Raw genomic sequence first — 62,097 nt, 5'->3', positions numbered from 1 at the left:
AATATATTATATTTGTGTTCGGATCGCCTCATATTTCTTTTAGAAGTTCAGTTTGGGACAAAATATCCAACATATTATTTTCTGTTCCAAATGCAGTTATTTTAGGTGATTTTAACCAAGTAGAGTCTTTTTATGATAAAGTAGGGGGTTCTTCTGAGATTCATGGTCGACATAATTTTATTGAGTGGAAATTGAATTCTCAGATAATGGACATTCTGTTTTTTGGTCCTCATTTCACTTGGACTAATGGACAGCTACAAAATCCTACTTATGAAAGACTTGACAAAGGATATGCTACCTCTTCTTGGTTAGACCTATTTCCGAAGGCGTCTATTTACCATCAACCAATTTTATTTTCATACCATGCTGCTATAATTTTACGGGAATCAGGCTTCTCCAATTCCAAGAAATGCCCATATAAGATAGAAAATTGGTGTTTGGGTTTGAAAGAAATTTATACTTTGATTACTTCTGAATGGCAGAATTTTCATCCTGGTTCTCATATGTTCTCTGTCTCCTGGAAATTAGATGCTGTCTAGAAAGGTTTAATGTCTTGGTGTGTTTCACATAAGAGAAGTTGGGGCATCGACTGGCAAGATTTGAGAGTTCAGTGGCTTCTGGTTCTTCTAACTTGCAATCTAAGAAGGATCGGAGTGATCTTTTGCTTCCTTCTTCGTTAGGATAAACTCTCTCGGGCCTAGATCGCTTTCTTATTCTGGAAACAACGACGTAAGACTCGTTGGGATGCTTTAGGGGACACTCATTCCAGTCTTCCCTTTCACTCGGTGCAAGCTAGTCATCGTCGGAATAAAATTATGGGGCTTCGGGATGAAAATGATAACTAGGTTTCTAACTATCCTCAGATTTATGATCTCCTCCAGTAGCACTTCTTTTGTTTAGTAGTTATGGCTCTTCTCCTTCTCCTGCTCCTTGTCAATGGGAAGATTTGGAGATCCCGTCTCTCTCCCCCGAAGATTGCCAGTTTCTGTTACGTCCTTTTACCCTTTCAGAAATTAAGGATGCAATGTTCCATATTGTTCAGATAAATCTCCAAGTCCAGATGGGTTTACAGCAGGTTTCTTTAAGTCTCACTAGGCGGTGGTGGGTTCCCAGATTATTGAGGCCTGTAAACACCTAAAAATGTCTCCCCAAAACCAAACACAATGATGAACAACCTTTCACCGCCATTATTGGTCGGGTTGAGTATTTAATCTTTGGAGTGCTTAAATCCATATTTTCATTTTATAAACCAACCCAATTCCTATCCCATTTCCCCAAACCATAACTTATTTTCCTCTTTTCGTGCCTTTAAACCCAAAATCATTCATTTTGTGTCCTTTTTATAAAAACGTTTAATCCAGTTTATTTTGGTCCATAATCTAGGTCCAATGATTGAATAGTTGGATGGGGTTTGAAAAGAGCTTTCCAACGATATATTATAAGCCCAAATCCGAGCTATAACGAATAAGTTATGACCAAAATATTACACTGAGCCCAAACCGAACCTAAGCCCACCTTACCTACGACCCAATGATCATGTGGAGGGTCCAAAGGATTTAATCCCATTTCTAAAAAAATTAGGATTAATTAGAAGTTTCTATAAGTTTTTAAAAGATCTTAATTATCCTTTATGAAAAGATAAGATTAAAAAGTTTGAAATTGAATAAAGCTTTTCTTTTTGAAAGTCCTAATTTTATTCGAATTGAAAGACATTCAAAGATAGTTAGATATTATTTTCGTGCCTCATAGTTTTTATCCAAATAATCTAAAATGGTCGGATAGACTTTGAAATTATCTTTCCAATGATATATTATAATATCAATTCCGAGCTATAACGAAAAAGATATGAATGAAATATCAAACTCTATCCAAAACTGACACCGTCTCACTATTTCGGCCATATCTTATATTATAAATGATATTATAATATGATTTTAATTGGTTTGGAAAGTAGACTTGATAAGCTTTCCAATTTCATATTATATGCCTTATTCCGAGTTACGGATCAAAAGTTATGATAATTTTAAAAATGCGTAAAAAACTGGAATTTTCGCGCACGGTGTAAAAGCACCGTGTCACGGCAAAATCTGACGTGGCACGGTGCCTGGTGCTGTAACAATTGCCGTGACACGACATTTCTCACCGTGTCACGGTGCTTTTTCCGTGTATTTTCCGCGTTTTCTCACGCACTTTTTTACAGTGACACGGTGTACTGTACCGTGCCATGGTGGACACTACCGTGTCACGGTACGTGTGCCGTGTCACGGAATTTTCTCGTGTTTTCTCCTTGTAAACCCTTCACGTGTTTTATCTTTTGTAGCCTATTTTCTGTCTCACGTCTCCAAAATATCCCACGTCACACAAGGCTTTCCCGTGTCACGGCATATTTTGTCGTGTCACGACATTAGGTTAGTAGAGGGGGGTGTTGTTCTATCTGCTGGTGCTGCTTGGAAGGTTGGTTCGGGAGCTAAAATTAGTATTGTTAATGATTACTGGTTACCCAATGTAAAGGTTACTTTTAAGCATTATATTCCTGAGGGAGATTGGCCTTCTTTAGTGTTAGAGTTGATTGCTCCAGACTCGTGTTCTTGGAATGCTTCCTTGGTTCGGTATCTTTTCCTTGATTCGGTTGCGTCAGCGATCCTTGGGTTGGATCGTCCGTTTTAGTAGATTGATGACTATGTTTACTGGAAATTTACTCGGGATTGCTCCTTTTCTACCAAATCAGCTTACACATTGATCCTTTCTCAGAATAACCTTTTGTTTGGTGGAAACGCTTGTGGGGTTTACCTATTCTTCCGAAATGGAAGATTTTGGCTTGGAAGGTTTTGCACAATGCCCTTCCTACGGCAGCTTTACTTTTTCTCAAAGGTCTTCTGATTGACTCGACTAGCTGTTTTTGTCGTGGCTTTGTTGAGTCTGTGGATCACTTAATCCAGGATTGTTCATTTTCTCGGTTCCTTTGGGATTCCTTTCCTTGGGATACGGGTCCCACACCAGATACACCGCTTCCCTTCCTCAATTGATTTTCAGATGTCATCTTAAGCTTTGTTGGTTCTTAAAATTGGGGTGCCCTAGATCTTTTCTTTGGTACGTGTTAGGCTATCTGGTTAACTCGGAATAATATTAGGTTTAGATCGGCGGTTTACTCCCCTCTTTCTGTGCTGGACTTTGCTTTCGATTGGTGTTCCCGTAGCCAGAAAGCTCATGAAATTTCGGGCTCTTCTCCTAATTCTCCTCCTGGGTTCTCTACTCCTCCTCTAAGTTGGGTTCTTCGGGGTGATCATTATGCTACCTGTGGTGTCTTGATGCTTTTAGATGGTGCTTGGGATCAGGGGACTTTTAATGCTGGTACTGGTTAGTGTTTTCGTCAGTTGTCTTCTTCCAAGCTCCGGGGGGTGGTGCCCGGGCTTGTATGGCTAGCTCTGCTCTTCATTATGAATTATTAGCTTGTCTTTATGGGCTTAAGCATGCTCGGCAACGGGGTTTTACTCATATTTGCATTCACAATGACTGCATGAGGATTCCTCACTTACTCTGGGATCTTGGGGCTCTAGATATTTCAGTTGTTTCGAATCTGCAGGAGATCCAGGATCTTTTATCCTCTTTTGTTACGTGTCATATTCGGAAGGTCACTTGGGTTTTGGTTCCGGAGGCACATTCTCTTGCCACAGATGCTAGGCGTAGGGAGTTACTTTTTTATACCTTTTAGTTTCTTTCTTTTTTTGTTGCTCCCTTTGTAAAAAAAAAAAAGGGGGGGGGGAATGATAAACCCCTACTAGGTACTGGGCAGCGAGCACCCTTTTATACTACCAAACTAGTTAATCCTCGAGCTATGCTCGGTTTTTTTAATTAACAAGTTGCCTTATCGCGCGCGAGGCGCGCGATAGTTCAAAATGGAAAATTTCGGAGGTTGATTTTTGTCGATCGTATTGTTGCATTGGAATATAATGAATTATTTGTTGTAATTATATTTCGTGAATTTAGAGTGAATAATATGTATTCTATATTGAGATAAAGTTTTTTTTATTTTTATTTTTATTTTTTTAAAAAAAGAAGTAGTATGACAAACTAACAATAATTATATTTTGATGTGTCGTTTTAATATTGTGTAAGTACGTTGTGCGTAATAGTTATGAGTACTTAAAAAAAAGGACAATATAAGTTTTAAATATTTGAGTGATCTTTTTGATGTGTCAGTTTAATTAAGTGTAAGTAAGTGTAAATGTTTCGCTAGTTGTAATTTGTTTAAAAGTGGAAAGTTATGAGTTTTTTTTAAGACAATATAAGTTTTAAATACCCGATTGATTTTTCAGTGCGATATTTTTTTGGTACGCTGATTTTATACTAATTTGATTGTACATTGTATATTTTTAGCTTTTTAACTATTTTTAGAATGTTCTTATTCTTATTCTTGTGTAGTACGTTTGCAGTGTTATTACAAAGACAATATAAAGATACATGCATTGTGGTTTCCAATAGCACTAATTCACTGTAGCAAATTGCAGATGAAGAGACACAAAATTGACATAATGGTTTCAAATTGCAATTTATTTCTTCTCATAAGCGGTGTTCTCTGTGAAACTTTTTATTTTCTTAAAGCGATTTTAAAGGAAAAAAACTTTTAGTTCCTCTGAATTTTCATCTGCTACTTAAAATGGCTGATTTTAATGGTGGTTCCTCGGCAAAGTTTCCTGTTGTTTCAAGCGAACATGAGAATTTCAAGTCGTTTACTAGGAGGAAAGCTGAACTTGAATATTCCTTAGCCGTGAATTTGCATGTCCGTACAGAGGCTGATCGGAGATGTGATGTTTTACGGTGGGAATTGGCTGAGTTGGAGGCTGAGATGTCTCAGTTTAAGAATTTTGGAAAAAAAAAAGATCAGGGCATAAGAGGGTTAGGGTTGATAGTGATTGTGTTGGTGTTATTGAAGTTGATAGTGATAATGATGATGATGTGGAAGTTGGTGGTTCTAAGTTAAAGGCGTCTATGTCTGTGGGTGTTGTAGGAGAGACATCTGGTGTGGTGGCTAATGTTGAGGGTGGGGTTGTTGACGTGGAGATTTCCTCGGATGATGAGGATGTTCAGTTTATTGCAAAGGTCCCTTGTCGAGTTGTTGAAGAGGTGCAAGGGGAAGGTGTTGATAAGGCTGCTGTGGTGATTCATCAAGAACCACAGGAACCTCCGGTGGTTCATGAGGAAGTGCAGCCTGAAGTAGAAGAACAACAGGAAGAAGAGGAGAAGGAAGATGAGAAAGGAGATGAGGATGAGGCACGAGATGAGGAAGAAGAAGATGAGGAGAATGAGGAGGGTGAACCTCAAGAGGAGTAGGGGCTGGGGGAAGTGTTTAAAGAAGACGCAGGGGATGATGATGACGAAGGACAAGTGGATCCCGGGGAGTGGGATGTAGAGTCTGAGGATGATTTTGGAGGTAACATATACCATTACTCTCCCGGGGATTCTGATGTAGATTCGGAAGCATACAAGTTCCCTTCGCCCTAGTAGTTCGGGTAGTAGTTTGTTTAGGGTTTTTTTTTAATGCTTTTGAAGTTTAGATTATAGTCTTTTGTATTAGTTTGTAGTTGTTAGCAACTTTTAAATTTATTAGTTGTAAATCTATATAGCTGTATTAGGTAGTAGGCTGTAATTAAAAATATTAAGTAAATGAAATATGGTTAATATTTAGATTATTGTTTTTGGAGTTCTGTTTTTTTCTGGTCCTTTTTTTAACAAAAAAAATGTGTGTCTTTTGCAACATTGTGTGCTGTGATAGTATATTGGGATATGTTATGGTTTTATCATGGGATGCTATAATTTTTTACCAAAAGATGTGTTGTTTTGAACTTGTATGGCTCATTGGAATCATTTTGTACTTCAAACAAATTTGTGTTGTGATTAGCTATCTTAGAAACACTAATGAGAGTGTCGAGGGAATCCAAAGTGAGATCTAACTTAACTATTGAGGCAGAGTGGCAGAAGTTTTAATAAACTTAGACAATTTGAGCACTCTTAAGTCATGGATCAGAAATGTTAGTGGTGGCACAATTTAAAGGTTGTCTAATGTTATACATGCTTTTAGAGAAACTAAATTATAAAGGCTTTGAAAGGTTAATTTTTGTAGCATGTTTATGTCTGACCTTTTATGCTGGAGCTATGGAACTTGATGCTGGTATAGAATGTCAGCCTTTGAAAAAAATTGGTCTATTCTTACAATTTAGGTCTTTTGATTAAGTTTCATGTTAATCTATAAAGTCTGAAACAAAACTCCTACATTTATGCCTTTAGATGTGTGTGATCAAGTTGCATGAACTTTTAAGTCAAATAATATTTATGTTGGAGGTGTTATTTTAATTAATTTCATGTTTGACTTATGTTTAAAGTCTTTTATTATTAGTTGAAATTCTGGATATAAATTGAATACTTGTGTATCTTTTTTTTTTTTTGGTGTTGTGGTTTTTTTTGTAAGGATGGTTAAAAAGGGTGGGCGTAAGCCTTTGATTCAAGGTTTGTCATCTTCTATGATTGAGGTGAATGCTTGGGCGAATAATATGTCAACTAGTTGTAAAGGGGCAGATTTTCATTTTGTATTTTCTGAGTGCTACCATTCAAATGGAATATTGCATGATTTGTTTGAACAATTGTATTTAAAATGTAGTTTTCTTATTTTATAGTCAATCATATTTTGATTTTGCATTAACACGTTGTTTTCGCGATGCAGAATGTTCCCTTAGATTTTGCTAGAGAGCATTTTCGTAGACTTGGGAAAACGAATGATGTTATGCTGCGACTTTATGATACAGAGTTCAAAGACAAATTGAAGATAAAGACTTACTATAGAAAAATTGTGCAATGTTTTATTAAGGATGGAGTTGATGCAGTGATCGATGAGTACGAAGTTCAGGTTGATGAAGGTGCTGTAATAATTGAGCTTTTGCGAAGAGGCAATTCTCGAAGGCCGATGGAAACCAGTGTATGCAAGTCGTGGGGGACGTTTGTTGTCGAATTTTTTCTTCGCCGAAGATCTCATATTATTTGCTGAAGCTTCTATACAACAAGCAACAGCAATGAAAGACTGCCTCGACCGCTTTTGCTCGGCCTCGGGACAAAGGGTCAGTCTCCCTAAGTCGAGAGTATACTTCTCACAAAACATCACTGCCACTGACCAGCAGGACATAAGTGCAGCTCTGGGAATGGAAATTACAGAGGATTTAGGATTATACCTTGGGATGCCGACCTTGACAAGTCGGGTAACAAGGGATACCTATGCACCTATGTGAGAAAATTGATTGCCGATTAACGGGATGGAAAACAAAATATCTATCTCTCGCTGGCCGTATCACTCTCACCAAGTCTACCCTCACAACCATGGCAAACTATTCGATGCAAACAGCGAAGCTCCCAAGAACAATCTGTGATGATATTGATAGGAAGGCCCGTAGATTTGTTTGGGGAGGATCAGAGGAAGGGCGTCGTATACGCCTCCTCTCTTGGGAAACTATTCAATTACCAAGGGATAAAGGAGGACTTGGTATCCGCTCGGCAAGACAGGCTAATTCGGCTTTTCTCACTAAGCTAAGATGGAGAGTTCTTTCAAAGCCTGACTCTCTTTGGTCTAGAGTAATCCGCCATAATATTGCAAAGGGAGGTGTGACATTGATATGTTTCAACCCACATCCAACATGTCGAATGTGTGGAGAAGTATTGTTGACAACGCTGCGCTTTTGAGATAAGGGTCAAGAGTTGCCATTGGTAATGGTAAGAAAACTCTGTTCTGGGATCATTGTTGGGCATCGGATAAACCTCTTCGGGATGTTAGTGTGGCTGCCATTCTTGACTCCATCGAAGGAGCTACTGTCAATGAGATGTGGTGTGTTGGAGATGGGTGGCGTTGGGACTTATTTGCTCATCTTTTACCTCAATTGTACCTTAAACAAATCGCTTCTCACTCTCTTATTGAAGACCCTGATATAGGTGATCTGAGATATTGGAAAGGACCGAATAAAGGTAAATTTTCAATCAAATATGCTCTGAAAATTATGAGGGAGGATGATCAAATCCCATCTGATCATAGGTGGGAATTATCTTGGAAAATTCCAGTGCAGCAGAGAATTAGAACCTTTATATGGCTTGCCCTTCATGACCCACTTCTCTGTAATACGAACCGTATGAAAAGACACCTAGCTGATGATCCTCGCTGCCACCGTTGCTCACTCAATGCTAATGAAACATTGTTGCATCTGTTTTGGGATTGTCCTATGGCTAGAAAAATATGGAACAGTGTTGGAGGTACGGCTTTTTATCCTTCTTTCTACACTGGTGATCTTAAGCTATGGATTAGAAAAATCTGGAAACTGAGGGTTTAATTTTCTCAGAAAAATGGCCGAATTGTTTTGCTATCACATTGTGGTGGATTTAGAAATGGAGAAATAATTTTGTGTTTGGTGGCAGAAGCAATGAAATTCCTATGGAAACAGGCACCTTTCTTCGCTCACAAATTGAAGAAACATGGAAAACTTTTTCCTTAGGCACAACTGAGGGCACTGCTAAGCCTAGAGATGAAGTCTTCATTAGGTGGATTGCTCCACCGAGAATGTGGTTAGCTCTGAATACTGATGGGGCAGCTAAAGGATCCCCGGGTTTAGTTGGCGGTGGAGGTGTGCTTCGTGATGTTGATGGCAGATTTATAAAGGGATACACAGCCAAATTTGGCATCTGTAATGCCTATAAGGCTGAAATTCTAGCGCTCGAAATAGGCATCAAAATGGCACTACAATTGGGACCTGTCAAGTTAATGATCCAAATGGACAACAAGGCTTGTGTTGAAGCTACACAAAACGCCAATCAAAGGGGAGGAGAATGCTTTCATATGCTCAATGCTTGTGGCAACCTTATTAAATCCTTAGGTAGTAATGTTAACATTGTTCATTGTTTTAGAGAGGGCAATAAAGTTGCCGACAAGTCAGCTAATATGGGTGTCCTTCTTGAAGAAAAGATAGTTTATTTCGATGATCTTCCGATCGAAATAAAACGTCTTCTTTGGGAGGATACTATAGGTGTGGCCTCGCCACGTTTTGTGTTGTAGTTTTTATTTGATCTTTTGAATAAATGGGCATGACCCTCCTTTGCATCAAAAAAAAAAACAATTAATCTTGTCAAAAAAAGTCTAGAAAGTCAACAAAAGTCAAGGAAAATCAACAAATCTTGATGGCAATTTTGCAATTACCAACAAAAAATTACTAAATTTTGGTCAATCCACTATTCCTTTCACTAATTTTTGCCAAAAGTCCTAATCTTTCTCAACTTTCCAATTTTAAAGGTTGTAGATACATAGTCGGATTATTTTGATGCATAATAGAGAAAATAAATTTTGTATGTTGATTTACTTAGTCGCTCGATACCTGGAATTATCATTATGTAACGAACCTTTTTTTTTTTATACGGTCAAATTGAACATAGGATGTATATGTTGAAGTTGAACTTTTCTATCTTACCTGTTGTCCTGATAAATTTCAAATTTGAAAACTAACTTGAAATTATTTATTTTGTAAAGGAAAAAATAGAGAAAAAAAAATCTATGACTTTGGGCGGGAAATTTGTTTATGTAGTGTTGAAATGTGTAATCTATGTTTTTTTTTTTTTTTTAGAATTACTTTAGTGTATATAAATGCTGAAAAGTATGACGTTTCACAAATTCCATCTTTACCAAGGTGACTAATCTCTACCATGTTTTCCTAAAGTTGGGCATAGCACAAATCTAATTCTTTTCCGTATATAGACCATAACAATTTATATTGTGTTTATGATGAATTTTTCAATAGAAAATAATTTATTTGAGACAGTGTTTGAGAGGATAATATTTCCTTTTAAAAGAAATCTTTATTTAATTTAACTTGAAAAGATTACAACAATTTAATTGATAATCTAAACAAACATGACAATAGTTATGATTTTTCTCTACTTTAAGAGAGATGGAAAACCAATCTTTCTTTTAAGGTGAGGTTTTCCTCTAAAAGATAATCTAAGATTTTCAAAGACTAGCAAACTCACTTTTAAGCCTGCCTTTGACTCTATGACAGACTAAGCTAATTCATTTCATTCATTCCTTTTACAAAATGAATAGTGAAATTATTTAAATTTGGCTATAGTAAAAGGTTTGCGCATTGATTGCTGTTTTGGTAGGGGTGTTAAAAAATATCCGTTCCGAAAAATCCGATCCGAAAATCCGATGATCCGATCCGATCTGAAATTTCGGATATCCGATCCGGTTATTAAGGTTTCGGATATTTCGGATCGGATATCCAAAAAAAACGGATTTTCGGATTGGATACGAATCGGATTTTGTCCGAAAATTTTAACTACCCGATCCGAAAACCAAACTATCCCGAAAATTTCGGATATCCGAATTTTCGGATCGGATCGAATATCCGAAATTGAACAGCCCTAGTTGTGGGGCTTAGTCTTCCATCATTTCATCCATCATCATTTCTTGTAGGGCATTTTAACTATCTTTGTCGTCCAAATAGCTATCATATATTGGGTCTTTGGTGCTTCCTTCCTTTACACATAATTCTTGGACACATTTGTCCCCATACAACTCTTCCCATGTTACAAAGATTCAAACAGGTGCTCTTTTCATTCTAAGGATAAGAATTTTCCAAGCTTAACTTCTTCAATATAATCGACTGATTCACCATCAGCTACTCCATCTAATTGAGCTTTTAATTATTTTGGAGAAACTATAATTGTATTTCCTGCATGGATCATGAGTGAGAGGCTCATCCTTATTGCTAAGAACTAATTGCATTATTGAACAATACAGAAGAATCAATATGCTCTCGCTTTAATAGGATCCCTTAATCTTTTCTGCTAGACACAAATAGGATTTGAGAACTAACATTTTTCCTTTAGTTACTTTGATATTCGCACATTGCACTCAAACTTGATCACACTTCCTAAACATCTATTTAATTCATAAATTCTTTTCAAAGAATAACTTTGAAGCTTTATGAGTTTCCAAAAGAATGCAGCTATAAGACGAAAATGACATAATACTATGAACCATTCCATAATCCCAGGCTCTATAATGTTGCTACCCATTCTAAAGAATGTGAATGAATTAACACAATTCCTATTTTCACATACAAGATCCCTATACATAATTTTACTTGGACGAGGTTTGTACATTCGTTGATGAATCTCATATAAAAGATTTCTAAGCATTAATGCCTTTTCTAACCAAGCTAAGCTTGGTTTAGTGAGAAAAATTGCACCTTTCAACCTAAGGTTGGGGGTTCAATCTCCATTCCCCACTACAAACACGTTGAGGGTAGAGATCCTTTACCCTTACCTCACTTTCAAAGTGTCTGACCCGTACATACATACCATAAAACCACTTGGGTTAAGGTTCGATCAGGGTCTTTTTTTGATAAAAGGGTTTCTCCTTAGCCTATTTCTTCACTTGTGGTGATTGGTCAATAAAACTGAGTTCTTTTGACAAGGCACAATAAAGAGTTTAGATTACAAATATTGAAATTTATCAACATTATTGTAAAAAAATATATATCAAATGTCCTAAAATAACCTTTACCTGCATAATCAATTGTTACTAATGATTACTGCAAGCTACTTAATTTTTTTTTTTTAAATGGAAAGGCCCTTTGAATACTATTCCTTATTTGTGCACCAAGGTGCACCATGCACATGGTGCACCTAATTATAAAAAAAAGGTGGAAAGAACATATAAGTGTTTAAAAAAGAACATGTAAGTATTTGACAATGAACATGTAAGTATTTGACAATGAACATATATTACCAATGAACATAAAGACGTTACCAAAAGAACGTAATAAAAACTTTATTAAAATTTCATGAAAAATTACACATTAACAGAAATTTTTCTTTTACCAAAAATATCATTTTCCCAAAAATAGTTTTTTTCTCTCTCTAAAAATTCAACTTTCTATATTAATTTTAGTTTTCACCCTCAAAAATTATTTTCAACTAAAAATATTTCAAGATTTCATTTTCAAATTAAATTTCAAATTTTAAAATTCAAAATCATATATGTTAAAAGAACATAAATTATAATGTAAAGAACATATAGTTCATATTTTAAGAACACACTGATCAAAATCAAAGAACATACGATAATAAAAATAATTTAAATATATATGATAATTAAAAAAAAAATACAATGTGTGCGTCACTCATTATCTTACGGAACATATGGGCCAAATTTAAAGAACATATGAGCCAAATTCAAAGAACATAATTTATATTATTGAAACTCAAAAAACATATTTAATCAATATATGTTAAATAACATAAGTATAAAAGAACATATTATCAAACATATATAGGTATGTTCTTTGTCTAACATAAATATGTTCTTTATTCAACCAAATTATGTTATTTCCGCCTTTTTTTTATTTATCAGGTGCACCATGCACATGGTTCACCCTGGTGTACTATCCTATTTTCATTTGAATACTCTACAACACAAGGATTCTACACACCCATCATATTATCCTTCTACATCAAATGTGGTAAACAAATCTTACATCATAGATTTGTTAAAAAATTACAGTGTACATAAAAGATAGTAGAGCTAGATTGGCGCAAGGGGTTCTAAAGTTAATCTATTTTGTATATGATGAGCGAGGAGCAATAGAAACAGAAGAATTATAGCGACTTTACATCATAATTGCATATTTACTTATGCCATATCACCACCATATACACCAGAAATACATGGTGCACATTCTCTTCTGTACACCTGCAACCACCTAAGACATTAACAGTTAGAAACCAAACATACAGATGCAAAAAGGACATTTTAAATGAAACTCGTTATGCAAGGTCAACTATCACCCTTAAGAAGTCTCCCAACTAAGACAAGTAAAGTGAAAACAGATGTACACAAAGACTGATGATATTACTACTGAATGACCAAATAAGAAATTGTAGACCTTGTTAGACATCCATATTGCAAGAGGTTTATATTTTTTATTTTTCTATAGAATTAAGTACAAGGTATTCAAACAAGACTTGATTATTCACCGCAATTTGAAATCAACATTAACATGATTCAAATAAACAAATATATAAAACATTTTTAAAAATGATTCGTGTAAAAATCTCACACTCGGACATGAGAGCCTAAACCACATCCTAAAGGTGGTTGAGGTGTAGAAAAATATCAACAATAGCTCTTAGAACATTCTAGTCATAGTTGCAAGTCAGGAAATGAAACCAGTGAACAATTAGGAGGGTGACTCTCAGTGCAAGGTGGCAGTCAAACCATCCACTCCACAGTGACACAATGTATGAGCTGCTGCTATGGTAATCGGTATCATCATTACGCTACACCAAATGAAACCTGAAATCACCAACTGCTCAACCTTTTTTTCCAAACCCCCAGCCCCAACCCTTAATCCCTCAAAACTCTTTTTGTCCTCCCCCTTTCCACCAGTACACAGAGACACTAAATGCATGTCCAAACTTCCCCCACCCACCAATTTCAATCACAAATCTACCCTGTAGCCCTAACAATAACCCCACTTCCCCCACCTGCCCCCTCCCCTTTCTCTTCTCCCTTACCCCACACCAATGAAGAGTGAGAAAGAGATACATGGTTCACTCTAGATTTTAATGAAACTATTATATGATGTTAGACATGTTGGGGAATTTGGTTTACCGGGTCACAAAAATGACACTTCGAGACCTGAACAAAAACAATATCCCAAAGTAATATTTTGACCCTAAATTTTTACTCACCGGATATCACGAAATTACTAGGAGATACAACGAAGACAATCACAACAGTGTGTAGTATGTTGGTAATCTAATGTAACCAAACTTATGATTATTTATGATGATGATAAATAAAAGTTGCAAAAAGAATTCAAAGAAAATAATCTGATTTATTTACTTCCCATATCCCCTTCATCATATGTGTGAACACATATACATAGAAGCAATAAAACTAAGCCAAACAACACAAAGAAGATTGTGATCTAATGTAACCAAACTTATGATTATTTATGATGATGATAAATAAAAGTTGCAAAAAGAATTCAAAGAAAATAATCTGATTTATTTTCTTCCCCTGTCCCCTTCATCATATGTGTGAACACATATACATAGAAGCAATAAAACCAAGCCAAACAACACAAAGAAGAAACCGACATAAACCGCCACAAACTATCACAAACCATCAGCCAAGCTCGCACCCGACCGGATTCCGATTGGCCAGACCGCGCGAATTAACGTCCTGAAGTCTAGGTGGATGCACGCCCGACCAGGTGGTGGTTGCCCTACCGGGCGAACACACCAATCCAAGAAAATCGTTCTCGCGCCCAATAGGGTGGAGATTACACGATCTGTGCAGCAGTCCTTTGGTTTCCTTCTTCGTTCTTGAGCCTTAAAGGGCGGCAGCGGCAGCCTGAATGGCAGAAGACAGGTAGCTATGCTTCCCCTGCTTCTCCTTGTTTATTCCTCTAAACTTAGGTTCTTCACTCTAAACCAAGTATACCCCTTTAAACTGAGGTTATTAGCTTCTAATTACTTTGTTATACTTAATTAAACACCTTCACCTTTATTAATTAAGCAAAGCAAACATGAAAATTGTCTCATACTCTAAATTACTCAACAATCCTCCCCCAATTAGAATATAATTAGACTCATTCCAAAAACATTAGGAAAAATTGCCCTAAATAATCCGACCTTTGCCTCATTTGCTAAAAATAATCTCACCTATTGATTATTTTTTAATAATCCGACCTTTATACCTCTTCCGCTTTAAATGGACCCAACCGGTCACCTAACTTGTTATTACAAGTTACTAGACACGTGTCAGTATAAGATTGGTCAAAAAAATTAAAAAAAATTAAAAAAAAAATCAAAAAAAAAAAAAAACAGAAAAAAAAAAAATAAGCCCCAGCCACCAGCTTTTCTGCCACCATCTCCTTCCCCACCCCGAATCCAACCACCAAATCCCTCCCTTCCCGATTCCGGCCAATCCCTCCAAGTTTTCGGCCGGCCTGACTCCAGCAGCAGCCCGCAAACCACCAAGTAGCAGCGCTACTGCTACTCCTTCGCAAACCGCCAGCGAACATCATTAGAGGAGCCGCTTTGACGCCCACAAATTAGCCCCAAATTCGGTCACGCCGAACTCCTTCGCCGAACTCCTTGACCCACGAATCTGGTCTCAACTCATTGACCTCCCCCACCCCGATTCCGGCGTCACTAACCTCCCTCATCCCCCGTCCCCTAATTTCGGCTTCGCCGACCTCCCCCATCCCCTGAATCTGCCCAACCAACCTCCCCCGTCCCTTGATTCTCGATTTAGTTTGGTGGGTTTTCAAATGGTTAAGTTTATTGGTTAATGGGGGTGGGTGGGTGGGTGGGATCCGATCAGTGCGATCTCCGTGGCGGTGGTTTCAGGTCTAGGGATATGGAGGTTGTAAGGTTTGGGTTTGGGTGGTGGTGCAAATGGTGGTGGCTTAGATGGTGGTGTTTTTTTTGTTTAGATTTTTTTTACTACTTTTTTGATTTTTTTTTTTTTTACCAATCAGGTAGCTACACGTGTCAATTAAACATAAAAAAATAAAAATTACCTACTCAACCGGTTCCGGGTAAAATGGGACCATTAAAAAAGATAAAGGGGTAACGGTGGGATTATTTAAAAATAATCCAAAGGTGGGATTATTTTTAGCGGATTGGCTAAAGGTAGGATTATTCTGGGCAATTTTTCCAAAACATTATCATCATAAAGGGCAATCTTATGCATAAATGAAAGTGTACAAAGACTTAAACTTCCACTTAATGTAATACACATTCCAAGAACCCGCATCCATTTGGTGTCGTAAAACGATTGAACCAAAAGCAATATATATGGATTCATGAAGATATTACATACACAAGATAAATTACATTAATACTTGACACTTAAAGCTTTGTGTCCCTACCTTTTCATAAGTATTTCAAAGCTATGCCCCAATAGCTCCTTGAAGCGGCTAAACTTCGCACTTATATAGGTAGACTTCCAAACATGCTCCTGTGACCGAGCAGTATATCGGGAATTCTATTAAGTTAAAACAACCTCTTTTCATCACAAAAAAATGGAACTTAACCTTAGATGATTAAACAAGTTCCCAATCATCAACTAAGATAATTAATCTCATTGAACTTAAGGCCCAACGTCTTATTGGGCATTAAGTTGAGATTCCCTTATTTGTGAAAACCATAGGACTCCAATCTAAAATGATTGCGATCCTTTTTTAACATCTCTTACCTATGCTTTTGAAGCAATTGGTGACATTAAACTTCGTACGAATATAAACAATAGTGGCTACACTATCCTTGTTAAGTCCTTGGATGTAACAATACCTTACACCAATATTTCTTAACTCACTATTTTACAATTTTACACTTGGCTCTTAGCCAAAATTACATTGTTATCCCATTTCATCACTGTTAGTGATATTGGCTTTTGCAACAAAGGAATTTCATCATGCATTAAAACCCTTAACCATTCTGTTTCTTTATCGGCGGAATGCAATGCACATAATTCCAATGTCTTATAGAATCCGCAATGCAAGTTAATTTGCTTCTTAGATACTTATGAAATGGCACCTCCGACATATGGGTATACCCATCAACTTGTGGATGAATAATCCCTATTTGAGATCCAACTTGCATCCAAATGTCCTTCAACCGAAGGATACCCATTAAATCATAAACCATAATTTAATTCAAGTACTTCAACAAACTATGAACAATTTGCCAATGTAGCATTCTAGGATTACTAGTGTACCTAATCATTTGACCAATATCCAGTCTAGTACTTGTCATGGCATACAACTACTAGGTAATAACTTTATGCTATGATCTAAAGGTGTTAGAATAAAGAAAAGTCGAATTTTTATAAGCATTAAACTTCATGATCACTTTCTCAATGTAATGAGATTGTGACAAGATCAAATTCCCTTTTTCTTTCTTTATTATTATGCCCAAGATGACATCCGCTTCTCCCATGTCTTTTATGGAAAACTGCGAACTAAGAAAGGATTTTGTCATTTCAACTTGTGACAAATCCATTCCATCCAAAAATCTACATGTCATCTACATATAAACAAATTATGACACCTTAACCGTTGTCATAAAATTTTCTATACACACATGTCTAAATTGTTTACCTTAAAACCATTAGACAACACAACCCATCAAACCTTTTAATGTCATTGCTTAGGTGCCTATACAATGGTTTAATAACTTGCAAACTTTTGCCTATTGACCTTCCACAACAAACTCTACCGGTTGTTGCACACAAACCTTTTCTTCTAGATCTCCATTCAAGAGCACTGTCTTGACATCCATTTGATGGATCATTAGATTTTTAATTGCCGCAAGTGCTATTAACAACCTAATAGTTGAGAATCTAGCTACCGGTGCAAATGTATCAAAAAAACCGATACCAGTCTTTTGTATAAAACCATGAGGCACTAACCGGGCGTCGAACTTTTCAACAGTTTCCTCAATCCTCAATTTCTTTTCTTTTGAAGATCCATTTGCACCCTATTGGTTTAAAATTAGGCGGTAAATTAGCTAATACCCAAGTGTCGTTTCCCATTATGAAATCATCTCATCATTAATTGCTACCTTCAAAATTGGAGCATCCCAAGACTTCATAGCCTCGTCATAAGTTAAAGGATCATGTTCCACATTAACAATGTTTGGATGTTGTGTTGAAACTTCATCCCTTGATCTTTCAACCAAGTACACATGATAAAACCGGGCCAAAAGATTTTTCTTTCCTTGGCCTCTTACTTCTCCTTAGTTGTGATTATGATGTAGATACCTCCTTTAAATGAGTTTTGTCATAAAATTAAAGCATAATAAAAGCTTTCAGCATTGGTATTCGAAATTATATCCTTTGATCTAGGAATTGAAGAAAATCTAATTTCATCAAACCATGCATCCCTTGACTCAATGGTGGTGTAAACCAACCAAAAGTCATTTTGCTCTATTACATAGAACCTATATGATTTGCTATGTCCCGCATATCCTATAAAATGCATTCAACTTCTCTTTCATCTAACATTTACGTTTAGGTTCCGGCAATTTTACAATTGCCCTAAGACCCCAAACTTTGAGATGACTCAAGTTTGGTTTCCTTTTGTACCATAGCTCATATGGGGTATCATCCTTTCCTTTCATGAGAACATGATTTTACACGTAACATGCCGTTAAAACGACTTTACCCCCAAAATCCATCACTTAAAATTGAATATGACAACATAGAATTAATCATTTCTTCAAGTGTCTTATTCTTCCTTTCTACTACACTATTTTGTTGTGGTGTAAATTCCGCGATAGTTTCATGTACTAAACCTCTAGATTGGAAATAACTTGGCTTATAGAATTCACCTCCTATATATCGTTTCTTAAACTTTTAAACTTTCTGTTAGTTTGCAACTCTACTATTCACTTAGTAGATTTTAAATATGTTTAGGCTTCATCTATAGAATACACTAAAATAAACATAGAAACATCTTGAAAAAACATCAATAACAGTTGCTAAACACTCTATATTTCCCAATGAAAGTGTGCTATAAAAAACACATATCAAGCAATAAATTATTCTTCTCACATTGAATTTAAATGAGAGAATTAAAACATAAATAAACATCAATTATATGACAACACCAATGAAATAAAATAAATAAACAAAAAAAATCATAACTATGTTACCTTAACCGCAACATACATCAATTAATAACATTTTCAAACCAACAAAATAAACAAATATTTTGTCAAAACATCTATCCTTTCATCGTGATATTTTAAGAATTATATTCTCCTCCAAATCATAGACATCACGAAAGATAAATTCATTTAATTCATTCATCATAAACCAAATCAGTTTCATGTATAAGAATTTATACAACATAGTCAACATATACACAAATTTGACAAACTCCTCATTGCCATCAAATTTGTTTCATATACATACTTAAACAACTGACTTTACAAAGAAATTATTACACAAGACAATACCAGAAAAACACAAAATAAATCATAATCTTGTAAAATAAAAAAATTTCAAAATGAATAAATTAAATAAACAATAATATATACCATACTATCCACATTAATCTTTCATGACATATTGAAAAAAGCATCACTTGAATTGAATCAAGACATTCGAAATACCTCAAATTTATTCTAATTACCATGGCAATTAGTCATTACTGCATGACCCATTGAAAACTACAACGGATCTTTAATTTTACCATGTATAGACCAATAAATAATTTATTAAAGCATAATTCTTGCCACATTAATTACCATCGACAATAATCCCATTAAACTACAATTAACATATATATATATATATATATATATATATATACATATATACATATATACATATATATATATATACATATATATATATATACATATATATATATATATACATATATATATATACATATTATTTAACAATTAACATAATGACATACATGTTAATACTTTTTATAAAATATCATCATCAAATAAAATCATAATTGATAATAAATCATCCATGCTAAATAATCATAAAATAAATAATCAAACAATGAAACATCACATTCATCATTTCAAGCATGGCATAAAATAAAACGATATAGAAAATTAGATATACTAACCAATTCGCCATGGATAAACACAATAATAAATTCCCGCGAATTGCATCGTTTTGATAGTACAGGACAAACCGTCCTCCCACTCATTCTTCTTCCCTCGAACGTCTTGCTCTTTTCCTCCTCCTCCTCCTCCTCCTCCTCCATTAACTTCGGGGATGTGAGCAAACACCACTCCAAGAGATGTCACCAAATTGCAATTACAAACTTTTACCATCTTCGTAAAACCACTCCTCTTAATCTATAACCCTTATAAACACGCAAAAGAATTTACTGTAGCCAGTGAATAGTACTTTGTGGTGCAACTACAGCCTTGCCCCTAAAATTAATGAATTGCCAATTTTGCCCCTTATTCCTATTTGTTGATGCCTGCTGCTCTCCCACCGACTTTACTTTCCCCTTACTCTCTCACCGACTTCCTCACCTTCTTCCTCCTTTGTCTATTCATCTTTTAGGGGAACTAGGAGAGAGAAACCTAGAGAAAGAAACTTCCCATGAAGACTAACGATCATCCCTTTTGAAGATGGTGCTTCAATTCTTCTCTGCGTTTCGATTTTTCGAGTCTGAGGTTGTAGAAGACGATTTTCCGATCGTCACATTCATCCGGTTCGGTCTCGTTTCTCTTTCTCGATTTAGTTTCAAATTTTTGGGCTTTACTTTCGATTGTAGTAGATTTTTCGCATATATGTTCCTGTTGTTTTCGAATTTTTTGGGTTGAATCTTTGTGGGTGTATTTGTGCGAAATCGTTTCGTTTTTAATAAGGTTTATTTGATCGATTAGTTTTCGATTTTTTGGGTTTATTTGTACGATTGTTTTTTCGAATTTTTAAGGGTTTATTTGTTCTATTTATTTTCGTTTATTGGGTTGAATTTTAGTGTCTTCTTCGATTGTGTGGTGGTTTTATTTGGGTTGAATTTGATTTATTTATGATTGACAGTATTCTTCCAACTCAGCAATTTGCAAATTTTCCAAAATAAAAATACAAAAAAAAAAATCTTGACTGTTGACAATTGACAGTATTCCTCCAATTGAAGCGGTTTCTCAGTTCTCCATTGAAGCGGCTTCTAAGCTTTTTCTCGAAGCGGCTTTGAGGTAATATATCTTTATTTTTTGTTAATCATCGAATATCATTTTCACAATTTAGGGTTTATAGTTAATTTAATTGTAAGTATAATCAATCTAGGACTCTTCTAAGGTGGATTATTTAACTATTGGTTATAGTTACTCAATTTATGAAAGAATGTATATAACGAGTGATTTTGTTGATTGAACTTTTATATAGAGTGAAATTTGGGCAGATGAATAAATAGAGAGATTATCAAATAGAGTGAAATTTGATTGAATGATTGTTCATTATTCAATAATTTGATTAACCTACATCAGGTATATTTTGTCTTGGTTTAGAAAGGTAAAGGAAGTGGCTTACAACCATATGTCTTATCTATCGAGAAGGTTTGATCTATGTGGTCTTTTTTTTTCTTCCTGTTTAATGTCTTGGGTATGTGATTAGGTTTTTGGTGTGTAAATCTTTTGCAACTTGTTTCCTTAGAAAAAGGAAGGATTTGAATTGGTGGTCATGGAGCACTTTAGGATGAATGGTGCTTACTGGGGACTGACAACATTGGATCTTTTGGGAAAGCTTCAAGTCGTGGATCAAGAAGAAGTTATTTCATGGGGGATGCAATATCAACATGAGTCTGGTTTGTGTTTATTATTGATAGTAATTCAAATTTCCATTAAATCTTGATTTTATTTTTTTTTTTTTTTGGGGGGGGGGTAAAATTCTTGATTCTTCTTGTTCTTATATGAAATACATTCTTCTGTTAGAGTCTTATCTATGGAAAAATATTGGTTGAAATTCTCCAATACATACTTAGTTTCTTACTCTTGTCTAAGGAAAATTGTTGGTTGAAATTCTTCAATTAAACTGTCTAATTTAGAACTGATTTGGAAAGATTGTGGAATGCCAGCCTCTTAGCAAGAAACACAAGGCTTCCTACATCTACTAAAACAACATCTTCACTGTATGTAGCTATCATGTTCCTAGATTTTTGTCCTGATTCCTGTAAATACTTGAGTAATATGTCAAATGCTTACAATGACTGGCCTATGCAGGTGGATTCGGTGGTAATATCGGACATGATCCACATATTCTTTATACTCTCAGTTGTTCAAGTTCTAGCTCTGTTTGATAAGATACATATTCTTGACGTTGCTAAGGTGACAAATTGTATCCTTTATGACGTGGTAAAGTTTCATGTTATTCTAAAACTATTTTCGATTTTGTGTTTTTCTGTTAATTTATATTATGTATGGTTAAGATATCATACTATATATAAAAGATATTTTACTGAAATTTATTGTTTGAATCTTGAGGAGACAAGAAATTGCCCACTGTAAGTTGTGACCTTTACCCAGATCTGTAGTTAAATACTGTGTGCACTCATCGAGTGTTGCTAATTTACCATGATCTTGATAATATTATTGGGAAAAACAACTTCTTTTCTTTTGTCAAGTAACTCAATCACACAGCAAGGACACTCTGGTTTGCTCATGAGACCTTAACCTTGCAACTCAGATATTGTGCAGTTGCAGAATGAGGATGGATCGTTTTCAGGAGACATCCAGGGAGAAGTGGATAACAAGATACTAGGTATGTTTGCAATTCTCTGCCTTGTCCTTTTACATGCCTTTTTTCTTCAAACAGAGAGAAGCTTACTCAGGTTTATCCATATTTCTAGATTTTCATATATTGCAATCTGTTGTCTTTCATTGCTACATCAATTGGACAAAATTGATGTGGAGAAGTCTGTGAACTACATTGTAAGGTGCAAAAACCTAGATGGGGGATTTGGATGCACGCCTGGTGGGGAATCACATGCAGGACAAAGTATGTTGGTGCACTTTAATAGTGATTTATAGGTTATATGACACTCTTGATGTTGCTTGTATAAATAAATTGGTGAGAGTTTGGAGTGGTAATATTACACATTCATGAAGTGTTTTGTTGTTCAAGAATCAATAATAATCAATTTGTGGAATTTGTTTTTGTATTGTTCAATTTCAGATTTCTACTATTTGGTTGCTCTTGTAAGTTTTGGCTTGGTTCATCCTTTGTGATGGGAGGCTATTTGTTTAAATCAATTGCTGAAGAATAATATCGGCTTATTTGACTGATTTTTTTGTTTGTTTTCCTGAATAATCTTGCCTGGTATGTTGTTTCAGGGCTGCTGTAGCAAATGCGGAGGTTTGTTTTTGTGGATTATACATGACAAAAAATCTTTAAAAGAATTCTTAATGGCTAAGGCCTCAGCGAACTAGTAGTTAAGAATAGGGTGGTAAGTGATCCCATCCATCTCTAATTTTGATCTAATATTCAACTACTTGTAATTATTTGGTGTAGTAGCTTATTTTGTCAAATCATGGCTAATCTCGAAATAACGAGCTATATTGCTAGTTATTTCCTTTTCTAAATATCTCGAAATAATCTCTTCCCTCTCTCTCACAAAGTTAGTACTGTATTTTTGGGTTAATGTGTCGTCCCCTATATTAAATTTGATTCATTCTTTGTTATATAACATTGCTCAAGTATCACTATTTACTAGGCTATTCAGCTGACATGCTTACTTATATTATTAAATGCTTTGGTTTTTTGCTAGAGTCGACATTAGTAACCAAGCATAATTAATTCATATTTTTGGGATTGTTCCGATTCAATTCCATTAGTTCATAATAGAAAAATCTTTTTTATCCAATTTGTTCACTTTTTTGTTGTTCACTGGAGTTTTATCATTATATGCATGTTTGTTGACCTTGTTTGTTATAATATGATTTTGCTTCACTTGATTTTTTTGCAGAAATCTTTTGCTTTTGCAATTAGGGATTCATTGATAATATATTGGTCCCCTGAAGCCTTTCTCATATGGTATAAGGATCAATGCAAACCCGGAATGGCTAAGCAGAGTAACTATGAAATGGTCAATTATGGTGCCCTTGGCTGATTTGAAATAAGGGCTCTAGGATAAACGTCACTGTTTTGGGGAGGGGTGGAGGTAATAAGATCAAAAGCTCTCATGAATAGTCCTTCCAGTTATGGAAAAGTTGGATTTATGTCTAATGTTACTCTTTGGGCATATTTCCCTTGCCAATTTTTATTTGCTACTTATTATAGTAATGCTTTTCCAAATTTCCGTGCAAGTTTGTTGTTCTGGATATGGAAAGAATGGTGCACTTTGTGTTATTCAACGCTGGTGTGTTCTGGTAGATTTATATGGAATTTACTATTTGTGCTTTCCTATCTATGCTGGCACTTTTATTCAAGGTGGGATGGGATATTTCTAGATGTTTGTGCTTGATTTCTGAAACTTTGTATTGCAATCTCACTTAATATGGTAATTAAGTCACTTAATATCATGTTAAAATGCTTTTGATCATAGTGGTAATTAATTGAATTAATTGTCACATGATATAACTCTTAAATTGGGGTCGCTGGATTTATTGAATCCCATGCAGCACTAAGACTTTTAAGCCTTATATCGTCCGACAATTGTGGTATCCTCTCCCTTTAATTTTCCTTGCTGTCCACTAATCATTTAGTTCTTGAGGTTTCAAAGTGATCATTTCTTAAAAATGTGTAGGACAGTCTCTCATGTGGGAACATAGCTGCGGCTGTTAAGATTTTGCAACAAGTATTTCCTGATTCATGAAGACTTTAGTATATGCTGACTAGATAAACGGTGCTGTCATCAAACTACTTTAACTGAAATAGAGCATGTTGCTTTTTGACAAATTCACATGTATGATTAGGAAGTGTGGTTCTTTGGGCTTGAATTTTTAATGATTTGTGCATTTTAGTTTATTGATAATTTTTCTGATCTTTTATTTGTAGTTGATCTAAATTCATTTTGGTGCTTAAATTGAGTGCATTTGTTTGTGATTTCAAATGTCAAATCGCTTTTAAAAGTGCATTTTGGTGATTTTTGAGTCAGATTGGGTATGGTAAAACTTCAGTATAATTTAGATTTTTTACTAACATATTTGTTTTCCACTTAACGTATACAAGCATAGCCTGATTTGAGGTAGAGAGTGGTGTGTAATGCTATTAAATTTCGAACTTCCAAAAATTTTACATTTTTGTCTTCCAGCCCCAAAAATGGAGGAACTACTGTATGTTCTTATGCATCTTTGTATCTTTTTTTGCTAAAGTTAATACAGAGTATACTCTATAGAAATTATAATCGCATTTACTCTCCTTGTTGTTTGACTAATTATGCTAATATTATGAAAGATTTTGACTATTCGACCTTTTCAAGTAATACTACTATTTATGAACATTGAATCTTTGATTGCCAAACTAAAATTATTAAAGATCATGTTTGCAAAGTACTTTTATGATTTAGCTAATACTGCTTATGTGATATTTTGTTGCTGAAGTTTGGCCAATGATTGATTTCTTGCCACATTAAGGAGTGAGGCAAGTACTTTAACGATTTAGCTAATACTTTTACGATTTAGTTGTTTGTACAACAACATAATCCCATAGCTGAGGTGAGAGGCAAGTATTAATTGAAATTTTAAATAAAAAATATTTGATTCGAAATTCTTTGCTCGTAAGTATTAATTGAAATTTTAAATATAAAATATTTGATTCAAAATTCTTTGCTCGTATCGTGTTGCTATTTTAATTTCTTCGTATCATGTGCAATTTTATTTCTTTGCGTTTATTGGCAGTTTGTTGGGAGCCATTAGACAAAGAAGAGTGCAAGAGGCAATGGCACTGCGCGGCGGAGATGGTTCGACATAAATACTTGATTGTGTCGGTTTATCAGATCTTTCAAGGCTTAAAGTAATATTTGTTTTATTAATGTAGTATATTATATAGGCTTATGTTAAATGACTCATTGTTTTACAACTTTTGTTTGTTAGCCTGGATTTTTCATATTCTGGCTTAATGTTACAGAGTGACGTTCGTTTATTCGCCATTAGTAGTATTCCAAGTTTGTTTATGCACCTTTGGCTTATATAAACATTCAATGCAAATAAAATCTTATGATAGTCTAGGAAATGAGTAAATTTGTTAAAGGCTCATTCTACTGTGAATTACTTGCTACAAAATACATTAGAGAGAGAGAGAGATGAATGACCAAAGAAAGAAGGGGTTGAGTGGGTAAATATTTAATTTATCATATTTAATTTGTTTTTAGAAAGTAGAATTTAAAAAAGAGATTTAGGAAAGGACACAGTGGTGCAAACCAAAGCACAAAATTAATGAAATTATAGCTTTATAAGAGAGAGAGAGATCGAGAAAGAGATAGAGAGAGTTTAAGAAAAATAAATAAATTAGAGTGTAATCAAGGAGATGAAAATACTTTATAGAAAATTTCTAAAATGCTCAAAATTATAAAACATAAATGAAAGTTAAAGGAATAGAGAATCAGATTGACGAATAAAGAGGGAATAGAAATCGATAATAAGATTTGAACAAACTTTAATTCTTGCAGTAAATATTATTCGTTAACAAATGTGGTTTTGTGACAATTATGAAAATGTTAACTAATTTGTAGAACTTTTAGAATAAAATGTTCAACTTTATAGTATAATCGTGCTAGATTCACAAGTAAATGTTTTGTTACTACATAAATGTTAATATAACCATAATAATAGATAGCTTTTAAAAGAGAGTATGAAAGAAGGATGGAGGGTGGAGAAGAGAGGAAGAGAAAGAGGCAATGGGAGGAGGAGGAGGAGAGGGAGGAAAAAGGAAGGAGTGGGAATAGGAGAGAAAGAGAGAGGAAAAGAGGGAAGGAGCAAGGAGTGGGAGGAGAGCAAGAGGACAGAGAGAGAGAGAAAAAGAGGGAGGGAGTGGGACAAGAGATACATAGATGGATATAAAGAGAGGGGTGAGAAAGGGAGAAAGAAGGGTCGGGATACAGAAAGAGAAAGAGATAGAGATGAGCCAAGAGGAGAGGGAGAGATTGGGGGGCTGGGAGTAAAACATATAAATAAGGGTCGAAAGAGAAAGAAATAGAGCATTTAAGAGAAAGAGAGGCAGGGAGAGAGAGAGAGAGTGATAAAGAGAGAGATGGATCGAGAAAGAGAGATGGGTCGGGAGACAGAGAAAGAGAGAGGGAGGCTTACTAAACCGCTCAAACTATACAAGAAGAGTGGATAAGGAGGAAAAAGGAACTAGAAGGTGAAAGAAAGCAAGGATGAATAGAAAAGTGAAATGCGATAAGACAAGGAAGAAATATAACGAGAGTGGGTATATTATGAAGGAAGAAGAGATATGAAAAACTTAAAAAACAAGTTAGTGTTTACCACACAAATAAGATCTCCTAATCATAATGTTAATAACATCCCAAACTACGAAACACGATAACAACCAGGAATCTTACATATTTTACCGGGAGGGGGGTACTCAATAAGAAACCATATTACGTTCTAAAATACGACGTAAAACAATTGTATAATTTTTATAAAAAAATCTTTAAATTATAACAAATTCTAAATAAGTTCACTTATAACCATGGTTTTTCCATAGATATGTCCCTATAGAAACTTTATCCCTACTCCTTGTTAGTACTTACAATTCATGTATCCTTGTTATTATAAAACCCAAACACAACCACGAGTATCTCAACGACCAAACACAACCACGAATTTTACTTATCTTACCGTTGGGGGGGTGGGGGGGGGGCACGCGCCACGAGTATCTCAACGACCAAACGCAACCACGAACTTCACTTATCTTATCGCTGGGGGGCACGCGCATAGCGCGTGCTCCAACGACTATGTAACAAAAGATAGATAGAGAGAAGAGAATGAGTGAGAAATGGGGAATACAAATAAAGATTAACTTTATAAATTTTGAAATTATAAGATAGGAAAGGAGAGGAGAGAGGGAGGTGGAGGAAGAGATGGTTAATTAATTGCCAATTTCATATGATAAAAATTCAATACTAATTTGTACAGCGAATCAATCTTATTGATAATATTTAGAAAATGAATTCAACTTTAAGGTAGAACGTATTGGATTCATACGCACGCCCATACCATGTTGTTTCTTTGCAAAGACATTGAATCCCATTATTTTGTTCATTTTTTACCTTCCAAAATGACCTCAATAATGTATAAAAAAAACACACAAAGGACAAATAAGCCATAAAATATATTTTTTTGACAAAAAAATATCAAAAACATAAATAAAGACACTAAATTTTAAAGGAACTAACCTACAATCTGAGAACATGACAAGAAAATAAGTGTCAAAATGACACTCATCACATATGAGAGAGAGAGAGAGAGAGAATGGGACATTGGGACCGAGAGAGAGGGGGCTGGAAAAAGAGAGAGAACAAGCTAAAAGAGGAAAGGGCATGTGAAGATAGGAGAGGGGAAGAGAAAGTGAGGGGGAAGCAAAAGGGGCAGGGAGGGATAGGACTAGGACGACAGAGGGAAGGAGGGAAAGAGAGGGGGAAGGATTTAGGAAATAGAAGGGTCGAGAGAGAACGTCGGCCGAAAAAGAGACAGAGGGGGCCGAGGAGATAACGAAAGGGAGGACGAGAGAGGAGGTCTAGGAAAAAGTGAAAGAAATAAAGACCATGAGAGAGGAGTTAGGAGAAAAGAGAAAGAGAAATAAAGAGGGCCTAAGAGGAAGAAAGTAAGAGAAAGAGGCCCAGAAGAGGGAGAGAAGGGTCAAAAGAAGAAGCCATAGAGCGATAAGATATAAAGGGGACTAGAGATAGAGAGAAAGGCAGGCGAAGGAGGCCAAAAGAAAAAAAGAAATATACAGAAAAGCTGGGAAAGATAAAGAAGCCGGAGGATTTGGATTGGGAGAACAAGTGCAGCTTATAATTTTCAATGCCTTTTTAAAGATGGAATAGGGACAACAGGGATTTGGACAGAAAAAAATGAGAGTGGGAGAAAGAGTTTCGACCAACAAAAAAAAGAAGGAATGATTGAGAGAGGAGCAACTGCGGCCTAAAATTTTCAAACCTATTAAAAAAAAGAACAAGGAGACAAGGCCAAGGGAAGAGAGAGAAAGAGAGAAGGCAAGCTGAAAAGAGATCAAAGGGGAGGAGAGAGAGGAGGTCAGGGAGAAAGCGAAAGAAAATTCATTTTACAACTCATTATTGATAAACATTACGTTTTTTGCCAAGTTACTTTTGCCCAAATTAGATTGTATATTTGAGAATAAAACTAGCACTAAAATTCATTATGCAACTCAAAGAAAAAATATACAAATACAAAAACAAGCTTTGAAAAAGTGTAGATCACACCAATTATGTAGACTAATAACAAAGAAATAAACAATTCTTTCATATGTTTTGCACTTAATCCATTTTGAATAACCTTAACCTTTAAAATTGCATTTCCTTATCATTGTTCCTTATTATCATGCACAATCATTTTAAGATATAGCTGTTTGAAAATTATTAAGTTACTTAATAAGAAACCAAATTGCGTTCTATAATAATATCTAAATTAATCGATTTTTTTTTAAATCTTTAAATTCTAAAAAATTCTAGATAAGTTTACTTATTAAAATTGTTTTTCCACAAATATTTCACCGTAGAAACTTTATCACTACTCCTTGGATATTCTTGTATCCTTGCTACTATCTCTGTTAACTTTTAATTGCAATTTTATGAGATATAAAATATTCCAAAGTTGCAGCTAAAAGTTAGGTAGTATTACAAAACCAGAACACAACCACAAATATCACAAAAACCGAACACAACAATGAAATTTACTTATCTTGCCGTCGGGGGACACTCGCAACGCGCGTGCTCCAACGACTAGTTTGTCCAAATTATGGAAATTGCAAGACAATTCTTACACCATGTCAACTTTGTAGGAAATTATTACTTTGGATTGTTGGGGAAATTAGTTTACCGGGTCACAAAAATGACAAGAAAATGGACAAATTAACACTTCGAGACCCGAACAAAATCAATTTCCAAAAGTAATATTTCAACCCTGAATTGGACAAATTTACACACCGGGTATCACGAAATAGGAGATACAACGAAGACAATCACAACAGTGTGTAGTATATCTGTGATCTAATGTAACCAAACTTATGATAATTTATGACGATGATAAATGAAAGCTGCAAAAAGAATTCAAAGAAAATAATCTGATTTATTTTCTTCCCCCGTCCCTTTCATCATGTGTCACACATATATATAGAAGCAATAAAACCAAGCCAAACAACATAAAGAAGAAACTGAACTGTCACAAACCATCGGCCACGCTCGCGCCCGGCTGGATTCCGATTCGCCCGACAAACGCCCTGAAGTCTGGGTTGATGCACGGGGCGAACACACCAATCCCAGAAAATCGTTCTCGCGCCCGATAGGGTGGAGATTACACGATCTGGGCAGCAATACTTTGGTTTACTTCTTCATTCTTGAGCCTTGCAAGGCAAGGGCAGCGACAGCCTGGATGGGCGGCAGCCTAGAGGCAGAAGACAAGGCAGCTATGCTTCTCCTGCTTCTCCTTGTTTATCCCTCTACACTGAGGTTCTTCACTCTAAACCGAGTATACCACTCTAAACCAAGGTTATTAGCTTCTAATTACTTGCTATACTTAATTAAACACCTTCACCTATTAACACCTTCACCTTTGAGGTTCTTCACTCTAAACCGAGTATACCCCTTTAAACTGAGGTTATTAGCTTCTAATTACTTGCTATACTTAATTAAACACCTTCACCTATTAACACCTTCACCTTTATTAATTAAGCAAAGCAAACATGAAAATTGTCTCTTACTCTAAATTACTCAACAAGACGGAGTATAAGTTCCCATTTAATATTACACACGCACGCACGCACGCGCGCCAACCAAGATAAAATTCAATCAATAATATAGCCTAAATTCTGCAAAGAATATCCACGGAAAAAGCTTGGTAAGATGGAGTTTCGTACCCCCCGAAACTTCTTAAATTTTTTTTTTAAAAAAAAAAAAAAGATAAAAGGATAAAAAATACCAATCTTCAAATCATTCGAAAGTGCTTATACTGACCTCACAATTTGATATCACCATGTACAAGAAAAGATTCCAACGCATCATCTTCAAGGAAATCTTACGGTAGTGCATGTAACGTGACACCCTTTGAGAAGAAAAAAATTACAAGACAAATATTAAACTGACACTATTTTTTATATCCTAAATCCAATTAGTAGACTATGGAAAGAGTGAACATTGTGCACTAAAAAAACACAAGTGCATTTGTAATACTTCTTTTATTTCTTAATATTTGCATCAATTGAATATACACGTTTGTCGATGCACAACTTTAATCATTAATATCTTTAATTATGCTTTTTTAAAATTTTATATATATAGGGGAGGGATCCGGTGAGAATAGACCCATATGTGAGAATTCATACTTATATGAGAGCTGATTTTAAATTTAGAACATGTGAGTAAAAATTTTGAGCATACGAGTAAAAATTTAGAACATATGAGTAATAATTTATAACATATATGTGAGTAATTAGAACATCAGATTTAAGAATTAAAACATGTGAGTAAAAATTTAGAATATCATACTTAACTTTTTATAGCATAGCATTTAGAACAAAATGCGTAGAAATTTAGAATCTAGACTCAATTATTCTTAACATATGTAATAGATCTTAGAAGAATAAACTTAGCTTTTCAAAATATAGTTTTAATTGGAACATTATACTCAAATTTTTAGACCTTGAACTCAAAAACAAATCTAAACATATATGCAATATTTTTAGAACATATGCAACATATTTTAGAACATATGTAACAGTTTTTAGAACATACTTAAATTTTTTAGAACACAGTTCGTTAACATAGAACACGAATTGAAATTCGATTTTTACAACGATTGATTCGAAATCAGTTTATTCTTGATTTCCAAGGTAACAAAAACATATGAATTGTTGCTTAGTTTCTTATATTCAATTAAAATTCCTTGCAATTTCAAACTCTATAATTTGCCTAATTTGATTGATTTGGATGAAAAATTTTGATTTCACATATTAAATTGTCAATTAAGCTTGGTTTACCTTTAATTAAGCTTCACAACTTGAATTCTTGACTTCTTGACTACAATTGTTCAAAAGTTGATACAAAACACATGAAATTCTTGAGCATGTGGTGATGGTGGTCGTCGTGGAGAGGAGAGAAAGTGTTGGCCATGACGTCAGAGAGAAGAGAAAGAGTGATGGTGGTGGAGGTGACGGCATAAAGGCTATGGATAGGCGGTGGTGGTGATAGAGGAACTAGAGATTGGATAGTGTTGGTGAGGAGAGGAGAGAGAATGTTAAAGTTGAAGATGATGAGTTTAATTTATTTTCAGAACATCTACCTTAACATATTAGAACATAGATGTGTTCTCACCTATAAAGTTTTCTCACATAAAAGAGGTGTTCTCACATGAGCCTCTCCCTATATATATATATATATATATATATATATATATATATATATATATATATATATATATATATATATATATATATATATATATATATATTGAGATCCACTTAACAACAACTAAAAGGAAAAATTAGAAAAAATGATCTCAACTTTCATCAATTTTTATAGAATAATCCCGACTTTGAATAATTCTGGAATAATCCGAACTTTGAGGGGTCTTTTTATCTTCAATCCAAAATGCCAGTTATCGATTGAATGGGTTAAAATTATTTTTTTGGTTAAAGTGACACATATCGCAAAATAATTAGTTAAAAAATAAAAAATAAATAAATAAAAAAAAAACCACCCAGCCAAAGCCACCACAACCTAACCAAACCATCGTCGTCCCTCCCCCACCACTAGACTCGCCGCTCCAGCACTTCCCCTAAGCCACAATCCCCCTCCCAGAAACCCCCACGCAACCACCTATAAAACCCCTTCATCCCCCATTTCGAAAACCTCCAACCACCACTCCGCTTACCCCGAAACCCTAGCAGCTAGGGATTTCGACGGTGAGGAAGTGGCCATTGGGGGTTTTTGGAGTGGGGAAGGGGTTTCGAGGGTGTTTCAAATAGTTTAGGGAGTGGAGAAGGTGGTTTTGAGGGATTTATATTGGGCTGGTGGTTTTTGGGAATTTTCGAGTAGGGCCGGTGGTTTTTGGGGATTTTTGAGTGGAGCTAGTGGTTTTAAGGGATTTTTGTGAGTGGGGCCGGTGGTTTTTGGGGTTTTAGAAAGTGAGGCCAGTGGCGTGGGAGTTTCGGGAAGGGGATGGTGGTTTGGCGGAAAATCCAATCGAAAAAGGGGCGGATAGGGGGTGGAGGTGGGTCGGATGGGGGGAAGCGGTGCACTGTTAGGGTAGGGTTAGGGAGGGGTGGCGCGGCGGACGGTGGCAGCCCTTCGCAGGTGGTGGGGTTATGGTGGTCAAGGGATAGATTAAGGGTTTTTTGTTTTTTTTTTTCTTTTTAGGACTAAGGCCCTGTTCACTTCACCTTAAAAAAAATAATATTACGTAAAAATAATTTCCGTTCAATAAAAATAAGTACAGTTCAGTAAAATAATTTCAGTTCAGTAAAAATAAGTTCGGTTTGGTAAAATTCAGTTATCTTAAAGAAGAATTATAATAGAAAATCAGTAAAAATAATTTCAGTTCAACAAAAATAGTTTCAGTTCAGTAAAATTAATTTAAGTAAAAATAATTTAAGTTAAGCTAATATAATTCTGTTTCAGTAAAAATAATTTCAGTTCAGCAAAAATAAGGTGAATTCAACAGGGCCTAATTGTAGCTTAACGCGTGGCCCATAACCTATTACAATGAGTCATTGACTTTTGTTGACCGGTTTGGGATTGAAGAAAAAGAAAACACCCCAAAGTTCGGAAAGTTCAAATTATTCCAGAATAATCCAAATTTGGGACTATTCTACCGAAATTGATGAAAGTTGGGATTTTTTTTTTCTATTTTTTCCCAAATAAAATTGAAAAAAAAAATTTATATACATTAGTGGTAAAATATGGTCAAAGTTAGTTTAAGAATAGTTTAAAAAGTCAATTGATGCAGATATTGAGAAGTGGAGGAACCGAGGAAGTATAACATGTCATTTTCATAAAAGAACATGATATATATTCTGCTTTTTTTAAACAATATTATTATACCTTCAAATTAAAATTGACTCATGTTCTTTTATCATAATGTGATGTACTCATGCTCTTCAACAAAACTACACACAATAAAGTTCTTTCTAAACTGCGCCTAAACACTAAATAAAAAGACCAAAATACCTTTCACTTCAATGAAGGGGCATATGGAGCAGGACAAGGAGAGACACTATGATCAGGCAACAGGTTTATCAAATCCACAGTTGCCTGCAAGCATGCTTGCAGTATTTTCTTTTCCAACCTAACAAGCTGGGTAGCAACTCGTTTTTTGGGATTTAGATTTTGATCTGCCAACTAAATTATTAAACCTTGTCATATAAAGCTTCATAGTGAATCATTTCATATTAAAATAGAGAGAACAGGAAAGTACCAAGGCATCATCCTCCATTAAAGTGGTAGAGTAGCCAGAAAGTCTTTCCTTGAAATAATCCAAAAGTTGGTCCAGAACTGCTCTTTCAACACAAGGACTCACCTGCAATTATTTTTTTATTTTATGTTTTGTTAGATAACAGTGCAGTGTCATATAAAATTATCAATTCAAATATTCTATATACTAACTGCAATAATAATACTTTTACACAATACTGGAATATTTTATGAGCTTTGAACTACTTCAACCCACACCTCCTAATGAAGTATCCCAATGGTGCAAGCCCGACAATTCATTTGGGGAAAAAAGTATAAATTTCCTTGATCAATTTTTTTTTGAAGAAATACTAGGCCGCAAGGAAGCCCCATATAGAGCATTGAGCGACTAAAGTTGTGGTCTTCATCCCACAATGAGGTGTATTTGGAATGTCCTAATTTCTTCAGAACAAATGGGGGGGCGGGGGAAATTCGAAAAAAAAAAACCCCTCTATCCAAACAATGCTCACTCAATCAAGCATCATTCTTCATGACATAATCTCCTTAGAGTGTATAAAAAGGGAAGAAATCTAAAAAAACAACTCTTTCCCAACAATGCTTATTTTTAACTTTTTTAGGAGGGGGCGAAATCTTTCCAAAAAGAGCATGGGTTCTATGAATGGAGGAACATAACAAAGAGAAGTGCATTTGTGGAATTAAAAGAGTTTGTTTCTCTGGAAAACCCTCTTTCACATTCAGCTCATTCAAAAATAGTGGAAGTTGATTCAATCCAATCCATTCACATTGTCAAATAAAGGCAAAGGGGGTGTAACACTAGCCTGTTTTTGTTCAGAGATGAGGATGTAATAAGTTAGCTTTAAAAGGAAAAAGAAATGGCTTTGCAACGTGAATCAGACTTGGTTTTATTATACTAAGAGCTTAGGAGTTATTACTTAAGGATGTTCAGTCCTACAAGAGAGGCACACTTTCTTTTCTTTTTTTTTAAAAAAAAACAGCTTTTCTAGCTCAACCAATGAAGAATCACCATAGATGAAGCCCAGCTTGAGACTTTCAAGATGAATCATACATATAATTTCAGATAATGCATAAACAAATGTCTATTTGAAAATAGAAAACTTATCACTTCAGTGCCAAATTTCTAGTAAAATTGCACTAAGGTGACTTGGGTTACATTTTAGTCACCTGACATAAAAAATTCTTGTTAATTTTTTACAATTACTAACTCCTCTTAAATAATTAGAGAAATGTTTTGAACTAGTAATTGAGAGACATGTGTCTTGGAAGAAAAAGTTTTAGGGACTTAGGCTAGGTGAGGTTCGTCCGGGATGAATGTCATCCATCTAATAAGTAATATATGATACATGTCAATTTATTTAAGCATTGGGGTAACTATAGGACGCCAAAGTGAACAAAAGCTCTAAAACTATCCCTTAGAATGAATACATTGAAAGCATAGGTCACCAAAGTGCAATTTCTCTTAAACCTGCGGCAACAAAGCTGAAACTATTCAAGTAAGGAAAATAGAGTAAAAGATACAAGGTCAAACAATAAAGCCTTCAAAATTTGGCAATTAATAACTCATTTCCGTTACACAGCAGTACAAGTAAAACAAAGAGAACAGCAAAGGAATAAGCATAGACTCATTCTATTTCATAATCAAAATCTTTGTTGACCCTATAATAATTTGCAAGACTAGGACATGATATCAAGCTTTAGAATTTATACACTGAGAGCTACATAAACTCTCATAGTAATAAATGCAATTTTATAGAGAATTACAGATTAAGCCACAAACTTGGGCAGTTCAAAAATCAGAAACAGAAAGAAACTATCGTAAAGAAGCTATCTAGATTGGGCTAATTCACAAGGGCAACCATACAGGAGATGTAAGTATTAAAGGTATCCATAATTCTTGGACCTATACACACTAACTCAAGAATGTATCAAGACACATAAATCATGACTCCTCCAAAATCTGACCAGAACTATGGGGTAGCATACCAACAAACAGAAATATGGTGTATCTACGGACAAAAAGAAATAACCTACAAAGCATGTATATGACTAAAAAAATTGAAGAAACTTAAACCAAAGTATCAACATAGTAAAGTTTAGTTACCAGGACATAACAATAAGATAGTCAACTTACAGGACATACTGGCCCTTGAGAAGTGATAACAGATTGCATCTCGGCAGGATCTGAAAGATAACCAAGTCTCAAATATGGAAGCATGTCAGCAACTGCTTCTTTTTCCTTCCTAACATGCACCTGCAACACAAATTGAGAAAATGACAACCCTATTTTCAGTAAAGGTGGCAATAAGGCAGATCAGATTGAAAACAGGTCAGGTTACTACAGTAATGTGTTGTTGTGGGTTCAGGTGATTTCAGGTCATGCAAGTACCTGGCTCAAGTTAGATCAAGTTAAAATGAAGCAGATGTGCTGCTTTATTGGATTTGAACTAAATTGGTTTCAAGTCTTATCCAGTTAATTCTAATGCCATAATATCAAACCTTAAAAATATAAGGGAGACATAATCAAACCTTAAACATATATAGTATTTGTACTTGAACAAGTACATATGACAAAAGTAGAAAGTTTTGAATATGAAGAGGAGACAAAATTGAATAAAATTCGTATAAAAGACTTTAAACATAGTATGAGATTATAAAGAGGGGTAAATTTTGTAAACTTGAACTTTAGTCATATCCGATCAAATTTAACCAGGTTTGGATAACATTAGTTAAGAAATTATCAGCTTCAATAGCATTCGATGTTTGGGAATAGCAGAATTTAGAATTCGATAGGATTGGTCTCAGATTTTTGGTGGATTTGAATAAATAATCTTGCTAGGTTTTTATAATTTCAAAAAAAAAAAAACGCTCATGGTGAGATCCGAAAGAAGGTTTATGAAACATCAATTGGGTCATTAAGTTTCAAGATACTGGAATTTCAATAACTGAAATGTAAATAGATACCAGATTTCTGAAAACTTTAACCAACACAACAACTGCAGTGTTTCTGGAATTAATCAGGATTCAGGAGGAAAAAAAATTAACACTTCATTTCAAATGCAAAATCAAGTCAATTCCAGAACGAAAGACTTCAGAAGAACCAAGAAATTTTTCAGCCTTCCACCACTGCTACCCCTCTCATATTTAAAAATCTTACCTGCCATACAATTCTATAAAAAAAATCCTTATTAGAAAAACTACTTTCACCATCTTCTTCTCCCACCTTGAAATTCAACTGAAGCATTTTCAACTGTAAAAGAGTTTTAATTAGGTCCAAGTGTGCAACAAAACAGAGACATGGTTTCTATAGTGCAAATGTAAAATTTATGTTCCTTGAATAAAGATTTAAGTTTTTGTTTATTATCTGTCATTTGGCTTCTAACTAAGGCTGCTATTTATAACTGAACGAACAGATTAAGATTTTCAGAAGCCGCTAAAAAAAAGTTTAACAGCAAATATCCAGCAATGTAATATTACATAGCTGAATATTTAAAGGATACTAGGTATCACAAATTTTGGGTTTTCATATAGTATATTTCAGACAAGGAAATTCTATCTGAAAAGGTTCATCCCTACAAAAAAGAATAAGTCCGTACATGAAAACTTTGCTGAGATAGTTTTCCATTACGTTGGGCAACCATCCTCTTTTCCTGATATTGTGGATCCTCTGTGCTTAGAGCAGCCTAAAGAAAACGTGATTAATTAGCAACTTACAGAATATTATGTAAAGAATTGTTCCTGAAGAGGATAATGTACCGTAAGAAAATTACTAGCTAGTTTTACCTCAACCACAATACGGTCATAGGGATTATCTTCGTCAACGAAACCATAATTAATTAGCAACTTGGAATTGGGCTGCGGTCCACACCTGGTATATGTCAACATATCACAATAATAAGATAAAAAATGTAGTTGCATGAATTAGGAGAGAAACAGGGAGACAGAAAAGAAAAAAAGAAAGGTGTGTGTGTGTGTGGGGGGGGGGGGAGAACTGGTTGAATCTTGGTATTTTATAAAATAAGTTTTTATTACTTGCTCCAGCAAAGGATAAGAAAATAATCACCTCAGACAATCAGCAAAGAACTACAGTGTATAAGAAGACTGAATGAAGAGATAAAAATTATGGTAAAAAAAGCTGTTTGCCTCGACTAAAAAAACGGGCATGGATTATGTCGTCTTGCACCTCAGTGATGTGCGTTTTTTATAAACTGGATGGCTGTCCGGAAAAAAAAAAAAAAAAAAAAAAAAAAAAAAAAAAAAAAAAAAAAAAACCGTACAGTGGGAAATTATTACTGAACAAGCTGTTGATCACTACTTTCTCCATGCCAACAAATTTTTTAACTTATCCAACCTTGATAAGTTTTCTAGTATACCAAAAAAAAGAACACAAGGTTACTTATGCTTAGCAACTTCAACAAATTTTCACAAGAAATTTCATGGAAAAGTAGAAGCTAAAATATGTACATACGAAACAGAGAGATATGCAAGAGATTTCTAAGCAAACAATGGGTAATATGACTATAGGAGATAGAGCTGCCATTAATGTTCTGCTTCACAAAGTAAGAAGAAGGTGACATGATGGGTTAAAATCTCACACATGCAACTATGTTATCAAAATTCATGCCTCCTGATTCAGTGATTTCTTGTGCAACAGAAACAAAAAGCTAAACATATGTTTCCAAATAACCAAATCCATGAGCCTTAATTTTAAACACTTTCAAGAAACAGCATAAAGAACGTAATTACATAAAGGAAAATCCTTGTTTCAAGAAATCATAAGAGTACATATATATACCAGACAACAATAGGTTCTCCATCCTTGTAAGGTCGGTCAACCACCAAATGCACAGCATCATCTACCGCAGTTAACATTGCCCTGCAGGTACTCTTATAAGCTAACAGTGGGGGGCCCAAGGGCACCAAAGCAAACCTGCGAGCCAAGCTCACTCCCTGATCACAGATTTTAAATATATATATATATTAAAAAAAAAGAGAGAGAGAGAGAGAGAGAGAATATCAGGTATATTATCAACTTAAGCATTTTTATACAAAACATAGATTCATATCAACTTGTCATAAGTACAGAACTATAGAAAACACTCATCAACAATCTCAGTTCTCATCATACGATCCTCTTCCCAACAAACCTGACATCTTAAAAGACATAAAATCTACACCAGGAGCTTATCCCCCTTCAATTTCATCGTACGAGCAAGACTTCACCCAGACTACACTAGGTATCATGGGGCTACAAACTATCCCTTCACCATAGAACTCCAAGCAACTGAAGAGAAGAAACAGTCTTTCCCAAAAAAAAAAGAAATGATTTGCAATACTCTGGTAATATACATTTGAAAGACTAGACAAGCAGTTTGAGAACACAGAAAACGTGATAATAATGAACACTAAAAAGAAGAATAACTTGTGTAGCCCCTAAGAGTATCCAGTACCGACAGAACTTACGTTAGAATACTGAAAATAAACTAGTTATGTGACAAGTGAACATTTACAGCAATTTCCAATGTAAAGACTCTCAAAGATAGCACATGACAGATGCAAGCAACCACAACCACAAACTGAAATGCCCTTGATTAACAAAATGGTCTACTTAAGTAATAAAGGAAGAGACATTCAAAATGATTTATACATGATAGGAAATGTCAATATGTCCTTGTACTAAACTTACCTGTAAATGCACCACACAAGACTGAACAGCAACAAACGCTTGCTTAAAGATCTCAAATGGAAAAGCCTCGGTGGGAATGTCGTAAGGATATTGCTGTAAAACGGCAACAACAAAAAATTAATAATTTAATAAAGAAAAATAAAAAGAATAAAGACATAGAAGGAAAGGATCATGGTTCAATAAAAAAAAAAAAGGAAAGGATCATAAATCATGACTCCTAACAATTCACAATGGGACGAGGGTTGAGAGAAAGGTAGGCTTTACGGTAAATTGGACTTTTGTTGTCAAAAACATTGCTAACATTGATCAATATTGCTGATCATCACCTATAGGCTATGAGTAAATCTATCTAGAACCATAACCCTTCATATTTCTTTTCTATTGTTTCCCTTCCTGATGAGTATTTAGGTTGTTTTTACCTTCTTTTCATAGCTTTTTTTCTTCATAAATGCTTAGTTTTATGCATTTTCTCTTTATTTCCCCTTTCTCTTTTGTTATGTGTATTTATGGTTTTTCTTGTATTTTCTCCTTTATTTCTCCTCTTTTCGTGGTTGTAGGTATTGTACGAGATTCTGCCTGCGCGGGCGCTCCTCCCTTGGGCTTCGGTTTCTCTCGTCTTCTAAATACGACAACCGATTTTTGTAAGATGTTTTAAACATAATTTTGATCATAATTTTAGCTTAGTTGAGAGTTTCTCTCTCTAGTTTTAGGTTTAGTTTAGGAGTAGATTTAGAGAGAAAGTGAGAGATTTCAATGGCGATTTGAGAGATTGATGATACAAGGGTGACAATTGTGTTGAAGATCTTCATAATCAATCAATGAGCATTTCTAACTCTATCTCATCTTATTGCTTTGTTCAATATCATGTTTGTTTAATTTGATTTTGATGTTTGATTCTTGATTAGTGTAATTGTTCTACTTATCTCGTTGATTCTTGGTTTCTTTAGTTGCTTGTTGATTAGATAATGATTTCTGAGTAGTTGTTTGGCTAGGGATTGGGTGAAACTTGTATGATTGATTGATTGTGATTAATTTGGGAATTGTGTTGATTGATTATTGAGATTAAAGTGATTAATGTAAATTTGCATGAGTGTAATTTGATTATGCCTTAAGAATTCTGCTAGATTGCATTGTGATTTCTAATGATACGACCCATTGATTTAGAAATTGCAATTATCGATTGGTTTGGATTGTGATTCTCCTAGTTTGTTATTCATTGAGACCACTAGCTTAATGATTAGGAGATAGCTATTTGATTCCAATTGATAGCTCTTATCATTAGTCTTCTTGATTGGCATGTTCTTCCTAAGTTGTAGCAATTGTCATGATTACTTGTTGATCCTCATTCCCTAGTGCTTTATTTGTTTGATTCTTTGTTTTAGTAGTTGTTAGTGTTCCCTCTTTACCCTTCGACTTCGACCTAGCTTAGGCGGCCAATTGAAAGCGCTTGAACATAACCGTTCCTTTGGGTTCGACCCTTGACTTACCTCTATACTTGTATTTAGGTTTGTTACGTGTTTATAAATTTTGTTTGGCTTAGGGAGGATTAGTCAACGACCTAGTTTTCCCCCTGTCACTTCCTCGACGGTTGCGAACCAAACAACCCTTCAAATTACAATTTATTGATGAGCGCCATGTATGGCACTCAAAAGAATAGTTTAGGTCCTTTTTGTATATCTTCTCAATTATTCTTCACTTTTTCATTGATTTCTTTAATTTTCGTCTGTTTTTTTTACGTCTTTAATAACTTGTTAAGGACTTGTTTTTCGTGTTATTAGTTCATAATTTTGTATTTTAGTAGTTTCTCTTTTATTTTTTATTTTTGGAATTAGTTTTGATTTTATTTTAGTGACCTTTATTTTCATTTTCTTTACTTTGTTCTCTTTTATTTTGACTTCTTTTTATTCTTCTTTTTTTTTAATTCTTTTACTTTTATTTTATTTCCCATTCCTTTCCTCGGTTTTCTTTGCGTGTATACCATACATTCAGATCAAAGTTCGAGTTTCAAGGCCGAAAGTTTGTGTTCAAAGTGTTCGTGTTTGATTTGAGGAATTGCAATCAACAACACAGCCAACATTCATATTTGTCCCTTGCTGCTAGCCACTTAACCTACACATCATTTTTTATCCTACACCATACCCGAACACCCATTTCCCTGCTATCCTCTACCTATCCACATCCCAGCAGTCACGCATCTGCAACAGCCACATCAACACTCCACGTCTCCACCTGCTTCCTTCTCCTACAAACACAGCCACCTCACACCTCCCTCTGTACCCACGCAAACAACAGCAATAGTCCACCAACCTGCAACACAGCAGCCCCTCGCTGCACCTTTACCGCAACAATAACAACTAACAACAGCAACCAACACCACACACACCAGTCACGGAAGCCCCTGCCCTTTGCAAAACAAAGCAACAGCAGCCCAGCAGCAATTGCAATGCCTATCAGCAGCCCCTGCTCCTCGCATCACGACCAAACAGGCCCCGCAACAATTGACGCCAAGTTTGCCGCCAACTTCCACCTAGCTTTGGCTTTACTTCAAGAATGCTCTAGGCCTCTAGCATTACCAATCCTAGTGGTTCGCCCTATGAGTACTTGCCCCTATACTTGTACTAGGGTAGTTAAGAGATTATAAATTTTGTTTGACTTTAGAAGGTTAGTCTTCAACCTACTTTTCCTACGTCAGTTTGTATTTTGCTTGTAAGATTGGTTCATTTGATATCTTGAATAGAAAATTACTCTCTAATACGCTAAGTTTTGTCTTTTGCATTAGAGTAAATGAACTTAACTTATTTTTGCCTAAACTACACTTATTTTTATCGATGCTAACTTATTTTTGGTAACCTTATTCTTAGTTTAGCTTGTATTTACTTAACTTATGTTTACTAAAACTTTTAAAACAATAGAGCCTAAATTTGTTTTATATTCAACATCTACAGAAGAGATATAAAAAATAACAAATACATAACAATACGAATCGAATAAAGATTTCCTACTTCAAGACTACAATCGTTGAATATATCTTGTAACGCGGTACATCTCCTCATACTCATATACTCATTACTCATACTCTCATACTCATGTACTCATACTCATATACTCATACTCATACTCATACTCATATACTATGTTACTTAGACTCATTTCATTTCACGTGAAGTACCCGTGTCGGACCCTTGACACTTGGACATGATATGACACTTGGACATAGAATTTATTCACAAAATACCCGAGTCGGACACTTGGACACGCACCCGTGTCGGACATGGGTATTCGAGTCCGAGTAACATAGGTCATATACTCATACTCATACTCAACAAATCCCACCATAAGAGGAACCCACTGTAGTAAAAAAATGTAGTTTAATTGAAATTAAAAACATCAACATGCAAAGTTTATAGAGAAGTCAGAAATAGCCAAGTTTCGAAATTCCAACGGGGCCTAGAAAAGTTCAACTTTTTGAAAAACCAAGAGAAAAGGAGTTGGCTAGCGGCTATGGTTTTTTCTTTGGGATTTTATCAATGGTACCCTCAAATATTTGACTTTTATCAATGGTACACCTCATTAAATTTTCATATCAGTGCACCTAATATTTTCACCTATTTGCTACAGTGATCATTAGCTGATTATAGACGTTAAGTAAACATTAAATAAGGGCATTTTATGAGGATTAAGGTCAGTAAGTTTACAAAAATGCCCCCCCCCCTCTTAATTATCCCTCCAAGCCCAACTAACATCATTTATCACAAGTTAAACGCAAAAATTTTGATCGTTCAACTTCCAAACTCTTTCCCCTGTTCTGAAGCTCGCAACAAAGCCCTAATTGAAGCAAAATTTGAGGAGAATTGGTTTGACAAATTGCTTTTTAAGGTTAGTAATCATCTTCGTTCATGATTTTGTGAATTATTTTGTATACATTCTTATGTTTTAGGTAATTGAATGCTATTTTGTTTGGGTGTTAAATTACGAGTTCGAATATGTAATTATGATGTAATGTTGTATGATTTTTGTTGAATTCATGCTAGAGTTGCACTTTAGGTACTGTTGATGCTAAAAGTTGGTTTTTCTTTTCATATGTAATTCGATTTTGTGGTGTTAGTGTGATGCATGCTATAGTACTGTCAATTTTATAACCTAGATTTATTATAATGTTGTTCTTTAGTGTGTGATCAATAATTGTGTTGTGTAGTGTTTAAATGGTAGTGTACTGTAATTTGTGCAGAATCAGATTTAAGTATAAAGTGCATAAAGTTGATATTGAAGTGGATGTTGATCGTTGTAATCTCATGGATTTGATTAGACTTTGAGGATGAGTTACAGAAAAGAGGGGTAGTTATAGTGAATCCTATATTTGCTTATGCATATAGGGGTAAACATTGGCCTATTGATGATGATGGTGGTGTACAGAGGATGTTTAGGACATTCCCTGGGGCAAAAATGTATGAGATACTAGTTGGTACTGACCCTTTGAGATCTAGTTACATGAATGACCTTGCTTATGAGTTTAGAAGAAACAAAATAGTTGCTGAAGGAGTGAACTTTCCACCACCTCCAACAAATGAACCAGACTCACCCCCCTCCCCCCCCCCCCCCCTCTTTTAAATGAATCAAGCAATGTACCTAAATCTGCTGTTTATGAAATTAATGGTGAGTAAAGCACAGTTTTTTGCTGAATTTGGTGATGTACCACCACCTCCCACAAATGAATCACACCCAATTTTGCCATTCAATATGCAATTCAGAGTGAGACCACCAAGCTTAAGCCCAGAAGGAAGTTAGTGAAGAAATACCAGGATGAGGCTAGTAAGTCAGTGGCTACTAGTAATGATGCTGATGCTCCTACCAACCCCCCACTAGTGAATATGCTAGGTGCTGAGTTCAATTATGATCCTGATATGACTTGGGCTAATATGTTGGAAGACAATGAAGAGGGCAATTTGAAGCAAACTGAAAAGGCTAGGAGGGAATACACTAAGGGTAGGAAAGAGTTTGAGAAGGTTTGTGAGAAGGCTAAGGCTAAGGGGAAAGAGAAGGGTACTGATCCTAGTACAAATGGGAAGGGGAAAGGGAAAGTGGGTGGGAAAGGAAAAGGAAAAGGGAAAGGGAAAGCTGGTGTTGTCAGAGATTGACATGGAGAGGGTAATATGCTCCGGTGGTGAGAAGTATCCCCCATCTCCCATATCCCCACACAGTGTGTTTAAAACTTTACCATTGAGAAGCAGCCCTAGGTTTTCACCAATCCAAAACACAATTCAACCCAATGAGCTTAATTCCACTAGTATTCACCCTAGATAGTCTATCTGCACCTCACACAGACCCTAGTTTATTTGGTAGGAAAGTTGCAAAGAGTACTGCTAAAAGGAAAGGGATTTGGACTAGTTCTAAAAGCAAAAAACACCTGTTGTATCTAGTGAACCTAAGGCTAGGAGTAAAATTAGTTATGAAACTACTGATGCTAGGGGTGGGGGTGAGCCTACTGAATCTAGCTGCTCATGTGATGATGACAGTGAGGATAAGGACTTTGAGGGTGATGATTTTGATGAAGAGGTACCTGAAGATGAAAGGGGTGAAGTGAACTATGTACCTCACATAGATGACAACTAAGATTGTGGACTCAGATGATGATGAAGACTACTTTAAGAAGCTGTATGGCCATGGGGAAATGTATGAGGTCAAGTTGGGGAAAATTACTCTTAGACCATGGATGATTTTCATTGATAAGGCTCATTTGAGAGAAACACTAAAAGATTATGCAGTTCAAGAGGGGTTTGCTTTGAATGTCACATGTTATGCAGATTGTTGTGAATGGAGACTTCATGCTAGTAAGTTGTCTAATGGGAAGACATGGGCAATAAAGAAGATTTGGCCAGACCTACAACCCTATATGCACTGTGAAGTGGGCTGCTTTAAAGGTGATGAAAGATATCAAGCAGCTCCATATATTCCAGGGAAGGCTCTCAATGAGCTTCTGTTTCAGAGGTATGGCATCTACATGAAACAAGCATCACTATACGAAGAAGTATGTGATTGAAGAGCTGTTTGGTGGGCATGATGAGTCTTACTCTCATCTAGGTATGCTGACATGATATGTGCCACTAACCCAGATTCTAAGGCATTTGTGGGTTGGACATTAAGTGAGAGTATACCAAGGGTAAACTTGTTCACTACCATGTTCATTAGTTTTGCTGGACAGCGGAAAGGGTTCCTTGTAGGGTGCAAGACCCTTGATTGGGGTTGATAGGGCACATTTGAAAGGGAATTATGGGGGTGTCCTTTTGTCAACAGTTGCAGTTGATGGCAAAAATGAAATCTTCCCATTAGCTTATGCAATAGTTAGTGGAGAAGACAAAGACACCTGGTCATACTTTCTTTGGCAATTGTACAACATTGTGAAGGAATCAAACCGGAAAGACTGGACCATAATTTCTGAGAGATAAAAGGTATACATTTAACCTCACATATTTGTTAATGTATTACTCTCCCAACCTATTCTTGCTTATGTTTGCTTATAATTGCTGATGACAGGGAGTAGACATTGCTTTTACAAATGTGTGGCTAGAAGCAAAAAGAAGGTATTGCTGTAGGCACTTGAGTAGGAATTACAAGAAAGCATTGCCAGGGCCTTTGATGTACATATTGTTCTTTGATGTACATATTGTTCTGGAGGGCATGCAATGCCACTAAAGGCTTTGGAGAGGCTACAAAAGGAAGGGGGGGCATATGTAATGAAGTGGTTTGCTGACTTAGGTGATCAGGCAAAATGGAGCAAACATAAGTTTGATCCAAATGTGTGCAATGACTCAAACACTCAACACTAGGAGTAGTAGACAGATGCAGACGTGTTTCAGCATTTCTTGAAGGTAAATATCTGTTCCTTGTGTGTTATCATTGAATTGATAGCTAATAGTATTCCTTTGTATTCATCTCAAACAGGCATTAGAAGAGTGTGCATGGTCAGAATTGCATGACAGATGATGAGTTGTGCCCTAAAATTGCTAAGCTTGTTAGAGATATTAGCAAAGCTACAAGCACATGTAGGGCTTTTCAGTCAAGTCCAAGAGAGTATGAGATTTATGAGGGGAAGTCTCAATTTCCTCTAAGTTTGAACAACAAAATATGTTCATGTGGGGCTTAGCAGGTATCCCCTGCAGACATGCAATAAGAGCTATGCTACATGCTAAAGTGGATCCTCACAACTATATTAGTTCATGGTATTCTGCAAGAACATACAAACAAGTGTACTGCCATGCAATACACCCAATTCCTGATTTCTCTCAATGGCCACCTGCTAATCCTAACCATCCTAACCAGATTGCCCCACCAAAGATGAAAAGAGGTGTTAGAAGGCCTAGCAAAAACAGAAGAGGGTGAAGAGCAACCAGGCAAGAGGGCAAGTGTAAGATGCAGTAGTTGTGGAAATTATGGCCACAACAAAAAGACTTGCAAAAGGGGATTAACTGGGAAGGAACTGAAAGCAAGTGAGGCATTGGTTGTTAAAAATCCAAGGGTAAGGGATCAATCAAAGGCTGCCAAGGAAGCTGCTGCTCAGTCCAAAGTTGTTGGAGCTGCAACAGAGATCTCATCATCTCAAATGTCCAGCGAACCTCAAGACTTGTCTTAATCACAGCCATGATGCATGCAAGCCTCAACTGTCCTGTTCAGCCAGATTTAGGCATAGTGACAATCTTAGACAACTAATTACTTTTTGGATGGGAACAATTCTGTTAAAGCTATGACTAAGTTGTTTTTGGATGTGAAAAAAGCTTTGACTAAGTTGTTTTTGGATGTGAAAAAATTTTGTTGATCTTACTTATTAGCCATCAACTTAAAACTATGATTAAGTTGTTTTTCGGAACGAGTTATGTGCAAATGTTTAACCTTTCTAATTTGGCATCAATTACTTATGATTGATTCTTTTTTTTTTTTTATTGCAAACTTAGCATCTGAAATGTACTTGTTTCATTCACCAATTTGCTACTGTTAAGTATGCAAATAATTTGATGTAATATACACAAATAAACAAAAAATAAACAAAGTTATGTCTTTATTTCAAAATAAAACAATATCTTACACATTACAGTTGGACTGCTTCAATACTACAACTAAGTTCATCTATTTCAAAGTGACTAAAAGCAACACCAAATACATCACCACTGCCAATTTCACCACCATGTACATAAAATCAGCAAAAAATCAAATTTAACCCTTAATGCATGTAAAGTTGTTGCATCTCCCTGCCAATGTCTCTCACAATTTGGTCTTCCCTAACCCACATAAAGAACTCTTAGAGCCTACACTTATAATAGGACCTTCTAGGATTCGATATTGAGTTCGAAACCTAATGTCTACATATCTTGGTGGTTGGCAATTGCAATTGCAGTTCATGCCTCTGAACAAAGTACCTTTACAATTGATGCTCCTTGAAAATGCATCCCCCGCCAGAAGAAGCCATTGCAGTGTACGACTTTAAAAGAGGAATGAAGAGAAGAGAAGAGAAGAGAAGAGGGGAAATCTGAAGAAGCCAAGAGTTTAAATAGGAGACAGAGGGGATAGGGGGAAAAATCGAAAAAAAGAGAGGGAAAAAAAACAGAAAACTTTTAGAGGGAGTTTTTAGGGTAGGGGCATTTCAGTATTTTCATCAGCCAAACCCATTAAACCAAACCCATTAAACCAGCCAAATGCCCTAATTTAACGTTTACTTAACGTTATAATCAGCTAATGATCACTGTAGCAATTAGGTGAAAATATTAGGTGCACCGCTGATAATAAAAATTTAATGAGGTGTACCAATGATAAAAGTCAAATTTTTTAGGGTACCATTGATAAAAGTCAAATTTTTGAGGGTACCATTGATAAAATCCCTTTTTCTTTTTATTATTATGGATACAAATAGAACCTAACTTACTATCATAATTGAAAGATAATAACAGAGAAAGTCTAGCTATTAGTCCAGCTTAAGCCAAACATGGGAGTAAAAGGTCAGGATTAAGCAATGGTCTCCATCCCATAATAGCCCAAAGGACTCAAAATAGACCCAGCCTAAAACTGCTAACAATATTACTAAAGGAAACTGACTAAAAGTTTACGATGAAAATGTCTATCATTATGAATCACTAAAGCTTATGTGTTGTAACTTATTTGAGAAGTTAATTGTCAAAGGTAACTTACCTAGTTACCTTTGACATCAAAAACTGAAAGTAGCTTATACTTTTGAAATGGAAATACACACATAATTCTGTAGAAGAAAAAATGCACTGATTGAGGAAATGTCATACTACAGCTTCATTCAAGAGTCACTTAACAGTATATAACACAAACTAGTTTGTCAATTATGGAGAATCGCTGTCAATAAAATCTCAGAATACACACTAGCTGCTTGAGTACAAAAGGAAGTAATAATAATTAATAATAGCTGAACTATACCATATCGATATGTAAAATCAACATAAATGTTAAATTAGAAGAAAATTTTCCACATTACTAAGATGTATTATATAATGATAATGTCCATTTCTAAGAAAGACAAAGAAAGTCACCTGAAAAAGTGATCCTGCCATAAACCAAACTGTGTCGAGCTCATCATATTCCTTTTTTATTCCCTCGTCCCTTACCATGATTTCAGCCTGCAAACCATCAAAACAAACTTTTATAGTCAACAATATATCAACCTAAATACAATATCACAAAACAAACAAATCTCAGTTTCTTTTTGCATAAGAAAGTGAAATAGAATACCAGGACAGGACTTCCAGAAAGATAAGAGAGTTCACTCTTTGACCAAAGAAGAGGAGACTCCACGGCAAGTTGCCCCCTACCTCTCTGCCGATCAAGCTCTCTGATATATGGATACCAAAAGGACTTTTTACCCTGTTTCTTTTCATACATCAAATATAATGCCAAGCAAGCTAACTCTGACAATTTGTTTGAAGCCAAAAGTTCCGCTGCACACAAGTTGAAGAAACTGCAGCAAGTTAGACTCAGTTTGATTTGTTTCAATATCATGAAAGGCACATGTCTGTAAGCAAATAGCATGGCCAATAGTACAGTAAGCCTTAAATATTAGCTTGGACATATTTCTGTAGCATCTGATTGCAATAATAAATAAAAAGAAACCCTATCTAGTTAGCATCATCACATGATCCTCCTAGTGGTACAATGGTCTTAAAAATGAGAAAGATCAGGTTTTGATGCAACTGCCAAAAAGACCCAGCTTCACACAAAGCCAGGTTCAAATTTTACATCTTGAAGAAAATTTCATAGTTATATTAAAAAATGCAAGTCTGGAACAATTCAGACCATGGAGAGTAGATGTACTAAGCCTTATTTGTTTTTCATTCTATACCAAATTACATGAGTTGGTCAACAACAACAATGACAACAAGTCATCATCATCAACAACAACAAAGCCAGAAACAACATAGTGGGCAAAAAACAGCAACGTTATAAAGTGAAATCTCAAAAAAGTGACAAAAACAAAAATGTCAATTTTATGGTGAAACTTCAAAAACCCCAATCTTGCTCCCTTATGCACTCCCACCAAAAATCTAAGTTTTTTTTCAAACTGCTTCATTCAAAACCATGGTGTAAAAATGCAGTTTCGATCTTGTGGGAACGGTCGCAGTATTGCGGTAACAGAGATGATGCGTTGATCACGGACCGGATATCGGTCATCGCGGTAGAATTTTTGTTTTAGAGTTTTTTTTAATTTATTTTTAAAAAAAAAAGTTTAAATTGAAAATTGAATGTCATTTATCCAATTATTATTTATATTCGTATAATAATGTAACAATTTAAATGGAAAACTAAAAGTAAGATGTAAAAGTAAGTAAAGCAGTGGAATTTTGAAAAATTATAAAGAATATTGAAATCCCCTAGATCATCACGTGACTTCTTCTTTATTGCTTAGTTTTAAAAGGCGTGAGGCGCACCGAGGCGCAAAAGGTCCCTGGAGCCTTAGGCGCAAAGCGCAGGCGAGTGCCTTTCGTATATGAGGCGCATAATTTTTAATATTTAATTTATATATATTTTACTGCTTTCTTAGTACGAAGTATTATGTATGTTTAAAGAAAAAAAAAAAATAAAACTGGTTAAATAAAAAGCTCAATAGACTTAAATAAATAAATAAATAAAAACAGAAATGAGGTTAGTATAAAGTCTTAAAAGGAAAACAAAAAAAACAAAAATAGGTAAAAGATGGTTTGCGTCGGAAAGGGGTGTGAGGAGAGAGAAACATAGAAAGAAGATCGAAGGAGGAAAAAAAACAGATCAAAAAAGAGAAAAAAGGATGACTGACGTGGGAGAGCTTGCCGGCGACAATGTATTATTCCGGTGCTGGAATCCACTGGAATCACATTTAATTTCCCCAATTATTTCGAAATGTACAAATTAAGGTTTCTGATATTTGGGGCTTTTGATTTAGGGGTAAAATTAAAGCTAATTCATAAAACTAACCCCCATGCTTTTTGTTCGAAACTGTAAAATGAAGACTGGAAGTTTTAATTTGCAAAATTTTTGGTCTGTTTCTGCTCAAATCTTCATTCTCTCTCGCGTTTGACTATTAAGCGACATAGGCGCAGCGCCTTACGCCTTGGCAAAGGCAGTCTGAGGCGCACCAAGGCGCACACTTTTGGTAGGAGCTTGCGCCTGAAACGGTTAAAGCGCACTAACCTGTGCCTTTGTGAGCCTTGCGCCTAGGCGCGCCTAAGGGGCACTTTTTAAAACTAAGCTTTAGTGGGGTTTAAAAGTAAAGAAATAAATAAAAGATGTAAATAAAAAAAACCACAAAATGTGGACAACTGTCGACCTAACTCCCGCTCCACCTACCCCAGTATTTTAGTCTTTAATTTTGTGCCTTTTTCTCTCTCTTTAGAGACTGCAACAAGCTAACAATGGAGTCTTTGCAAACTCGCAACCTTGGAAGCTGCAATACATGTTCAATTAAATGATTAAACTTGCAAAGTTAAGCTATATGCCTATATCTCGCGCGATTCAGAGGTGTATCGTATCAGTAAAAAAAATGCGGTGTTTTTAAATACCCCGTTACAAAACGCTAAATCTCGGTTCAGTAACTTCAAATTTCGTTACAGGCTAAATGTGACATCACGGCCGAGTTTTTATACCATTTAAAACCATTATCCAAAACCGACACGTGCCTCTTCTCCAAAGTTGCAGCATTTCTATCCTTCTTTCCCTATATCCTTCCCCTTTTCACATCTCAATTTCACAAATTTAACCACAAGAGTTAGGAGCAGAGGCATTTGTTCAACGTCAATTTCATTTGATCCCCAATTAAATTTACCTTTTGTCATATACATAGTTTCATCATCAAACCAATTTATTTCGATGATGATGTAAGTGTATATTTAAATATTTTTTAGCATGTTATTGTGTAGTTCTTGTAGCTAATTTTCTTAAACATATCCTTTTTTTCAGCTGGTATAATATTATTTTATTTTATTTTAAGGTTTTCTTTGATAATTTCTATGTTGTATTACTTCCATATCTACAGATCTTGGTCTTTGGATGTTGCTTTCTGGATTTGCTTTCTAAGGTCCACTATAATCATGGTTAATGACACAAATAAGTTTGGTAAATTTTATAATTTTCTCAACTAATTTCAAGTTCACAATTACACTTTAAATTGATTCATTATACAAGTACTTTGTTTTCTTTATCTGCATGTTTAAAATAATTTCATACTTGTACCTAATAGAAAAAAATTTAAGGAAAAATTGTCATCATTAATCCCAACTTTGCCTCGTCCACCAATATTCATCCCAACTTTCGTTTATTCACTATCACTCCCAACTTTGTACCCCATTAATTTCTATCACACCCAACCGGTAATCTAACCTAATATCAACACGTGATAGGTCCCAAAAAAATTCTAAAAAATAAAAAGAACCTAACCCTCACGCAAGGTGGCAGCCCTGCCAGGCAGCAGCCCCTGCCGTTTCCGGCACGAGGCAGGCCCTCCAATTTCCGGCAGAGAGGAAGCCGCAGCCAGACCGGACAGCCGCTGCCAGAACTGACAGGGGGTGGCCGCTGCCAAAACCGACAGGGGGCGGCCGTTGCCAGAACCGACAGGGGGCAACCACTGTCAGAACCGACAAATGCAGCCCCTGCTGTTTCAGGCACGAGGCAGTCCCTGTCATTCGGGCAGCAGGGCGGCCCCTGCGTGCTGATTCTGGCCTGCCGGAGCCCCTGCCGTTTTCGGCACGGGGCAGGCCCTCCAATTTCCGGTGAAGAGGCAACCGCTGCCACAACCTGGCCTGCTGGAGCCCCTGCCGTTTCCGGCACGGGCAGGCCCTCCAATTTCCGGTAAAGAGGCAACCGCTGCCAGAACCAACAGGAGGCAGTCGCTGCAAGAACCAACAGGTGCAGCCCCTGCTGTTTCAGGCAGGAGGCAGCCTCTGTCGTTCGGGCAGCAGGGCGGCCCCTGCGTGCCGTTTCCGGCGCGAGCAAGCCCTCCAATTTCCGACAGAGAGGCAGCCGCTGCCAGAACCGACAGGGGCAGCCGCTGCTGTTTCAGGCAGGAGGCAGCCCCTGTCGTTCAGGCAGCAAGGCGACCCCTGCGTGCTGTTTCCGGCAGGGGGTGGTCGTTTCCGCCCCCTTCCCCCTCCGATTCACCCCCTTCCTCCCTCCAATTCGCCCTCTTTCCCCTCCAATTCGCCCCCTTCCTCCCTTCGTTTTCACCCCCTTCCTCCACCGTTTCAACCGTCTGATCCCTTCCCCATCGAATCCGTACACCTCGCTGCCTTCTCCGGCGAATTTCGACCACCCCCTTGGTGATTTTGCGAGTAACACTAAAGGAGGAGGTGCTGGGGCCGAGGGAAGGGGAGGTGGTGGTGGTGGTGGTGGAAGTGGCTGTGGTTTTTTTTTTATTTTTTTTTAAAAAAAAATTTTAACCTATCATGATGTAACACGTGTGCAACAAATCACAAGTCAACAAAATTTACCTCTCCAACCAGTTCTAAGTCATTTGGGTGTGATAGAAATTAACGGGGTACAAAGTTAGGAGTGATAGTGAATAACGAAAGTTGGGATTAATATTGGCAGACGAGACAAAATTGGGATTAATGGTGGCAATTTTTCCAAAATTTAAATTGTTAACTAGACTTGAATGCATTTGATTTATCTAAGGAAATATATACAAAGGATATAAAAAAAATAATAATAATACATTATATAAAAGTAAATTTGATACATTATACAATTTCATTAAGCAAGAATCACTAAAGATTGTGCAAAAAAATTACGTGAATTGTGTAAAATTTCAAAGTTAGCAATCAAAATGGAACGGAGGATGTACAAATTCTAGCACGATAAGTTTCCATGAAAAAAGTAGTTTCCTAACATTGTTTTTAATTTAATGAAAACTGGAATGTATTTATGCTAATGCACTACCCTATATGCCAGAAAAAGAAAAAGAAAAAAAAATATTTATATCATTTTATATCTTACTTTTTAGATTAAAGTTAAAGTGCGTAGAATTTAAGTATTGAAGTTTTACAGAAATATGGTTAGAAGTTACTCCGTATAATATTGACTCCTCTATTTATTTATAGTATAGGTTACTTTTTTTAACCATGATCTAGGGATTACTCTACACTTCAGTGAAGTTATCTTGAGTATATTTCAATCTTATATACCTGTTAACATATTTGTTTAATTGAAAGTTAGAGATATAGATTTGAAAACTTATGGTCCTTGTAAAACAGAGTATACATTTTAACTTGAGTATGGAATTGAAAATTTTAACAATTAAACATTCACACAGCCACAAAGGTATGAAGTCAATTATGAGACTTAAGTCGTCTGGCTAAGAAATCAGTAAAATAACAATTTCGTTTTCAATGTAATTATTATTACAATATTTTATCAATATTGTTAACACATCATACTCGATCCCTATATAACAACAACTGTAAATATAAATTGAAATTCTGATTTCCAATCTTAGCTGCTAAAAAAAATTAAAACAATTGTACACATAGTACTAAGAATACAGTTTTTTACATGTATACTACCTTCATTTCAAATTATTTGCAAGGATTTGACATAAAGTGTAGTAAAAAAATGTCTAATCCTTGCAATTGATCTGAAACGATTTGACATAAAGTGTCGTAGAAAATGTCTAATCGTTGCCATAAATTTAAAACGGAGGTAGTAATTCCCTAGACGAATGCAATAGCAATGAATTCAGAACTGAAAATGCAGCCTACCAACAGTTTCGTTACCCAAGACCTTCTCGAGTGTAACAACCAACGAATTCGGAACCGAAAATGCAGTATCACCAGCCTAACAAAGAGGGTTGAATTTTAATCATTCATCAAAAGCAAGTAAGCAACTACAAATTATCACAAAAAATACAAACCTGAAGTTCCTCACTAGCAGCAACATAATGAATTGGCCTGTGATTAGAATTATGTGAGGGTTTTTCCTTAAGAACAACTTTACAAGGAGGTAAACCATTAGAATGCATCCAAGATTTCAAGTCAAATTCTCTCTCCTCCGCATCTTCCTCTTCAATACGCTTCCCATTTTCTTTCGACGCGACGAAAATGTCAGCGCTACTTGATATTGAGCAGCGATTCTTGAGCCGAATGACGCGAAATGAGGAGTTGAGATTGAATTTGTAACTAGAAGAGAAAGAAATTCGAGAGAAGGAAGTGACAAAGCGAGGTGAAGAGCGAATTGGAGAGAGTGAGACTTGGTACACTTGTAAAGAGCAAGAAGCTGCTTCCATGGAGGATTTTAGGGTTTTGGAGTATGATCAGAGATTGAAGGAAGTGAAGATGATAGAATGAATATGAGGGATTTTGAAGGAGACCTTTGATTGGCTCTTTTTTTTTTTTTTGGGTCTATGGAAGTTCACAATTCGTCGCTTTACTTAGCGAGATAAATAAGATAAGGGACGAGGAGCGATGTGGAGTACTCCGAGAGGCGAGAGCCAAAGCCAATTGACCATATTGGCCTATCATATCATATAACTAATATATAAAGGTAAACTTTTAGCCAGGCGACGAGGCAGCGACACTTGACATTTCAACTTTTCGTCAAGTGTCGTGCCACGTAGGATAGATTTATATAGAATTCTATTTGTAGGATAAAATAATTAGTTTAGAATTTTATTTTCAATCAAATTTGAATAGAATTTTAGGATAAAATTGTTAATTTAGAGTTTTATTTTTGATAAAGTACTAATATTTCATATGTGCAAATTGTATTATAATTTATTCAAAAAATAATTAGATTATAACTCTCATAAATTATCATATAAATTTAATTTTTATATCATAATATTTTTCTGGAGCGAAGGAATTAGTTCTAATCACTTAAAATAATATACTTCCCAATATATCTAAAAATTCAATAAACAACCCGGGCATCGTACGGGCACAAAACTAGTTGGGGTAAAAGTTATTCATCAATAATCATCATAATCATAACAATATTGATCAATGATGATGTCATCTTTTTTCTTTTTTATCCTTTTTTTTATATATAAAGCTATTAAAATCTATCAATTTGTCATAGAAAATTGAAACAATTTTAAATAGTACACTAATAACTGACCTTCTACATAGAACTATAAATTAGACAATGTTGAACAGATATTATATCATAATTTTGATTAAAATAAAAAAATTTAAAATTATAAAGTATATGTAATTCTTATTTATATTCATGTATAATAGCGATTTATTTTTAAAATGTACAAATTAAAAATAGGCTTTATATAAATCGTGCATCGCATGAGTTTCTAACCTAGTTTAGTAAAGTAGTTCTTTGTCTGATCAACGCTCAATCATTCATTAAAAAAAATATTTTTATAGACATTATTGTAAGTTCGTATTTGTTTATATTATCAAACTAGTATGTACCCTGTGCGATGCCCTGGGTTCGATATAAATCCTTATTTATTGATGTAAATGTTCATTGGCAGAGAGTTAATTTATTTATAAGGTTTGATTAAAATAGTCATGTTAAAATAAAATATAATTGTCAAAAGTCAGCTACAATTAGTTCAGTTACAATAAGTTCAATTCATTTCAGCTATATTCAATTCGATTTAGTTCAATCAGCTTCAATCACTTCAGTAAATCAGAACAGGTTCTAAGTAGTACAAAAAAAATTTCATTTGAAGAGTGTTTTAAAATAAGGTGCTTGTATATATATTTATGTAAAATAATAGTCCAATACATAAATAACCAAAACTTAATCAAACAAAATTTCAGGGACTAAAAAATTAAATGTTACAAAAATAAAAGTGGGGCGATAAAATAGTGAAAGTACAGTCATTGTCTTCACATTGAAACTAAGTCATTCTTCAACACTAAAACCCAGAAAGTTTAATACATTAATTTTCATCAAGTAATATACAACCAATCAAAACAACAATTGAAAAATTAAAACTTACCAAAAACCCAAAACAATTCAATAAAGTTGGAATGGGATTTTTTTTTTTTTTTTATGGTTTATTACCGAGTTTATTACCAAAGACCTTCCCGGCTTCATGTTTAGATCTCCAATTCCTCATAGTTGGCCTAACACATCTACATATAATAAATAAATTAGAACAATTATATGCGGTATATATAATGATAATTAAAGACTCAGTTTGAATAGTAATCTAAATTTATAAAAACCCGTGAGTTGAACAATTGAGTTACATCGTTGCTTGATTAACTCATCATCTCCCAGTTCAAACTTATGTCTAGGGATTTTTGGATCATCTTCCTCTAGTAATTGAATGGAGGCTGCAAAATTGAAAAATATCATGTGCTCATTTGTGACAATCCTCCGCTCTTTCTAGTTAGGTGTCACATTGAAGTGCTTAATAATATAAATACATCCGTCTTTGAGCTTTTCTCTAAAATCATATGCATCTTCTCTTTTAATTGAAGCATGTATGTGTTGATCCTATTTCAGTAGCTTAATTAGCTCTTTTTTTTTTTTCAAAGACATATTAGATTAAAACAACTATCGGAAAAATACATAATATTGTTTGTGCAAAATGCTTACGTCTTCATGTGCTAGTATCATGTCAATACCATCAGTTCTTTGGGCTAATTACATCCCACATACTAGTAATTCTTACTTTTAAAGTCCAATATTTTACCTCATTGTTAATCTCCGAGTACTTGATGAGATTGTAGTTGTTTAGTTCCATCGATGCCCTGTTTCTAAAAATTCATAATATAAAAAAAAAGAACACATGTTAATTACATACAAAATATAAAAGGACAAAAAATCTGACTATTGACCAAGTCGATTAAATTGGCAGTTGACTCTATTCTAATTAACAGATTAAACATACTAGTACTAAAAATTATGCAATTTAGTGATACCTTTTACCAATTTTTAAAAGCCATTGGTTGTGCTAAAAATTATGGTGAAAAAACTGAAAAAGTAAAGAAATTATGATTAATATTATGTATTCGCAATTTCACTTGTGTTAATGAAAATTAAAGGCTTTAATATTTGTTAAAAAAATTTAAATTATATACTTTGTACCTGTTAAAAGTTAAAGTCATGAATGTAAAAATAAAACGTCAAAGAGCAAGAGAGTGCGTGCGCAAATTGAGTGTTAACAAATGTTGTTGAGCAAGGGTGAGGTTTGAGGGCAAGGGTGAGGTTTGATGGTTTATAACTTTATAGAAACATCAATTTGACTCCTCTTATATTAATTGAATTTAATCATTAGTTTTCTCACATGAATAGAATTCTTATATTACTTTGATTTTATTATTGATAAATAAAATTATATAGGATAGTGTAATTATAAAATTTTATCGTGTATAAAAGATGATATTTGTAATACAATTTGAGTAATCTTAGACTTTTAAATTTTTAATACTCTTAGCATTGAACACATACTAATCTAATTTGGTTTGGTTCCTTATGGTTTTATGGAGTACATAAATGAATTTTATTTTTCCTTTTTTAAGTTTTAATTTTTATTTTTTTTATTAATACTAAACGCTATTAAGATCTCTATTCAATGAGCATTATGTCACACATTAAAGGCATAAAATCTCATATGGGCTCTACTAATCTCCCGTTGACAATATGTTTTGATAGAAGATGTAAACTCATGAAAAAACAATGTTATTTTATTTCTAATAGGTTGTATCCACGTGTGATTAATAAAGTTTTTTTTTTATCTATTTCTACAACAAACTTAGCTTTTTTATCTTTACTTTAATAACTTTTTAATCTTATTTACCATCATGACATGTCGCCTGAGTGGCACAACACTTGGAGAAAAGTTTGAACGCCAAGTGTCGCTGCCTCGTGGCGTGGCTAAAATTTTAGCTTTATATATATATATATATATTAGTTATATGATTACTGTAGATGAAAACGTTTATATATGGTATCTCTATTTTTGTAGTTTGCTAACAAATCATGAATCTAAAAATTGAGTTGGAATCCCCTTTTTTTAAGTAAGAAATGAACAAGTCCTTCGCCTAGGGTTTGCACTCGCCCCTTGTATAGGGCTTGTTTTCCGTTCTGTTCCGTAGTTTTTTTGGTGGTTTTCAGCTCAATTTCTTCTATCTTTCCCTGAATTTCTTTGCCTTTGTACCTATGCTAATAATGGAGTCTCAATTGTTGTAAAAAATTGGAGAATTTGCATTTAACAGAGGAGAATATGGTGATTGGTGAGTCTAAAGATTGTGGAATTAATGATGATATGAAAGCTTGAATCTCCCTGACCTTGTTAGGGAAATTGCTAACAGTGCGGCCATATAATGTCAAAGCAATGAAACACACCCTGCTAAATGTACGGAAGGTTAGAGATAATGTGGCGATTCAAATGGTGGAAAAGAATTTTTTCAATTCTTCAGCGAAGATGAAAAGAACAGAATTCTTGAGGGTTGTCCTTGGTTTTTCAATAAGAAACTTCTGCTATTGACTGAAATTTCCGATGAGGAGCAACCTTCGGAGGTTTGATTTGGGAGTTCTCCTTTTTGGATCGAATTAGACGTCATGATATTCCTTTTAATAATAGACGTCATAAGCACCTAAACCAAGATCACATGAATAACACACAAGAATCACATAATTATACCTTTGAAGCGTGATCTCCACGTAGCTATTCGATCAGAAAATCAGGGAGAGAATAGAGCCCCAAACGTGACTACTCTTCTTAGTCCAAGGGATTTGAACAAGCGTCCACCAATACTAGATTGGTCGAGTGAAAGGGAAAAACCACGATCACCACCTTTTTACGGACAATCAAACACCATCACCGTACACACCACTGGCACAAGGGGAGAGAGACGGATGAAAGTGAGAGGGAGTTTGGGAGGGGTTGGCTTGTGTTTGCTAATTAGGGTTTGATTAAAAGATCACTAAACTGTTATCTTCAACCGTAGGCACCTAGTCTAAGTCTATTAATAATCATATTATAATTACACTAGGTTTAGGGGCGAAAGTTTGGTTTTCGGTTTGGTAAACCAAACCGGAACCGAACTACTCTAATTTGGTTTCTAGATTTTAGAAACCACACCGCACCACTTTACTTTAGAAACCGAACCAAACCAAACCATATTTATTTCGATTTTCGCACCACTTTACTTTTGAAACTGAACCAAACCAAACCATATTTATTCCAATTTCATAAAAAAAAAAACCGAACCAAACCGAATTTTCATATTAAACACCATAAACATCAAATTTTGCAAAAAAAAAAAAAAAAAAAAAAAAAAAAAAAAAAAAAAAAAGAACCGAACCACACCAATCAAAACTGAACCAAACAAAACCAAACCATACCAATCCATACAAACATAATTAAACAAGTTTTAACCTTATCTCACCACCCCTAACCCAGCTCTGCAAACATTCCTAGACATATTTACTATAAAGATCGAACTACTATAATCTCGAAAAAATTAAGATAAAACCCTAATATCATTGAACTAAAATTGGAATAAAAAGCACCAAAATATCAGAAAAACTTGGACATAAATTAGTAGTTTAGAATAAATTAGTAGAAAAAAACTCAAACCAAATTAAAAGAAAGAAAAAGAGGACATACCTCACATTCCATCGAAAAAACATCAAATTTGGGTTTTGAAGGTTCTTCATTTTTTAATTTGACATAAAAAACCTTTAGTTGATGGTGTTCTAAATCAAAACCTCGAATTTAGGTTGATGGTGCTTGTAGGTGATGAAGGGGGCGAATTTGAAAGCGAATTCGTTGATGTGTTCGTTAATGGCGTCTAGGAGAAAGACAAGAAAAAGATAAGAGGATAGTGAAGGCGTGATACGAAGAAGAGGAAAGGAGAGAGAATGGGCGGAATCTGACAGAGGAGAAGAGGAAAGGAAAGAGAAAGGGTGGAGAGAGAGAGAAAGGTTGAGAGTGATTAGGGGTTTTTTTTTTTTTGCACTATATACCAAGGGTAATTCAAAGTTGGTCTAGGGTTTAATTGGATTGGTGTAGACACCTAAAAATGTCTCCCCGAAATCAAACCCGATGATGAACAATCTGTCACCGCCATTATTGGTCGGGTTCAATATTTAATCCCGAGAGTGCTTAAAAAGTCATATTTAATTAAATTCAGTTTTTAAAATGGTCAACAGATCAGTCTTAAAGTTTAGTCAAAGCATAGTTCAATTTTTATTTTGGCCTAAACCTTTTTATTCATTTTTCATTCTTTTCGTTTATTTATTTTATTTATTATTTTAGCCCAATTAATAAATAATGAACCAGAAATAGCCCAAAAATATGAATCAGCACTTAATCAGCACTTATAAATAGAAGTTTACCCTCCTTCCCTTCTCTCACTTCATTTCATTTGACTTTCTAGAGAGAGAAAGAGAGATTTTTAGAGAGAGATTTTCTGCTTCCGTCTGCATCAAATTTTCTAGATTTCTGTGTGCTAACCTTGCAACACCTGGTCATCGTCTGTAGCAGTTTTCAGATTTTCCAGAGTTAAACGCAAGGTAATCGCCTGTACCATTTTTAGCTTTTCTTTTCCAACTTGTATACATTCTTTTTTTCGTCTGTATACATAGTCTTAGAAATAAAATGAGTTCTCAATCCACACACTCGGCACTGCCTAGGACACTCAGCCGGTTTCCTGGAACGGCTGAGTCTAGAATAGGGGGTGACTTTTCTAGACTGTCGGAACTGCTGTGCTCATCTCTAAATTCCTCCCTCTTTGTGTCTGTGCAGGACACAATGGCCAGAGTCAAACAGACGGCCAGAAAGTC

At 35.1% G+C, this 62,097-nt stretch overlaps 1 protein-coding gene across 5 annotated transcripts; it reads right to left on the bottom strand.

Moving 5' to 3' along the window:
- Window positions 1-12,389: 12,389 nt before the first annotated feature.
- Window positions 12,390-55,892, bottom strand: LOC110709332 (histone-lysine N-methyltransferase setd3-like). Of its 5 annotated transcripts, none has more exons than XR_002508904.1 (13): window positions 55,250-55,892; window positions 55,098-55,173; window positions 49,609-49,814; window positions 49,410-49,496; window positions 39,868-39,960; window positions 38,977-39,131; window positions 37,965-38,049; window positions 37,778-37,864; window positions 36,316-36,435; window positions 34,171-34,272; window positions 33,924-34,094; window positions 30,714-30,801; window positions 12,390-12,785 (listed from the first exon to the last, which is right to left on the bottom strand). XR_002508904.1 is itself a non-coding variant. In XM_021887543.1 (12 exons), exons 1-11 carry the CDS (start codon window positions 55,619-55,621, stop codon window positions 33,927-33,929), a joined length of 1,551 nt encoding a protein of 516 aa, XP_021743235.1. In that variant the 5' UTR covers window positions 55,622-55,892; the 3' UTR covers window positions 29,638-30,801; window positions 33,924-33,926. The 5 variants fall into 5 exon arrangements, 1 of the variants encoding a protein (XP_021743235.1); XR_002508905.1 differs by having other exon boundaries at window positions 12,390-12,775; XR_002508903.1 differs by lacking the exon at window positions 12,390-12,785 and adding an exon at window positions 29,638-30,310 and having other exon boundaries at window positions 30,419-30,801.
- Window positions 55,893-62,097: the final 6,205 nt, after the last annotated feature.

This window comes from Chenopodium quinoa, unplaced genomic scaffold, assembly GCF_001683475.1.
Source record: "Chenopodium quinoa cultivar QQ74 unplaced genomic scaffold, ASM168347v1, whole genome shotgun sequence".
Taxonomy (NCBI): Eukaryota; Viridiplantae; Streptophyta; class Magnoliopsida; order Caryophyllales; family Amaranthaceae; genus Chenopodium; species Chenopodium quinoa.
The sequence above is the reverse complement of the archived record's forward strand: the minus strand, read 5'-3'. Positions and strand labels throughout refer to the sequence as shown.

Coding starts and splice junctions, on each gene's coding strand:
- LOC110709332 (XM_021887543.1), bottom strand. CDS start 55,621: ATGGAAGCAGCTTCTTGCTCTTTACAAGTGTACCAAGTCTCACTCTCT. Junction 55,174..55,249: donor CTGCTAGTGAGGAACTTCAG/GTTTGTATTTTT, acceptor CCTCTTTGTTAG/GCTGGTGATACTGCATTTTC. Junction 37,865..37,964: donor ATGACCGTATTGTGGTTGAG/GTAAAACTAGCT, acceptor CGTTTTCTTTAG/GCTGCTCTAAGCACAGAGGA.